Source organism: Oncorhynchus mykiss, chromosome 13, assembly GCF_057628025.1.
Source record: "Oncorhynchus mykiss isolate SJ-2025 chromosome 13, ASM5762802v1, whole genome shotgun sequence".
Classification (NCBI taxonomy): Eukaryota; Metazoa; Chordata; class Actinopteri; order Salmoniformes; family Salmonidae; genus Oncorhynchus; species Oncorhynchus mykiss.
The window spans coordinates 28029899-28090846 of record NC_143034.1 but is presented as its reverse complement, the minus strand read 5'-3'; the positions used below and the strand labels follow the sequence as shown (position 1 = coordinate 28090846).

The 60948-nt window shown below is 43.7% G+C and overlaps 5 protein-coding genes and 1 pseudogene across 8 annotated transcripts in view; 4 read left to right on the top strand and 2 right to left on the bottom strand.

Annotated features, from left to right (window-relative positions):
- Positions 1-1860: 1860 nt before the first annotated feature.
- Positions 1861-3578, bottom strand: LOC118938224 (uncharacterized). The gene is made up of 3 exons (XM_090195916.1): positions 2598-3578; positions 2396-2507; positions 1861-2132 (listed from the first exon to the last, which is right to left on the bottom strand). Exons 1-3 carry the CDS (start codon positions 3576-3578, stop codon positions 1963-1965), a joined length of 1263 nt encoding a protein of 420 aa, XP_090052042.1. The 3' UTR covers positions 1861-1962.
- Positions 3579-9777: 6199 nt separating this feature from the next.
- LOC118938230 (ATP-dependent RNA helicase DDX39A-like) lies at positions 9778-18311 on the top strand (annotated as a pseudogene). The gene is made up of 8 exons (XR_016485783.1): positions 9778-9855; positions 11414-11621; positions 12466-12593; positions 13022-13295; positions 13611-13732; positions 15118-15240; positions 15415-15524; positions 17925-18311. The product of XR_016485783.1 is annotated as an ATP-dependent RNA helicase DDX39A-like (transcript).
- A 3664-nt stretch (positions 18312-21975) lies between these two features.
- LOC149978807 (uncharacterized) lies at positions 21976-24299 on the bottom strand. Its single transcript, XM_090195914.1, has 3 exons — positions 22689-24299; positions 22496-22598; positions 21976-22232 (listed from the first exon to the last, which is right to left on the bottom strand). Exons 1-3 carry the CDS (start codon positions 23541-23543, stop codon positions 22063-22065), a joined length of 1128 nt encoding a protein of 375 aa, XP_090052040.1. The 5' UTR covers positions 23544-24299; the 3' UTR covers positions 21976-22062.
- Positions 24300-27097: 2798 nt separating this feature from the next.
- Positions 27098-33755, top strand: LOC110485839 (ATP-dependent RNA helicase DDX39A). 2 transcript variants are annotated; one of them, XM_021557032.3, is made up of 9 exons: positions 27098-27132; positions 28212-28420; positions 29243-29370; positions 29804-30080; positions 30398-30516; positions 31383-31514; positions 31830-31939; positions 32742-33034; positions 33474-33755. In XM_021557032.3, exons 2-9 carry the CDS (start codon positions 28213-28215, stop codon positions 33488-33490), a joined length of 1284 nt encoding a protein of 427 aa, XP_021412707.2. In that variant the 5' UTR covers positions 27098-27132; position 28212; the 3' UTR covers positions 33491-33755. The 2 variants fall into 2 exon arrangements, with proteins under 2 accessions (XP_021412707.2, XP_036796403.2); XM_036940508.2 differs by having other exon boundaries at positions 27098-27397.
- A 5644-nt stretch (positions 33756-39399) lies between these two features.
- On the top strand, positions 39400-45545 carry LOC110485837 (CCN family member 1). Its single transcript, XM_021557030.3, has 5 exons — positions 39400-39794; positions 40836-41049; positions 42004-42375; positions 42655-42833; positions 43810-45545. Exons 1-5 carry the CDS (start codon positions 39744-39746, stop codon positions 44113-44115), a joined length of 1122 nt encoding a protein of 373 aa, XP_021412705.2. The 5' UTR covers positions 39400-39743; the 3' UTR covers positions 44116-45545.
- Positions 45546-46584: 1039 nt separating this feature from the next.
- Positions 46585-60948, top strand: part of LOC110485835 (rab11 family-interacting protein 4A) — an 85692-nt gene continuing 71328 nt past the window's right edge. Inside the window, exons 1-3 of one of the 2 annotated variants that reach the window (XM_021557028.3) lie at positions 46585-47095; positions 50866-50953; positions 53338-53423. In XM_021557028.3, coding sequence (XP_021412703.2) covers positions 46886-47095; positions 50866-50953; positions 53338-53423 — 384 coding nt within the window. In that variant the 5' untranslated portion in view covers positions 46585-46885. The remainder of the gene's footprint in view (positions 47096-50865; positions 50954-53337; positions 53424-60948) is intronic. The other variant, XM_021557026.3, reaches the window with a different exon arrangement.

The window sequence follows — 60948 nt, the reverse complement described above, 5'->3', positions numbered from 1 at the left end:
GTTAAGGTCAGGGCTCTGTGCAGGCCAGTCAAGTTCTTCCACACCAACCTCGGCAAACCATTTCTGTTTGGAACTCCCTTTGTGCACGGAGGCTTTGTCATGCTAAAACGGGAAAGGGCATCGTATAGAATATCATTGTATGCTGTAGCGTTAAGGTTTCCCTTCACTGGAACTAAAGGGCCTATCCCGAACCATGAAAAACAGCCCCAGGCAATTCGTTATTCCTCCTTCAAACATTAGTTGGCACTATGCATTGTGGCAGGTAGTGTACTCCTGGCATCCGCCAAACCCAGATTTGTCGGTTGGACTGCCAGCTGGTGAAGCGTGATTCATCACTCCAGAGAATGCGTTTCCACTGCTCCAGAGTCCAATGGCGGCAAGCTTTACGCCACTCCACCATGCGCAATGCCAAGCATTGGCTGATCTTAGGCTTGTGTGCGGCTGCTCAGCCATGGAAACCCCTTTCATGAAGCTCCCGACAGACAGTTATTATGCTGAAGTTGCTTCCAGAGGCAGTTGGGAACTCTGTAGTGAGTGTTGCAACTGAGGACAGATTATTTTTTACTAGCTACGTGCTTCAACACTCGGCGGTCCCGTTCTTTGAGCTTGTGTGGCCTACCACTTCACGGCTGAGCCGTTGTTGCTCCTAGACATTTCCAATTCACAATAACAGCACTTACATTTAACCGGGGCAGCTCTAGCAGGGCAGATATTTGACAAACTGACTTGTTGGAAAGGTGGCATCCTATGATGATGCCACGTTGAATGTCACTGAGCTCATCAGTAAAGGCCATTCTACTGCCAATGTTTGTCTACAGAGATTGCATGACTGTGTGCTCAATTTTTATACATCTGTCAGCAAAGGATGTTGCTGAACTGTCCGAATCCACTAATTTGAAGTGGTGTCCACATACTTTTGTATATACAGTGTGGCAAAAAAAGTATTTAGTCAGCCACCAATTGTGCAAGTTCTCCCACTTAAAAAGATGAGAGAGGCCTGTAATTTCCATCATAGGTACACTTCAACTATGACAGACAAAATGAGGAAAAAAATCCAGAAAATCACATTGTAGGATTTTTAATGAATTTATTTGCAAATGATGGTGGAAAATAAGTATTTGGTCAATAACAAAAGTTTATCTCAATACTTTGTTATATACCGCCGAGTAACCTCTGATGAAGATTATAACAGAACATGGCCAAGATGTTCACATGTTCATAAATGACCAGCATGGTCAAATAATAGGTCTGGGACAGGTAGCACGTCCGGTGAACAGGTCAGGATTCCATAGCCGCAGGCAGAACAGTTGAAACTGGAGCAGTAGCACGGCCAGGTGGACTGGGGACAGCAAGGAGTGATCATGCCAGGTAGTCCTGAGGCATGGTCCTAGGGCTCAGGTCCTCCGAGAGAGAGAAAGAGAGAATTAGAGAGAGCATACTTAAATTCACACAGGACACCGGATAAGACAGGTGAAGTACTTCAGATATAACAAACTGACCCTAGCCCGCCGACACATAAACTACTGCAGCATAAATACTGGAGGCTGCGACAGGAGGGGTCAGGAGACACTGTGGCCCCATCCGATGATACTCCCGGACAGGGCCAAACAGGAAGGATATAACCCCACCCACTTTGCCCTCAAAAACAATATATAAAATGAGGGAATTATTCAAATGTAACTCTTTTTATGTCAATTGCAATTAGGTTAGGGCATTATTATAGCCTATACTGGCTATAATGACTGGCACAGTGAACATACTCATAACAATGATACTGTAGTAGACAGCAAATTGACCTTAAGAATCTATAGCATGCAGGTGGGTCTTTAAAAAAAAAACTCAAGAAGAAGAAGATCAAAATAGATGCAAGTTGTGTTTATTGAATTAAATGTGGTGTAATAAAATGAGTTGTGAGTAGGGGGGGTTGTCTCCCTCCCTCTTCTGTTGGCTTCGAGAGTTTATTTAGAAAGTGGGTTGGGGGAGGTGGCAGCAGGGTTTTCCCAAACTCGTCTTCTGCACAGTTACTTTTTGCAGTTTTTTTTTGCAGGGGAAGCAAAATAGTTTTGCCAGGGCGGCTGTGATCCGCGGGAGGAGAGCCTGTTTTTTCTTAAGCTCATCTTCAGCCACAGTACCTGAACAGGTGACAGAGAACAAGGCATGAAATCAGGGTTGTGTTCATTAGGGTACACAGTAGCAAAATATTTTTAAACGGAAACAAAAACAAGCATTTGTTATTGGCAAGTTCAAGAAAGTTCCTCCCTGTTTTAGTCCGCTGTCTTCCATTTAGTGGCTAATGAATAAGACCCTGATAACTTCATCATAGTCTCCCGTCCTTACATTACAATAGTGTGCTGAAGACAGATGCACATGCTGACTGACAGAAATGAGGACTTACTATCATTGCCAAGAGGAGACACCTTGTTCTTCTTCTGGTTCTTGTTATTGCCTCGCTTCTTCTTTCCTGACTTCCTCACTTCTTTCTTCATAGCCTCTTCCTTCTCTTTCTTCTTAGTAGAGAGAGAAACAGACATGAGTCGATGCCTCACAATCAAACAGCCCAAATAACTAAACGATCTACTGGTTCTTGGCCGTCTCACCTGTGTGGAGATGATGTCCTCGAGGTCTGTGGAGAGGGCGCTGCTGATGGGCTTGGTGCTTTCAGAAAGGTAGCTAATTACCTGGGACTTCTCAGAGATGGCTGAGCTTACACTGGTCTTTTCCAAACCAGTGCTGTCATCAGCCATCTCCTCTAGGTCCTCTTCTAGAGTTTCCCTCCAAGCCAGGAGCTCCTCGGTGAGGGTGACGTCACTCCTTGAGGAGGTTGAGGAGTGTGACCTCCCACTACCACGGCTCCTCCTGGCTCCAAAATGGCCGTCGGAACTCCAGTCCTCGGAATAGTCATCTATGACTTGTGTGATGATGTCCGCCATGTACCTGATGGCTCCCTCGCTACCAGAGCGTGCGGCACGAAGTTGAGCCCGGTTGGAGTCCGAAAGCAGGGACAATCTTTTAGCCGCAGTCTTCACAATGGCCTTCACCGCATCCTCCCCACTGAATTGGATGCTCTCCTCCAGGCCAAAGACGACAGAGATGTCAGCATACTTCAGGGCATGCTGGACCTCCACAAAGAGATCCTTCATCAGCCTGAAGGGGTCATTGGCCCTCCTTGTCTGGGGGGACTCTGAGGCCTCCAGTCGGCACATGATGCCGTGGAGAATAAACTTCAGAGTCTGGGGGCTCATGACGGTGGCCCAGGGAGTGCTGCGAAGGAGGATGTGCTCCTTGCCTGGTAGTAGGGAGGGAATCTTCTCCAGGGGGTCCTGCCTCTTCTTGGTGGGCATCAGGGAGCTGTCACTCATCTCAGAGACCTCAGCGCACCCCACCTCTTCTTCCAGGGTCTGGGAAGGAGCTGCCCGTGCTGCATGGGTGGTCGTCACAGAGTCGTCCTTCATGGAGGTGCTGGGGACTACCTCTTCTTCATCCAGGCAGGGTCTGGGCAGAAAACCGTCCAGAGTCTGGGCAGGAGCTGCCCATGCTGCCTGGGTTGAGGTGGAGGGTTTAGGGTATGAGACAGTCATGACACTTACAACCACCTCCTCTTCGTCCTTGGGTGAAGAGGAACACGGAGAGCCAGGGAACCTTTCCCTGGCACCGGAATCCAATCCTAAGAAAACACAATCATATTCTGAACTGGTTCAAAGCCACATCCATGTATAACACTATGCAGTATCTAGTACATTTACTATAATGGTAATACACTGGTTATTACACAAGTTATTACATGGTTATTACTGGTGATATGAGCAAAACAGGTTATAAGTGTACCTTTCTGGATGATGAGCCTAGCCTTGTAATCGTCGTTGCAGGTACTGTTCAGGATGTCTCCCACCCTGGTGGTCAGGACCTGGCAGACGGCCCCTAGTCAAATCAAAATGTATTTAATACAGGGGTGTCAAACTCATTCCATGGAGGGCTAAGTGTCTGCGGGTTTTAGTTTTTTCCTTTCAATTAAGACCTAGACAACCAGGTTAGAGGAGTTTCTTACTAATTAGTGACCTTAATTCATCAATCAAGGGTGGAGTGAAACCCTGCAGAAACCTGGCCTTCTATAGAATGAGTTTGACATTTGATTTAAAGTAATTCTTCACACAACCTGTCTCCAAACACTGTATAGAAAAAAAGAGGAGAGAGAAAATGAAAATACCATTACTGGCAATAAGAGAAAAGAAAGAAGGGGAATGTGCGGGTGAAAAAGACGTTAAAAACAACATAATAACTAACCTAGTGCCTCCTTGTTGTCATCGGAGAGGGAGCTGGAGGACTGGAGGGTCAGGAAGCTACCCCTCTCTAACAGAGCGGCCCACCTCCCACTGGACTCTGCCCCCTCCTTCTCTCCAAGGTCAAGTGACCAGGTGGAGTCGCTGTCCCACAACTCGTTCTCGCTGGATGTGGGGGTCTCCCCCCAGCCGTCCCTATACATCCAGTTGAAGTTGTCATTCCACATAATGTCTCTACCCGGTGGGGTGGTCGGCAGGCCCAAGAAGTTCTCCAGCAGATTCTTAATGGCCCGTTGGATGAACATGTACAGCACGTCTGTGAAAAATTCATCGGAGAGCCTACGGTTGGCAGCCAGGTCTTTCAGGATGGGCTCGGACCTGCTCTGGCAGGCCATTGGCCTCCTTCCCATACCGGTGTCCAGAAGCATCTGATACACCTTGCAGATGAGCTCCTTCCCAAAGTAGTGAACCTTCCCCCTGAAGATCCTGTTGACCAGCTTCCATGAGGACAGGATCTGCCCTAGGGGCTCCACTGGTGGTGTTAACTTAATGTCCGTGATGTCATTCAGTGAAACATCATCCTCACTGCTGAACTCCTGGTGGAGTTCCCGGTCAGTGTCGGAGTGCGTCTGATGAAAAATAACATCAAAGATGTTACTGGCTGTGACTCCTGCCTCTCTGTGGCCGGTGGTGGGAGCGGTGGTCTGCCTACTTCTTCTGCCGCCATGCCCAGACCGGGGAATGCTGGGAGTGCTGGCAGTCTGGGTCGTGTCTATCTCCCCAGCAGGGCTGCTGGTCTCCCCAACTTCCCCTGGCCTCTCCCCAAGCAGGGCAAGGGCAGGGAGGGACCCCTCGCTAAGGACTTTATGGACGTCGCTTTCCTTGGGCTTCCTCACTGACCCCAGTTCTCCCAAATCTGGCATATTGGACTTGCTCGATCCCTGTGATAACCCAGGGCATCTCCCATTCCGGCTGCTGTTGCCTCTTCCAGACCTCATATGGTGGATCCGTCTGGCGGCCTCCTGGGCACTCTCACAGGCGTCCCTGAACAACTCTGAGAAGATGCTGGAGAGCCTCTCTTCGGTCAGACTGATGTCTGGATGGGTGTTCTCCAAGTCATCCTCAACAGAAAAGAAGAGGTCCTCCTGGGCCCTTTTCAAGATGTTACTCACAGACAGATCTGCTACGCCCTGAAGCTCCTTGTCGGTCTCAGAAGGGGGAGTGGGCGGCTGCCCACCCAGGAGCCTTCCCTTCGGCTCAGAACTCCGCTGGTGGAACTCCCTGGAGATGATCTGGAGCTCACCTGACCCCCAGCGGGACGAGTTTGACGACTCTGGACTGGATGTCCTGATCAGAACCATCACTGGGAGGAACACCTCATTGGAGACACACACCACCCACTCGATGATCTCGTCCAGGTCACCTATTGTCACGTTCTTAGAAAGAGAAACAGAAAACAACAAAATGACAGCTAGTAGTTTTTATGTTAAAATATATTTTTTTCACATGATCACTCCACCTTTGAAAGCAGAAGAAATGAGGGACTTACTATTTGTTTGAGGAAGTTCCTGATAAGCTTTCTCTTACTGGAAAACAAACAAACAAACACCAGGAATCATTGGCAACTTAAACTAGTGCTTACATAGATAATATTTTTTCTGCACATAATGAGGTTCACAGCAGGACTCACGGGTGAGACTTCAGGAAGTTTGTTAGAGAGAACACCTCAGGTCCTATTGGACGGGAGGCATCATCGCTCTTAGCCTCGGATGTGACATCACTCTTTGGGGTCAGGAGGTCATCAACAGATGAAGAGGAGATAATTATCTCCCCATCAGGTGTCAAGGGACATAGGGGTTCTGAAACAGAAGACAGTCAGAATTACCACCGAACAAGCTAGTAACCATGGAAACGGTTCTATTGAAGTTGTATAATCAGGAATAAACACTGTGTCACCAACACCCACCTGTTGTATCCATTTTAGTAACTTTAGTGCCCTTCTTGATAGCTGGCAGGACACCTACAGAAAGAGGATCGTAGACATTAGTGGATCCTTCCACCATATATCGTTTTAGAATTCTATCAATAAATCCAGGTATTTTGGAAGTGGAGATGAATACTCACTGTAACTGGTTGTTTGAGTTAGAAGAGATTGAGGCAGTGCCAACATACCAACTACTTGGCGACTTAGTTTTTTCACCCCATACTTAGCCTCCCTAGACCTTCTAGCCTTGATAACCTCTGTGGCCTTCTTTTCTGACTTTGATATATTTGCCTCTCGGCTGGGCCTGGGGCCTCGCGGGGGCTTCGGCACAAGGTTCTGAGACGAATAACAGTGGGGAAATCATATCACCATAGAAACCACATTTTTCACCATAGGCATAATGGTACTGAGTGACATGTCACATAAGGGTTAACCTTAGAATTAGAATCAGAATTCAAATCTGAATTCCAATAGTATTAGTTCTAACTAGTAGGTGGTCCATGTGTCTTAATGGCGTTATTATCGCGTTGTAAACTGGTTTTCAACCCGTCGTATTGCTAGATTGCATCCAACTGGCCTCCGTTACAACCAGACGTTTTGCAACAGAACTAAAAGCTGTTTCTTACCTTTCGAGGGCTATCCTGGAGGCAGTCTACCAGGGCTTGCAGGCTTAGTCCATCATGGCCAGCGGAATGGACATCTGTCTGGTGCACTTGCTCTCTAGCACTAGCTTGGAGGGTCCCAGCCTGGGGTATAGGAACATAAGGAAATACATAGAACTTAAGCCCTCCATTATTATACCCACTTTTCCAACTATAAACCATAACTTTAGAATAACAATCAGAATTCAAATCTGAATTCCAAAACTATTAGTTCTAACTAAACTCAGCAAAAACAGAAACGTCCCTTTTTCAGGACCATGTATTTTTAAGATAATTCGTAAAAATCCAAATATCAGATCTTCATTGTGAAGGGTTTTAACACTGTTTCCCAAGCTTGTTCAATGAACCATAAACAATTTATGATCATGCACCTGTGGAACGGTCGTTAAGACACTAACAGCTTACAGACGGTAGGAACCGTCTTAATGGCTTTATTATTGCGTTGTAAACTGGTTTTCAACACGTCATATTACTAGATTGCAACCAACTGGTCTCTGTTACAACCAGACGTTTTGCAACAGAACTATAAGACGTTTTCTTACCTTTAGGGGGCTGTCAATGGGGCAGTCTACCAGGGCTGGCAGCCTTAGTCCATCATGGTCAGTGATGTCTGTCTGGAGGACCTGCTCTCCAGCACTAGCTTGGAGGGTCCCAGCCTGGGGTATATGAACATAAGGAAATACATTTAACCTTAGCCCTCAATTAATTATGCCCACTTTTCCAACTATAAATCATATCAATCTGTTTTTACAGATATAGGTTATACTACCAAGAAGATAGCCTCATTACATATCAAGAGGGATAGCCCCAGAATGAACAAAAAATGTTTTATCACTTATGAGACTTACTTTTAGAATAATTTTTCTCAACGGTTTATGATTTCTATCCATTGTGCTTTCAGGCACCCTTCAGATTGGACCTGACATTTTTTTAAATAAACAAATACACTTTAAAATACATTTCAAACATTTTTTTTACAACATCTTGGCCAGTTATGCTGTACTCACACAGAATGTCTTCTTTGTCCACTCAAAGTGATTTATTTGAACATGAGGATGACTGTCCTTTGCAAAGCATCAACTCAACTGAGGCAAAAGTAGCGCACTGAACATTTTCTGGAGTTCGTTTACGTCATAGGCTTCTATATTCCATCGTACATTATGACGTCAACTACAAAAGCACAGAGCGACCACTCGCGGAAATTAATGCATTGTTTCTGATCACATACGATATCTGAAAAATGTTTACAATGGAACCCAATTAATTTAGGTTCCGTGAGGTTTTATCGTATTATATGGATAAATGATGCCCTCTGTTGGCCATAACTGATATATTATAGTCAAATAAATCAAATCATTGATGGGTTTGGTGAGGGAAGACAGATGTAGTAAGCTGATATGATCAGGGCATGCACACATATTGCCCATGAATGAATAAATGTTTTAAGCCAAATGTATATTTGTCCAAGACAGTCATTGTTACGCTTTTGCCCAAATTGCCCAATATAGCTTCAAGTCACACATCAATCATAATTTATACAAACTGGTTGAATGCAGGAGGTTGGTTTGTAAATGTTGTAAATAAATATGTATATAGTATGCATATGTAACAGTTGTTAAAGTACTATGTGAATTTCACCAGGTTCATATTTTAATATGTCGTGTTGATTTGTTATTATGCATGCCTGCATCCTGGCTGAAGTGGATGGAGTGTGTTCTCACGTCTTGCCCTGCGTGCTCAAATCGTTTTGATGCACTGAGAGAGGTTGTCACGCTTTTTATGTCTTCAGAAAAGTTTGATTATTTTCAGTACAAAGTCATACACACAGTGTTTTGTTCATGAATAATGATGTGTATTTAGAGGTTACTCATAAGTGAATGGTATTGTTAAGATGCACTTGTAATTGTACTTTTTAGGATGATATCAACATTCTGAATTCAACATGTGGTTAATAGCTGGCTAAGGTATTAGCAGGCTATTTATTGTATGTGTGAACGATGGCTAGCTCCTCGAATGATCCCAGTCCCTCCTATTGTGCATCTGCTGTAGAAAGAGGCTACGATTCGCAGAACATATGTGCTCTACAAATGTTTTATTTCCTTTTGGATGCAGGTATGTGGTTTTATCTTTGTAAAATATGTTATGTATAATAAGGAGAGACTATTAATTTTTGTATTCGAAAATCATTTTGATGCACTGAGAGAGAAAGAGGCGACGATTCTCAGAACATATGTGCTCTACAAATGTTTTATTTCCTTTTGGATGCAGAGAGTGAGTTCTGCTTGATTAAAAATACCTGATCTCCAAAGTCCACGTCTATAGTCTCAATCAACCACACACAACGCAGAGTTAGTTACAGCGGTGCAGTATAGCACCGGTTACACATATTCTTATTATTGTTTCATTCACTTATCTTTTTGACCTGCACTGTTGGAGTTCAGATCTTAAGAATTTCACTGTACCCTACAATTACTACTGAATAAAGCTACCAGTGTTGTCAAACAAGAAATGATGCCTACAATTTAGTTTATGGCAGCTGGCGAAATCCCGCCTTCTTCGTTGGCATTAAATTAGACGGTTCGTTTTCAGGCCGGTTTGGTGAGATTGCCTTTAAAATGGACCAATAGTGGCCACGAATACACGTGCTTCTAGACTGCCCCTGTGATACTCGAAGCCGATTTTAATTGCATAAAACAATTTCAGTATTGAGTAATTTTCAATATCTACATCAATTGTAAATAAGAAACATATTTTTCTTTCCATAATGCTCACAAATAGTAGCCATGTTCGAGTATATTTTTGTTAAAATCTTTGCGAAAACCTTGTGCAATCTGGCTAGCTAACTAACACATTTAGCATTGCGTCAAGCTAACGCTAGTACTAGCACGGTCATGTCAGTTAGCAGTTAACTTCTGCTAGCAGTGTGTCGCAGGTTGGTTCCGAGAATTACATTTTAGGTCAAGTTAGGACCTAGAAATGTCTTGCTCGTTATTCATTTGAGCCAACGTTATTTCTGAATATTCACCTTGCATTTGGAACCTATTTCCCTTTATAGCACTTTGCTGTCACAAAGTTTGAATGAGGAGGCGGCTGCCATTGTTTGTGCGGAGAGTGAGGCATGATTCCTTGTTCAACTTGATTGAATCGGGCAACTGGCTAACTACTGTAAACTGAGTTGTGTGGGATTCTGTGTTTCACATTATAGCCATTACCATATGATTAATTATTATCTGATGTTGGTTGTGTGAGGTATCTGCATTTGTGCACTGGAGCATCCATTATGAGATTAAACAACTGCTTGCTACTTGCCTGTTTGTGTGTGTGACAAGAACTGAATAACATGGTGTGACTTGCATGTTGCAAAACTGTAGATAACAGCCCAGCAGATGCTTTGTCCTTGTGTTTGTATGTAACAATATTGAGCACATGGTGTGACTTGCTGTATCTTACAAAGTTGTGGTTAAGCAGGCATAGGGAGGCGTGGTCATCACGAGGTTTAACTGAGATGGAAAAATACTGAACAACACAATAGCAGGAACTGAGCAACTGTTATAACTAGGCTGCGATACCAGAACAGTAAGAATCTATAAATCGACAGAGGGAGGACTCCAAGAAGCGCCAAGAGGCGGGGACCCGCCTGAGCGTCTGCGATAGGCTGAGCAAGTTTAAACCACGCCCAGCCTCTACTGTGATAGGCCAACAGGCTGGTTGGAACTATGTCCATCACAGTATAAGAACAACTGTTTACGTACATCCTTTCAGTTCTCTGTTCTGCCCTGCGTGGTATTACAGCGAGCCCGTATATACGAAAGTTGCATTTGCCATTTATTACTTATAAATAAAAAATACATAGTATACAATCGGTGATTCATTGTTATATTTATCCTGATACCAGATTCGAATTTACGCAACTCTAACAGTTGCAGGGTGGTCGCTGGTCCAATCCTTGTTTTTAGCTAGGTAAATTGTAATGATTATGTGCCAAATGTATTCGCTTCCCATTTTGCGTACTGTCCAGCTTTAGCGGTGTGCGTGCGGCCTGCTACTATCATTATTAGCAGCTAGTTAATGCTATGTAGAAATAAACATTAGACGAGTGTTTCCCAAACTCGGTCCTAAGAACATCAGGGGGTGTACGTTTTGGTTTGTGCTGTAGCACCACACAGCTGAATATGCATCAAGCTTTGACTGAGTCAGCTGTGTAATGTTGTGGGGGAAATGTGCACCCCTTGGAGTTCCAAGGACCGAATATGGAAAACCCTGTGCTAGACGGTGATGTTTCACAAGGATTCCATTCAGAAAGTGAAATTACAAGAATTGGAATCCTCATGTAATATAACTAAGGTCAGATGGTGAGGAATTGTACATAGATTATTGAATTGCCATTTCAATTAACCTTCTGAATTTACTGTATTGTTGATGCAGCGCCCACCCCCAAACTAGTCTCCAGTTTTTCCTAGCTTCAACTAACGCAAGTACCCCTTCTCTAGAATGGCAGAGAACGACGTTGACAACGAGCTGTTGGACTATGAAGAGGATGAGGAGCCTCAGGTTGCCCCGGAGACCGTCACACCTGCGGGCAAGGAGGAGGTAAAGGGCTCTTAGTCTCCACCCACAGCTCTGGCTTCTGAGACTTCCTGCTCAAACCAGAGCTGCTCCGCGCCATTGTCGACTGTGGCTTTGAACATCCCTCTGAAGGTGAGCCTCACATGCACTTCCCACCTTCAACCAAGGACTGTTTTTGACTTTGTCCATTCTGTGTGTGTCAAATGGCACCCTATTCCTGACATAGTGCACTACTATTGAGCTGGGCCCATAGGGCTTTATTCAAAACTAGCGCTGTGTGTGACTGGGCCCTGGTCGAAAGTAATCCACAATATATAGTGTGTCATTTGGGACTATGAGTTATACATGTATGCCCCTTCAAGCATCACATCATACTTAAACTGGTCATCTCTGTATACCTGTCGCAAGACCCACTGGTTGATGCTTATTTATAAAACCCTCTTAGGCCTCACTCCCCCTCCCCTATCTGAGATAACTACTGCAGCCCTCATACTCCACATACAACACCTGTTCTGCCAGTCACATTCTGTTAAAGGTCCCCAAAGAGCACGCATCCCTGGGTCGCTCATCTCTTCAGTTATCTGCCCTAGTGACTGGAATGAGCTGCAACAAACACCCAAACTGTACAGTTTTATCTCAATCTCTTCATTCAAAGACTCAATCATGGACACTTACAAAGCCGCCACAACTGTCAGTGTGATGTGTTGTCTACCTTCTTGCCCTTTGTGCTGTTGTCTGTGCCCAATGTTTGTACAATGTTTTGTGCTGCTACCATGCTGTGTTGTCATGTGTTGATGCCTTGCTATGTTGTCTTAGGTCTCTCTTTATGTAGTGATGTGTGTTTTGTCCTATATATATATTTTGTTAATGTTAAATCCCAGGCCCCAATCCCCGCAGGAGGCCTCTTGGTAGGCCGTCATTGTAAATAAGAATTTGTTCTTAACTAACTTCCCCTAGTTACGTTTCTGTCTTTCAGTCCAACATGAGTGCATCCCACAGGCCATCCTGGGCATGGACATCCTGTACCAGGCCAAGTCTGGTATGGGCAAGACGGCTGTGTTTGTACTGGCCACCCTGCAGCAGATTGAGCCTGTGTACGGGCAGGTGAGTGGTTGAATAATGAAATGAATCTCTACATTGTGGAAGCAGCAACTGAATTGCTGTTACATCCTCCCTCCTTTACTAAAAATAGCTTTCGATTGAGAATCCATTGAGTGCTTTGTAGTTTAGGAATAGGCTTAATGTGTATCTGGGGATACTTGCATAAGAAAGTGTCTAATCGCCAACTTTATTTAACCTTTATTTGGACTAGGCAAGTCAGTTAAGAATAAATTCTTATTTACAATGACGGCCTACCCCGGCCAAACCCTAATGACGCTGGGCCAATTGCAGTCTGAATTTGTTCTCCTTTTAATCTCACTGTTTACACTGCTGTTCTATCCTATTGGATAATCTTGTGTGCTTTTTGTTTCTCTGCTGTCCAGAGAGTTCTGTATTAAACATCCTCCCCTACCTCTCTCTCTGTCTACCAGGTGTCTGTGCTGGTGATGTGCCACACACGAGAGCTGGCCTTCCAGATCAGCAAAGAGTATGAGTGCTTCTCCAAGTACATGCCTACCGTCAAGGCAGCCGTGTTCTTCGGGGGCCTGTCCATCAAGAAGGACGAGGATGCGCTGACGAAGAACTGCCCCCACTTTGTATTGGTAACGCCCGGCCGCATCCTGGCCCTCATCCGCAACAAGACCCTCAACCTGAAGAACGTGAAGCACTTTGTCCTGGACGAGTGTGACAAGATGCAAATTCAGACCACAGTAGGACAGGGGGGCTGATGCCAGATGTGAGTGACGGGAGCAAGGAGTAAGTTGAAACGTCACAGAGGAACGGTCAATTGAAAACATGTTCCAATGTACCTACTAGCATACCACTTAGAATGCACTTCTAATACACGGTCCTACTAAGTAGTAGTGGATCTTGGAACAGAATGGGATAGATGGTGTGACTTAAGTAAGGATTTAGCCAAAACGTAGGGAAGTATTTACATTTTATGTAGTCGTCGGATTTCAGGCTGAGTGGGTTGACTTTTTTTGTGACGGCCATATTCTTTTCCTATCGTCTCTCCTTCAGACATGAGGCGTGATGTTTAGGACATCTTCAGGCTCGCACCCCACGAGAAGCAGTGCATGATGTTCAGCGCCACCCTAAGCAAAGAGATCCGTCCTGTCTGCCGCAAGTTCATGCAGGATGTACGTTGAAGGGGTTCTCATAACCCGTGGTTATGTACATGTTCTGAAACTTAAAGTTGCAGTTTTACACACACACACACACACACACAGATGAACCCATCTCCCTAAATTGCACCTTGAAGAGGCAATCGGCAGTATAAACATTAATTAATCATCTTCCTCGCCCCTGTTTTGGAGGGATAGGTCTGGAGAAATTTAACCACTCTGAAATTCGTAGAGCTATATGCAAGGATTAACCGTCAATGATATCAGAATTATCATTTTGGCCATGTTTTGAGACTATATAGTTTATTTTTGCATTTACTTTGTTTACAAGCATTGGAATGAAACAAGCTTGTATTTTGGGTTCTGATGGGGTACGAAAGTTGAACTAAGCTCATGGGCATTTGTTATTCTTTTAATTTTAAATGTCTAAAAATGGATGTAGAAACTGCAGATTGACCCCTTTTAAAAAAAAAACATTTTAAGGGATTTTGGATATGGCTTAATTTTCATGTAGGGCCTCCCGGGTGGCGCAGTGGTTAAGGGCGCTGTACTGCAGCGCCAGCTGTGCCACCAGAGACTCTGGGTTCTCGCCCATGCTCTGTCGCAACCGGCCGCGACCGGGAGGTCCGTGGGGCGACGCACAATTGACCCAGCTTCGTCCGGGTTAGGGAGGGCTTGGCCGGTAGGGATATCCTTGCCTCATCGCGCACCAGCGACTCCTGTGGCGGGCCGTGCGCAGTGCACGCTAACCAAGGTTGGCAGGTGCACGGTTTTTCTTCTGACACATTGGCTTCCGGGTTGGATGCGCGCTGTGTTAAGAAGCAGTGCGGCTTGGTTGGGTTGTGTATCGGAGAACGCGTGACTTTCAACCTTCGTCTCTCCTGAGCCCGTACGGGAGTTGTAGCGATGAGACAAGATAGTAGCTACTAAAACAATTGGATACCAAATTGGGGAGAAAAAGGGGTAAAAATATTTACTAAAATAAAAAAAATATGAATGTAAAAAGTTCCAGTCTAGCCCCTCTAAGCTTTGCCTGTTCGTAACTGTCTGTCTCACAAGTGGCCAGAGTTGACCCTCTCTTAACCTGGGTCTGGGGATCTGGACATTTTCGGGAGGAACAGTCCTGGCATTAAAGCTATAAAATGAAAAATAAAGTTCCATCCAGCTCTAGTACTAGTAATTGATGTTCACAATCACATTTGTAGTTCTTCATTCACCAACACAGAATGTGGTTTACTCCTGTTTTTCACTTAATGTGGCTAGGTTTATAAAACTGCCCTAAAGAGTGACACTTTCCCCATGTTCTATTCATTAGGGCACACTAGCAAAATGTTTAGCACTGGAAGTCCTGGTAGTCCCTCTCTGTGTTCTGTTTGGTGCTTAATGAATATCTCCTGTAGGCCATGGAGGTGTTTGTGGACGATGAGACCAAGCTGACGCTGCACGGCCTGTAGCAGTACTACCGCAAGCTGAAGGATAGCGAGAAGAACCGCAAGCTCTTCGACCTGCTCGAGTTCAACTAAGTCTATGCACCAACAAAGTTTCTGCCTGTGAGTTTTATGCCCTGTGTTTTTCGTCTTCAGAGTGTACATTTATTTGACCAGGGTAAAGCCAGGGTGCCATATCAGATGCAGCATGGGTTTTGTGCCCCATGTTTGTCTTCGGGGTCTCACTGCCATTTTCTCTCCTGTCTGAAGGTGGTGATCTTTGTGAAGTCTGTGCAGCGCTGTGTGGCTCTGTCTCAGCTGCTGGTGGAGCAGAACTTCCCTGCAATCGCCATCCACAGGGGCATGGCCCAGGAGGAGAGGTGGGTTCTGATGGAGAGGAAAAAATCACTGGCTAAACCCTACAGTCTATGCACTTGTTAAAATCTGAGCAGTTTTGATTGGTATAAGCAATATTAGGATATTGCTTACACTTCAAGTCATCTCAGATATTAATAAGTACATAGGGTTTAGGGGTAGATTTGGGATTGGGTCTTGGCTTTCATTGGGAATTTCTGATTTGGACAAAAGCATGTCCTCGACTTTTCCGTCCTCTTATCCGTAAACCGATAAGTGGTTGAGGAGTGTCAATTCGTTAGTAGGCAAACGGTGTCCTCGCCTCCTGCTGAAGAAGCATACAGTGCCTTGCGAAAGTATTCGGCCCCCTTGAACTTTGCGACCTTTTGCCACATTTCAGGCTTCAAACATAAAGATATAAAACTGTATTTTTTTGTGAAGAATCAACAACAAGTGGGACACAATCATGAAGTGGAACGACATTTATTGGATATTTCAAACTTTTTTAACAAATCAAAAACTGAAAAATTGGGCGTGCAAAATTATTCAGCCCCCTTAAGTTAATACTTTGTAGCGCCACCTTTTGCTGCGATTACAGCTGTAAGTCGCTTGGGGTATGTCTCTATCAGTTTTGCACATCGAGAGACTGAATTTTTTTCCCATTCCTCCTTGCAAAACAGCTCGAGCTCAGTGAGGTTGGATGGAGAGCATTTGTGAACAGCAGTTTTCAGTTCTTTCCACAGATTCTCGATTGGATTCAGGTCTGGACTTTGACTTGGCCATTCTAACACCTGGATATGTTTATTTTTGAACCATTCCATTGTAGATTTTGCTTTATGTTTTGGATCATTGTCTTGTTGGAAGACAAATCTCCGTCCCAGTCTCAGGTCTTTTGCAGACTCCATCAGGTTTTCTTCCAGAATGGTCCTGTATTTGGCTCCATCCATCTTCCCATCAATTTTAACCATCTTCCCTGTCCCTGCTGAAGAAAAGCAGGCCCAAACCATGATGCTGCCACCACCATGTTTGACAGTGGGGATGGTGTGTTCAGCTGTGTTGCTTTTACGCCAAACATAACGTTTTGCATTGTTGCCAAAAAGTTACATTTTGGTTTCATCTGACCAGAGCACCTTCTTCCACATGTTTGGTGTGTCTCCCAGGTGGCCTTTGGCAAACTTTAAACTACACTTTTTATGGATATCTTTAAGAAATGGCTTTCTTCTTGCCACTCTTCCATAAAGACCAGATTTGTGCAATATACGACTGATTGTTGTCCTATGGACAGAGTCTCCCACCTCAGCTGTAGATCTCTGCAGTTCATCCAGAGTGATCATGGGCCTCTTGGCTGCATCTCTGATCAGTCTTCTCCTTGTATGAGCTGAAAGTTTAGAGGGACGGCCAGGTCTTGGTAGATTTGCAGTGGTCTGATACTCCTTCCATTTCAATATTATCGCTTGCACAGTGCTCCTTGGGATGTTTAAAGCTTGGGAAATCTTTTTGTATCCAAATCCGGCTTTAAACTTCTTCACAACAGTATCTCGGACCTGCCTGGTGTGTTCCTTGTTCTTCATGATGCTCTCTGCGCTTTTAACGGACCTCTGAGACTATCACAGTGCAGGTGCATTTATACGGAGACTTGATTACACACAGGTGGATTGTATTTATAATCATTAGTCATTTAGGTCAACATTGGATCATTCAGAGATCCTCACTGAACTTCTGGAGAGAGTTTGCTGCACTGAAAGTAAAGGGGCTGAATAATTTTGCACGCCCAATGTTTCAGTTTTTGATTTGTTAAAAAAGTTTGAAATATCCAATAAATGTCGTTCCACTTCATGATTGTGTCCCACTTGTTGTTGATTCTTCACAAAAAAATACAGTTTTATATCTTTATGTTTGAAGCCTGAAATGTGGCAAAAGGTCGCAAAGTTCAAGGGGGCCGAATAGCTTCGCAAGGCACTGTAAGTGTCCTTTGCTGAAGTTGAGATCTACCCCTCCCCTTTCAATCAGCTGTTTATTCTGAGAAGCATGCACATATTTAAAACGATAAGTAGCATATCGTTTTTATCCATACAATGTCTAGCTAAATGTCTTTTACTACTTTACACATTTTAATTTGGGATTCCACCCCTGTAAATGTCATTTGCATTATGTGTGAATGGAGTCTAATTTCATACAAGCACATTTCCTCCTCTCCTCAGTTACTGTTGACTTTTTTTCAAATCAAATTGAGAATCTCATTTACTTGCACATTTTCTATAATAGTCATGTAGAAGAAGCTGTTATCCAAAGGGACTTAACAAGAACTTTCTCTCAGACAACATGTTTGTGGGTCACAGTTTCAGTGTACCCACAGGAGTGAAGCAGGATGTATAATGCCTGTTCTACTTATTCTAAATCTATGGGTGCCCCCCTTCCTCCCCCAGGCTTTCCCGGTACCAGCAGTTCAAGGACTTCCAAAGGCGGATCCTGGTGGCCACCAACCTGTTTGGCCGAGGGATGGACATTGAGCGCATCAACATCGTCTTCAACTACGACATGCCGAGGACTCCGACACCTACCTGCACAGAGTGGCCCGTGCAGGCAGGTTCGGGACAAAATTAATTATTTCGGTCCATGGCCCTGTACAGCAGATGTTATCTAGAATAGAGATTAATCTCTTTGTTGGTGAGCTTGAATGAAGAACAGACACATTTGGGCTAATTAGCTAATATCATGTCATCCGGTAAAGCTCTTTCAGACTACCCAAGTTCCCTAAACGCAACCACATTTAGAAGAAGAATAGCTTCCTGAATTCCTAGTGTAGCAATAAGTGCCCTCCTGATAATCACGTTTCCATGAATACCAAGGGGAACAAGGCTTTAAAATATACACTTCCACCATCCTCCCTCCAAAGGAATTGCAAAGCAATGCGATGTGACTAATAATTTATTCTGCAATGGTAGTGAGTGTATTGTTGGAGGGGGGCTAGGCCGATCTGACCCTGATCAGGTCTGTGATTAAATAAGATACAGATTAAAAGGATCACCAGCACTGCTGCGTTAACCTCAAATGGATTACAAACAGATTTAACACTGTACACCAACATAACCCCGGATGCCCTTGCATTTGCCTAGGCATTAACAGAAAATACACACATAAACGATACACGGTATGTCCATGGGATTAGTTTAAGCCTCACTTTCCCAAAGTAGATGAACCAACCAGATCCCCTTTTCTGGAGCACTGATCGAAACTGATCTGGGACCAGTATAGTTAGTGTGGCGTCAAAAAGAAACCATCTGACTTATTACTATTACACCTGTGCCACTTTGGTACAATAGCCTCAGTACATTGTGTCACCAGTTGATTGTGTGTTCATTCATCTCTATATTAACACCATATGAAACCTCCCTCTGGGGTTACAGAACAGGTCTGGATAGTTTGCTACACACACTGGAATGGGCCAATAGAGAGGTGACGTTAATTATACTCCCAGAGAGAGTGAACTGAGGTGAATCATTCCTGTACATTACCAGAAAACAAGTGCAACCAAGACAACCGCTCTGGTGAAATGGTTTCCCGGGCTTGTTTATCATAATAAAGGGCAAGGCCCTGTTCACCTGACTAGGTGGAGAAATAGATGGGGGGGCGTGGTATTGGGCGTGGCCAACAGCGCCTTCTCCGACCAACATTTTTAGAGGCCCTCCCATGGCAGCAGAAACAAAATGTTGCTGTTTTAAAACAATTTTGTCTGCTATTTGCAATTCTAGACATTTTGCCATGGCTTGTGTTGTGTTCTTATGCTACACTTCATGACCAAAAGCTTGTCAAACATCTCATTACAAATTATGGGCATTATTATAGAGTTGGTCCCCCCTTTGGTGCTATAACAGCCTCCACTCTTCTGGGAAGGCTTTCCACTAGATGTTGGAACATTGCTGCGGGGATTTTCTACTTGCTTCCATTCAGCCACAAAAGCATTAGTGAAGTCGGGCAATGATGCTGGGCGATTAAGCCTGGCTCGCAGTCGGTGTTCCAATTAATTCCAAAGCTGATCGATGGGGTTAAGGTCAGGGCTCTGTGCAGGCCAGTCAAGTTCTTCCACACCAACCTCGGCAAACAATTTCTGTTTGGAACTCCCTTTGTGCACGGAGGCATTGTCATGCTAAAACAGGAAAGGGCATCGTATAGAATGTCTTTGTATGCTGTAGCGTTAAGGTTACCCTTCACTGGAACAAAAGGGCCTATCCCGAACCATGAAAAACAGCCCCAGGCAATTCGTTATTCCTCCTCCCAGCATTAGTTGGCACTATGCATTGTGGCAGGTAGCGTACTCCTGGCATCCGCCAAACCCAGATTTGTCCATCGGACTGCCAGCTGGTGAAGCGTGATTCATCACTCCAGAGAATGCGTTTCCACAGAGTCCAATGGCGGCAAGCTTTACGCCACTCCAGCCAATGCTTGGCATTGTGCATGGTGATCCTAGGCTTGTGTGCGGCTGCTCGGCCATGGAAACCCCTTTCATGAAGCTCACGACAAACAATTATTATGCTGACGTTGCTTCCAGCGGTAGTGAGTGTTGCAACTGAGGACAGATTATTTTTTACTCGCTGCAACACTCGGCGGTCCCGTTCTGTGAGCTTGTGTGGCCTACCACTTCACGGCTGAGCCGTTGTTGCTCCTAGACGTTTCCAATTCACAATAACAGCACTTACAGTTGACCGGGGCAGCTCTAGCAGGGCAGATATTTGACAAACTGACTTGTTGGAAAGGTGGCATCCTATGATGATGCCACGTTGAAAGTCACTGAGCTCTTCAGTAAAGGCCATTCTACTGCCAATGTTGGTCTACAGAGATTGCATGACTGTGTGCTCAATTTTTATACATCTGTCAGAAAAGTATGTTGCTGAACTGTCCGAATCCACTATTTTGAAGTGGTGTCCACATACTTTTGTATATATAGTGTATCTGAGTGACTCAAACATTATAACAAAATCAATTGGGGGCCCCATGCCAAAACATTTGGGGAATTTTAGGGGAAACATTGCAATGTTGTTTTTGTAATATTATCACCCCTCTAGTATGTGATGTCTCTGAAACAATACAGTTATACTGATCTGTAGCATCCTGTATCTGGGCAAATAATGGTTTTCTTTGTGAGTAACTTTAACTAGTTCCCATTCCATTTCCGCTTTATTCCGTGCTGTAATGTAAAGTGCTTCCAAAATAATATGAACAACAGACTAGAAGGGAGCTTGTAGTAGCTGCAGTAGGGCAGGATACTGGAGTTTTAGACTTGATATGTCAGGTCATGGAGTTGCTCCCAGTAGCTCAGCGTCTTCAGGATAATGGAGTGGAACCTTTAGCACAGGGCAGGCCTCTGCTGATCGCTACAACCAACCTACCACAGTGAGAGAGTCGGTGTGACGAACAGATAGACAGAACCTCCGAGATGCACAGACAGACAGACAGGCAGACAGACACAGACATGAGGACACATTTATGATATCCCTCCCTCCTACTACGGTCCTTATTGTGGCATTCAGCAGTTTTGTACGGCTGAAGCACGCCACAGCCAAGCCGGTGTAAAACAGACTTAATCTGACAACATCACAAAGGCATATTAGTTTACCATTCATTCACAGTTCACCTTAGCATGGATTGCCATACTTTGGAGGTCAGGATTCCATAGCCGCAGACAGAACAGTTGAAACTGGAGCAGCAGCACGGTCAGGTGGACTGGGAACAGCAAGGAGTGATCATGCCAGGTAGTCCTGAGGCATGGTCCTAGGGCTCAGGTCCTCCGAGGAAGAGAAAGACAGAGAGAATTAGAGGGAGCATACTTAAATTCACACAGGACACCGGATAAGACAGGAGAAGTACTCCAGATATAACAAACTGACCCTAGCCCCCCGACACATAAACTACTGCAGCATAAATACTGGAGGCTGAGACAGGAGTGGTCAGGAGACACTGTGGCCCCATCCAATGATACCCCCGGACAGGGCCAAACAGGAAGGATATAACCCCACCCACTTTGCCAAAGCCCCCACACCACTAGAGGGATATCTTCAACCACCAACTTACCATCCTGAGACAAGGCCGAGTATAGCCCACAAAGATCTCCGCCACGGCACAACCCAAGGGGGGGCGCCAACCCAGACAGGAAGATCACATCAGTGACTCAACCCACTCAAGTGACGCACCCCTCCTAGGGACGGCACTCTATAGTGCTTTAGAGATTTATTCCCTCTAGAAAAAATATAAAATGAGGGAATTATTATTCAAATGTAACTCTTATTATGTCAATTGCAATTAGGTTAGGGCATTATTATAGCCTATACTGGCTATAATGACTGGCACAGTGAACATACTCGTAACAATGATACTGTAGTAGACAGTAGACAGCAAGTTGACCTTAAGAATCTATAGCATGCAGGTGGGTCTGTAAAATGTTTTTTAAAAAATTTAAAAAACTCAAGAAGAAGATCAAAATAGCTGCAAGTTGTGTTTATTGAATAAAATGAGTTGTGAGTAGGGGGGGTTGTCTCCCTCCCTCTTCTGTTGGCTTTGAGAGTTTATTTAGAAAGTGGGTTGGGGGAGGTGGCAGCAGGGTTTTCCCAAACTCGTCTTCTGCACAGTTAATTTTTGCATTTTTTTTTTGCAGGGGAAGCAAAATAGTTTTGCCAGGGCGGCTGTGATCCGCGGGAGGAGAGCCTGTTTTTTCTTATGCTCATCTTCAGCCACAGTACCTGAACAGGTGACAGAGAACAAGGCATGAAATCAGGGTTGTGTTCATTAGGGTACACAGTAGCAAAATATTTTTAAACGGAAACAAAAACAAGCATTTGTTATTGGCAAGTTCAAGAAAGTTCCTCCCTGTTTTAGTCCGCTGTCTTCCATTTAGTGGCTAATGAATAAGACTCTGATAACTTCATCATAGTCTCCCGTCCTTACATTACAATAGTGTGCTGAAGACAGATGCACATGTTGACTGACAGAAATGAGGACTTACTATCATTGCCAAGAGGAGACACCTTGTTCTTCTTCTGGTTCTTGTTATTTCCTCGCTTCTTCTTTCCTGACTTCCTCACTTCTTTCTTCATAGCCTCTTTCTTCTTAGTAGAGGGAGAAACAGACATGAGTCGATGCCTCACAATCAAACAGCCCAAATAACTAAACGATCTACTGGTTCTTGGCCGTCTCACCTTTTTGGAGGTGATGTCCTCGAGGTCTGTGGAGAGGGCGCTGCTGATGGGCTTGGTGCTTTCAGAAAGGTAGCTAATTACCTGGGACTTTTCAGAGATGGCTGAGCTTACACTGGTCTTTTCCAAACCAGTGCTGTCATCAGCCATCTCCTCTAGGTCCTCTTCTAGGGTTTCCCTCCAAGCCAGGAGCTCCTCGGTGAGGGTGACGTCACTCCTTGAGGAGGTTGAGGAGTGTGACCTCCCACTACCACGGCTCCTCCTGGCTCCAAAATGGCCGTCGGAACTCCAGTCCTCGGAATAGTCATCTATGACTTGTGTGATGGTGTCCGCCATGCACCTGATGGCTCCCTCGCTACCAGAGCGTGCGGCACGCAGTTGAGCCCGGTTGGAGTCCGAACGCAGGGACAATCTTTTAGCCGCAGTCTTCACGATGGCCTTCACCGCATCCTCCCCACTGAATTGGATGCTCTCCTCCAGGCCAAAGACGACAGAGATGTCAGCATACTTCAGGGCATGCTGGACCTCCACAAAGAGATCCTTCATCAGCCTGAAGGGTTCATTGGCCCTCCTTGTCTGGGGGGACTCTGAGGCCTCCAGTCGGCACATGATGCCATGGAGAATAAACTTCAGAGTCTGGGGGCTCATGACGGTGGCCCAGGGAGTGCTGCAAAGGAAGATGTGCTCCTTGCCTGGTAGGAGGGAGGGAATCTTCTCCAGGGGGTCCTGCCTGTTCTTGGTGGGCATCAGGGAGCTGTCACTGATCTCGGAGACCTCAGCCCCCCCCACCTCTTCTTCCAGGGTCTGGGAAGGAGCTGCCCGTGCTGCATGGGTGGTCGTCACAGAGTCGTCCTTCATGGAGGTGCTGGGGACTACCTCTTCTTCATCCAGGCGGGGTCTGGGCAGAAAACCGTCCAGAGTCTGGGCAGGAGCTGCCCATGCTGCCTGGGTTGAGGTGGAGGGTTTAGGGTATGAGACAGTTGTGCCGCTTACAACCACCTCCTCTTCGTCCTTGGGTGAAGAGGAACACGGAGAGCCAGGGAACCTTTCCCTGGCACCGGAATCCAATCCTAAGAAAACACACTCATATTCTGAACTGGTTCAAAGCCACATCCATGTATAACACTATGCAGTATCTAGTACATTTACTATAATGGTAATACACTGGTTATTACACAAGTTATTACATGGTTATTACTGGTGATATGAGCAAAACAGGTTATAAGTGTACCTTTCTGGATGATGAGCCTAGCCTTGTAATCGTCGTTGCAGGTACTGTTCAGGATGTCTCCCACCCTGGTGGTCAGGACCTGGCAGACGGCCCCTAATCAAATCAAAATGTATTTAATACAGGGGTGTCAAACTCATTCCATGGAGGGCTAAGTGTCTGCGGGTTTTAGTTTTTTCCTTTCAATTAAGACCTAGACAACCAGGTTAGAGGAGTTTCTTACTAATTAGTGACCTTAATTCATCAATCAAGGGTGGAGTGATACCCTGCAGAAACCCGGCCTTCTATAGAATGAGTTTGACATTTGATTTAAAGTAATTCTTCACACATAACATGTCTCCTAACACTGTATAGAAAAATAAGAAAGAAAAAGGAGAGAAAATGAAAGTACCATTACTGACAATAAGAGAAAAGAAAGAAGGGGAATGTGCGGGTGCAAAAGACGGTAAAAACAACATAATAACTAACCTAGAGCCTCCTTGTTGTCATCGGAGAGGGAGGGGGAGCTGGAGGACTGGAGGGTAACTTTAGTGCCCTTCTTGATAGCTGGCAGGACACCTACAGAAAGAGGATCGTAGACATTAGTGGATCCTTCCACCATATATCGTTTTAGAATTCTATCAATAAATCCAGGTACTTTGGAAGTGGAGATGAATACTCACGGTAACTGATTGTTTGAGTTAGAGTTTGAGGCAGTGCCAACATACCAACTACTTGGCGGCTTAATTTTTTCACCCCTGACTTAGCCTCCCTAGACCTTCTAGCCTTGATAACCTCTGTGGCCTTCTTTTCTGCCTTTGCTATATTTGCCTCTCGGCTGGGCCTGGGGCCTTGCGGGGGCTTCGGCACAAGGTTCTGAGACAAATAACAACAGTGGGGAAATCATATCACCATAGAAACCACATTTTTCACCATAGGCATGATGGTACTGAGTGACATGTCACATAAGGGTTAACCTTAGAATTAGAATCAGAATTAAAATCTGAATTGCAATACTATTAGTTCTAACTAGTAGGTGGTCCATGTGTCTTAATGGCGTTATTATCGCGTTGTAAACTGGTTTTCAACCCTTCGTATTACTAGATTGCAACCAACTGGCCTCCGTGACAACCAGACGTTTTGCAACAGAACTAAAAATATGTTTCTTACCTTTCGAGGGCTATCCTGGAGGTAGTCTACCAGGGCTGGCAGGCTTAGTCCATCATGGCCAGCGGAATGGACATCTGTCTGGAGCACTTGCTCTCCAGCACTAGCTTGGAGGTTCCCAGCCTGGTGTATAGGAACATAAGGAAATACATATAACTTAAGCCCTCCATTATTATGCCCACTTTTCCAACTATAAACCATAACCTTAGAATTACAATCAGAATTCAAATCTGAATTCCAAAACTATTAGTTCTAACTAAACTCAGCAAAAAAAGAAACGTCCTCTCATTGTCAACTGCGTTTATTTTCAGAAAACTTAACATGGTTATGGGAAACAGTGTTAAAACCCTTCACAATGAAGATCTGTGAAGATATTTGGATTTTTACGAATTATCATTAAAATACATGGTCCTGAAAAAGGGACGTTTCTTTTTTTGCTGAGTTTAGTAGGTGGTCCATGTGTCTTAATGGCTTTATTATCACGTTGTAAACTGGTTTTCAACACGTCATATTACTAGATTGCAACCAACTGGTCTCCGTTACAACCAGACGTTTTGCAACAGAACTATAAGACGTTTTCTTACCTTTAGGGGGCTGTCAATGGGGCAGTCTACCAGGGCTGGCAGCCTTAGTCCATCATGGTCAGTGATGTCTGTCTGGAGGACCTGCTCTCCAGCACTAGCTTGGAGGGTCCCAGCCTGGGGTATATGAACATAAGGAAATACATTTTACCTTAGCCCTCAATTAATTATGCCCACTTTTCCAACTATAAATCATATCAATCTGTTTTTTACAGCATATAGGTTATACTACCAAGAAGATAGCCTCATTACATATCAAGAGGGATAGCCCCAGAATGAACAAACATTTTTTCATCACTTATGAGTCTTACTTTTAGAAGAATGTTTCTCAACGGTTTATGATTTCTATCCATTGTGCTTTCAGGCACCCTTCAGATTGGACCTGACTTTTTTTAAAATAAACAAATACATTTTAAAATACATTTCAAACATTTTTTTACAACATCTTGGCCAGTTATGCTGTACTCACACAGAATGTCGTCTTTGTCCACTCAAAGTGATTTATTTGAACATGAGGATGACTGTCCTTTGCAAAGCATCAACTCAACTGAGGCAAAAGCAGCGCACTGAACATTTTCTTGAGTTCGTTTACGTCATAGGCTTCTATATTCCATCGTACATTATGACGTCAACTACAAAAGCACAGAGCGACCACTCCGGGAAATTAATGCATTGTTTCTGATCACATACGATATCTGAAAAATGTTTACAATGTAACCCAATTAATTTAGGTTCAGTGAGGTTTTATCGTATTATATGGATAAATGATGCCCTCTGTTGGCCATAACTGATATATTATAGTCAAATAAATCAAATCATTGATGGGTTTGGTGAGGGAAGACAGATGTAGTAAGCTGAAATGATCAGGGCATGCACACATATTGCCCATGAATGAATAAATGTTTTAAGCCAAATGTATATTTGTCCAAGACAGTCATTGTTACGCCTTTGCTCAAATTGCCCAATATAGCTTCATGTCACACATCTATCATATTTATACAAAATGGATGAATGCATTCTGTTGGTTTGTAAATGTTGTAAATAAATATGTATATAGTATGCATATTATTATTATTGTTTCATTCATTTATCTTTTTGACCTGCACTGTTGGAATTCAGATCTTAAGAATTTCACTGTACCCTACAATTACATCTGCGAACGACTTATAAACTAATCTAATCGACTGAAATGTTTACATTATTGCTGAATAAGGCTATCGCAGTGTACTTTCTTCATAACAGTGTTGTCAAACAAGAAATGATGCCAACAATTTAGTTTAGGGCAGCTGGCAAAATCCCGCCTTCTTCGTTGGCATTTTCAAGATCGGCATTAAAATAGACCAATCGTGGTTCGCTTTCAAGCCGGTTTGGTGAGATTGCCTTTAAAATTAACCAATAGTGGCCACGAATACATGCGTACAGTGCTTCTAGACTGCCCCTGTGAACCTAGCTAGCAGTGATACTCGAAGCCGATTTGAATTAACACCGAAAAGTAAGTGCTATTTTAATTGCATAAAAAAATGTACTGTATTGAGTGATTTTCAATATCTTAATGAATTGTAAATAAGAAACATATTTTTCTTTCCATAATGCTCATAAATAGCAGCCATGTTCGAGTATATTTTTGTTAAAATCTTTGCGAAAACCTTGTGCAATCTGGCTAGCTAACTAACACATTTAGCATTGCGTCAAGCTAACGCTAGTACTAGCACGGTCATGTCAGTTACCAGTTAACTTCTGCTAGCAGTGTGTCGCAGGTTGGTTCCGAGAATTACATTTTAGGTCAAGTTAGGCCCTAGAAATGTCTTGCCCGTTATTAATTTGAGCCAACGTTATTTCTGAATATTCACCTTGCATTTGGAACCTATTTCCCTTTATAGCACTTTGCTGTCACAAAGTTTGAATGAGGAGGCGGCTGCCATTGTTTGTGCGGAGAGTGAGGCATGATTCCTTGTTCAACTTGATTGAATCGGGCAACTGGCTAACTACTGTAAACTGAGTTGCAGGGTGGTCGCTGGTCCGATCCTTGTTTCTAGCTAGGTAAATTGTAATGATTATGTGCCAAATGCATTCGCTTCCCATTTAGCGTACTGTCCAGCTTTGGCGGTGTGCGTGCGGCCTGCTACTAGCATTATTAGCAGCTAGCTAATGCTATGTAGGAATACACGTTAGACGAGTGTTTCCCAAACTCGGTCCTAAGGACATCAGGGGGTGTACGTTTTGGTTTTTGCCGTAACACTACACAGCTGATTCAAATAAGCATCAAGTTTTGATTGAGTCAGCTGTGTAATGTTGGGTGGAAACGTGCACCCCTTGGAGTCCCAAGGACCGAATATGGAAAACCCTGTGCATGACGGTGATGTTTCACTAGGATTCAATTCAGAAAGTGAAATTACAAGAATTGGATTCCTCATGTAATATAACTAAGGTTAGATGGTGAGGATTTGTACATAGATTATTGAATTGGCATTTCAATTAACCTTCTGAATTTACAGTATTGTTGATACAGCTCCCCCCCAACTAGTCTACAGTCTTTCCTAGCTTCAACTAACGCAAGTACCCCTTCTCTAGAATGGCAGAGAACGATGTTGACAACGAGCTGTTGGACTATGAAGAGGATGAGGAGCCTCAGATTGCCCCGGAGACCGCCACACCTGCGGGCAAGAAGGAGGTAAAGGGCTCTTACGTCTCCATCCACAGCTCCGGCTTCCGAGACTTCCTGCTCAAACCAGAGCTGCTCCGCGCCATTGTCGACTGTGGCTTTGAACATCCCTCTGAAGGTGAGCCTCACAGGCACTTCCCACTTTCAACCAAGGACTGTTTTTGACTTTGTCCATTCTGTGTGTGTCAAATGTCACCCTATTCCTGACATTGTGTACTACTATTGAGCTGGGCCCATAGGGCTTTATTCAAAACTAGCGCTGTGTGTGACTGGGCCCTGGTGGAAGGTAATCCACTAAATATATATAGTGTGTCATTTGGGACTATGAGTTATACATGTATGCCCCTTCAAGCATCACATCATACTTAAACTGGTCATCTCTGTATACCTGTCGCAAGACCCACTGGTTGATGCTTATTTTTAAAACCCTCTTAGGCCTCACTCCCCCCTCCCCTATCTGAGATATATACTGCAGCCCTCATACTCCACATTCAACACCTGTTCTGCTAGTCACATTCTGTTAAAGGTCCCCAAAGCGCACCTATCCCTGGGTCGCTCCTCTCTTCAGTTTTCTGCCCCTAGTGATTTACAGTTTTATCTCAATCTCTTCATTCAAAGACTCAATCATGGACACTCTTACAAAGCAGCCACAACTGTCAGTGTGATGTGTTGTCTACCTTCTTGCCCTTTGTGCTGTTGTCTGTGCCCAATGTTTGTACAATGTTTTGTGCTGCTACCATGCTGTGTTGTCATGTGTTGATGCCTTGCTATGTTGTCTTAGGTCTCTCTTTATGTAGTGATGTGTGTTTTGTCCTATATATATATTTTGTTAATGTTAAATCCCAGGCCCCAATCCCTGCAGGAGGCCTCTTGGTAGGCCGTCATTGTAAATAAGAATTTGTTCTTAACTAACTTCCCTAGTTACGTTTCTGTCTTTCAGTCCAACATGAGTGCATCCCACAGGCCATCCTGGGCATGGACATCCTGTGCCAGGCCAAGTCTGGTATGGGCAAGACGGCTGTGTTTGTACTGGCCACCCTGCAGCAGATTGAGCCTGTGGACGGGCAGGTGAGTGGTTGAATAATGAAATGAATCTCTACATTGTGGAAGCAGCAACTGAATTGCTGTTACATTGAAGCCTAGGCCTCCTGTACTAAAAATAGCTTTCCATGGAGAATCCATTGAGTGCTTTGTAGTTTAGGAATAGGCTTAATGTGTATCTGGGGATACTTGCATAAGAGTGTCTACTCGCCAACTTTATTTAACCTTTATTTGGACTAGGCAAGTCAGTTAAGAATAAATTATTATTTACAATGAAGGTCTACCCCGGCCAAACCCTGATGACGCTGGGCCAATTGCAGTCTGAATTTGTTCTCCTTTAAATCTCACTGTTTACACTGCTGTTCTATCCTATTGGATAATCTTGTGTGCTTTTTGTTTCTCTGCTGTCCAGAGAGTTCTGTATTAAACATCCTCCCCTACCTCTCTCTCTGTCTACCAGGTGTCTGTGCTGGTGATGTGCCACACACGAGAGCTGGCCTTCCAAATCAGCAAAGAGTATGAGCGCTTCTCCAAGTACATGCCTACCGTCAAGGCAGCCGTGTTCTTCGGGGGCCTGTCCATCAAGAAGGACGAGGACGCACTGAAGAAGAACTGCCCCCACATTGTGGTGGGAACGCCCGGCCGCATCCTGGCCCTCATCCGCAACAAGACCCTCAACCTGAAGAACGTGAAGCACTTTGTCCTGGACGAGTGTGACAAGATGCTGGAGCAGCTGGGTGAGTTGGACAGGGGGGCTGATGCCAGATGTGAGTGACGGGAGCAAGGAGTAAGTTGAAACGTCACAGAGGAACGGTCAATTGAAAACGTGTTCCAATGTACCTACTAGCATACCACTTAGAATGCACTTCTAATACACTGTCCTACTAAGTAGTAGTGGATCTTGGAACAGAATGTGATAGATGGTGTGACTTAAGTAAGGATTTAGCCAAAACGTAGGAAAGTATTTACATTTTAAGTAGTCCTCGGATTTCAGGCTGAGTGGGTTGACTTTTTCTGTGACGGCCATATTCTTTTCCTATCGTCTCTCCCTCAGACATGAGGCGTGATGTTCAGGACATCTTCAGGCTCACACCCCACGAGAAGCAGTGCATGATGTTCAGCGCCACCCTAAGCAAAGAGATCCGTCCTGTCTGCCGCAAGTTCATGCAGGATGTACGTTGAAGGGGTTCTCATAACCCGTGGTTATGTACATGTTCTGAAACTTAAAGTTGCAGTTTTACACACACACACGCACAGAGATTAACACATCTCCCTAAATTGCACTTTGAAGAGGCAATCGGCAGTATAAACATTAATGAAGCATCTTCCTCGCTCCTGTTTTGGAGGGATAGGTCTGGAGAAATTTAACCACTCTGAAATTCGTAGAGCTATATGCAAGGACTGACCGTCAATGATATCAGAATTATCATTTTGACCATGTTTTGAGACTATATAGTTTATTTTTGCGTTTACTTTGTTTACAAGCATTGGAATGAAACAAGCTTGTATTTTGGGTTCTGATGGGGTACGGAAGTTGAACTAAGCTCATGGGCATTTGTTATTCTTTTAATTTTAAATGTTTAAAAATGGATGTAGAAACTGCAGATTGCCCCTTTTTTGGATATGGCTTAAGATTCATGTAAAAAGTTCCAGTCTAGCCCCTCTAAGCTTTGCCTGCTCGTGACTGTCTGTCTCACAAGTGGCCAGAGTTGACCCTCTCTTAACCTGGATCTGGGGCTCTGGACATTTTCGGGAGGAACAGTCCTGGCATTAAAGCAATCATGAAAAATAAAGTTCCATCCAGCTCTAGTACTAGTAATTGATGTTCACAATCACATTTGTAGTTCTTCATTCACCAACACAGAATGTGGTTTACTCCTGTTTTTCACTTAATGTGGCTAGGTTTATAAAACTGCCCTAAAGAGTGACACTTTCCCCATGTTCTATTCATTAGGGCACACTAGCAAAATGTTTAGCACTGGAAGTCCTGGTAGTCCCTCTCTGTGTTCTGTTTGGTGCTTAATGAATATCTCCTGTAGCCCATGGAGGTGTTTGTGGACGATGAGACCAAGCTGACGCTGCACGGCCTGCAGCAGTACTACTGCAAGCTGAAGGATAGCGAGAAGAACCGCAAGCTCTTCGACCTGCTCGACGTGCTCGAGTTCAACCAGGTACGGACAGAGGTCTTTTCAGAGAATTGAATGCTAAAACGTAATTTATTTTAGTTTTAATCTGAGGGAGTTGACTGTATTTTGTCCATGGATTTGAAAGTCACGTTTTTAAATACAATTTTACTCATTCAAGTGAACTAAGTCTATGCACTGACAAAGTTTCTGCCTGTGAGTTTTATGCCCTGTGTTTTTTGTCTTCAGAGTGTACATTTATTTGACCAGGGTAAAGCCAGGGTGCCATATCAGATGCAGCATGGGTTTTGTGCCCCATGTTTGTCTTCGGTGTCTCACTGCCATTTTCTCCCCTGTCTGAAGGTGGTGATCTTTGTGAAGTCTGTGCAGCGCTGTGTGGCTCTGTCTCAGCTGCTGGTGGAGCAGAACTTCCCTGCAATCGCCATCCACAGGGGCATGGCCCAGGAGGAGAGGTGGGTTCTGATGGAGAGGAAAAAATCACTGGCTAAACCCTACAGTCTATGCACTTGTTAAAATCTGAGCAGTTTTGATTGGTATAAGCAATATTAGGATATTGCTTACACTTCAAGTCATCTCAGATATTAATAAGTGCGTAGGGTTTAGGGGTAGATTTGGGATTGGGTCTTGGCTTTCATTGGGAATTTCTGATTTGGACCAAATGTCCTCGACTTTTCCGTCCTCTTATCCGTAAACCGATAAGTGGTTGAGGAGTGTCAATTCGTTAGTAGGCAAACGGTGTCCTCGCCTCCTGCTGAGGAAGCATAAGTGTCCTTTGCTGAAGTTGAGATCTACCCCTCCCCTTTCAATCAGCTGTTTACTCTGAGAAACATGGACATATTTAAAATGATAAGTAGCATATTGTTTTTATCCATACAATGTCTAGCTAAATGTCTTTTACTACTTTACACATTTTAATTTGGGATTCCACCCCTGTAAATGTCATTTGCATTATGTGTGAATGGAGTCTAATTTCATACAAGCACATTTCCTCCTCTCCTCAGTTACTGTTGACTTTTTTTCAAAAGGAGGAGAGGAATGAGGAGTTGCACAATCAAATTGAGAATCTCATTTACTTGCACATTTTCTATAATAGTCATGTAGAAGAAGCTGTTATCCAAAGGGACTTAACAAGAACTTTCTCTCAGACAACATGTTTGTGGGTCACAGTTTCAGTGTACCCACAGGAGTGAAGCAGGATGTATAATGCCTGTTCTACTTATTCTAAATCTATGGGTGCCCCCCTTCCTCCCCCAGGCTTTCCCGATACCAGCAGTTCAAGGACTTCCAAAGGCGGATCCTGGTGGCCACCAACCTGTTTGGTCGAGGGATGGACATTGAGCGCGTCAACATCGTCTTCAACTACGACATGCCCGAGGATTCTGACACCTACCTGCACAGAGTGGCCCGTGCAGGCAGGTTCGGGACGAAAGGTCTGGCCGTGACCTTTGTGTCTGATGAGACTGACGCCAAGACCCTGAACGATGTGCAGGACCGCTTCGAGGTCAACGTGGCAGAGCTCCCAGAAGAGATTGACATCTCCACCTACAGTAAGCTATATCCAACTAGTCTAGCACTCATTTGGATTTCATGTGCTACTGCTGTGCTTTTTCATGGTTTATGTCTTAAATGTCTCCCTATGTAGGGCACTACTTTTGATCAGAGCCACATAGGCTCTGGTTAGAAGTAGTGCACTATATAGAGAATAGGATGCCATTTCAGACACAACCATGTTTTCACTTATTTATTATTTGGGGTTTTGTAATATCCTTCATTATGCCAGTGCTGCTTGCAATTGTTCCTTCAAAGGAATTGTTGATGAGCCACTTTAGAGCATTTGTTTATTACCTAGTCATTCCAAGTATGTGGTCTGTATAGCTATCTTATTCTGAAGGTATCTATTTTTTTGTACCCAGCATCTGCCAGTCATTTTATGTGGGTACACTGCTTGATGCTATAAACTAAACTCTCCCTCTTTTCTTGTTTCAGTTGAACAGTCCAGATGAAAATCGCTCCCTGACCAGTGAAGACGATGTGTCCGTGCCCCTCTGTCCTGGTCTTTTTTTGGAGAGGGATAATAAAATAATCCTTTTTTATTTCTATTTTAAATGCCTCTCCTTGAATTCCCAGTTCATTAAGCATCACTTTTTATTTGATTTTTATCCTATACTCCCGAGGCTGCAGTTTTAATGTTATTTTCCCTGTTAATGGTGGTTGTTTCTATTTTTGCTTAATGAAATGATTGATATTAAAATGTTTTATACAATGTTATGTCACTGTATGTTTTCTTTTTCTTTCTAATAGGGTTGAAAAATTCTGGCAATTTTCTGAAATCCCTGTTGGATGATTCTCTGCTTATTCCCTCCCTGGGACTGTTTGGAAAGTTACCAGAATTTTCTAACAATACCTACTAATTCGAGAAGTTGGCTTTTCACATTGCAGTATATCATTGAACATGAAAGATCAATGTTGAATTGAAATGAGTCAGAAGACAGACCAACATTAACACTATAATATATAATTCAATTTTTCCTGTCACAAGTAGGGGGCACTATGATCATGTATTTAAAACACTTTTTATATATATATTTTTTTTTAACAAAAATATAAATTAAACAGGTAAAGTGTTCATGAGCTGAAACAAAAGATCCATACGTACCCAACGCTTCTCATTTTGTGCACAAATTTGTTTACATCTGTTACTGAGCATTTCTCTTTGCCAAGATAATCCATCTACCTGACAGGTGTGGCATATCAAGAAGCTGATTAAACAAAACAGCATTATCATTACACATGTCCACCTTGTGCTGGGGGACAAAAGGTGTGCAGTTTTCACAACACAATGCCACAGATGTTTCAAATTTTTAGGGAGTGTGCAATTGGCATGCTGATTGCAGGAATATCCACCAGAGCTGTTGCCAGATAATTTACCATAAGCCACCGATGTCGTTTTAGATAATGAATTTTGCAGTAGGTCCAACAGGCTTCACAACATCGGATCACGGGACGACCAGGACATCCACATCCGGCTTCTTCACCTGCAGGATTGTCTGAGACCATCCACCCGGACAGCTGATGAAACTGGGTTTGCACAACTGAAGAATTTCTGTAAAAACTAAACTCTCAGGGAAGCTTGTCTTGATCTGACTACAGTTTGGCTTCTTAACTGAGAAAATGTTCAGACATGTCACCCGTTGAGCATGTTTGGGATGCTCTGGATCGACGTGTACAACAGACCGTTCCAGTTCCTACCAATATACAGCAACTTTACACAGCCATTAAGAAGTAGGACAAGATTCCACAATCAACAACAGCCTGATCAGCTCTATGCGAAGGAGATGTGTTGCACCACATGAGGCAAATGTTGGTCACATCAGATACTGACTGGTTTTCTGATCCACGCCATTACCTTCTTTTTACGTTATCTGTGACCAGCAGACGCATATCTGTATTCCCAGTCATGTGAAATCCATAGATTAGGGCCTAATGAATTTATTTCAATTGACTGATCCCCTTTTATGAACTGTAACTCAGTAAAATCTTTGAAATTGTTGCACGTTGGATTTATATTTTTGGTCAGTGTATAATAACTAGGAGGAACTCCAAATTCCTCTCTTTTCTCCTCTTTCTCTGCCCCTTCTCTTCCTTCTGCCCCTTCTCTTCACATTCATACAAACTTTAATTTTCTGTTTCAGAATACGACTACTAAATTTTCTCTCCTTAGTCTACCTATTTCAGACTTATTTAGATGATTAGTGGAATTAAGTTATGTAACATATATTTAGCCCTCTACATTTAAATCTTAATATCTAAATGTTAAAATATATGCTGGGTACGGCCAGGCCAAGTTGCCTATAGATGCTGATCTTGGGTCAGTTTTGCACTTTCCCCGTAATGGTTAAGGTTAGGATTTGGGGAGTTGAAGCTGATTCTAGGTCTGTACCTAGGGGACACTTCACCCCAGAGTTTGTTTTTGTGTGAAATACTGTACCTTACGCCATGCTGTCAGTAGCACCACATATAGGGGTGGAGCAGGATATGTGGAGTATGCTACCTCCTCCCCTTGAAAAAACAAACTCAGTTACCACAGAACACCTGTCCTCCCTTTCTCCTCTTCTCCCCCTCTATCCCTGTACTCCTCCTTTCTCTCCATTTCTTCTCCCTCTCAGGCAAGTCTTCTCCCACAGTCTTCTTCTCAGCCCAGTTCTTTGTCCATCGCTTCCTTTGGTCTCCTTGTTCTCCCCATTCTGCTCTCAGCCACTCACTCATTCTCTCCTGCACTGTCTTATCTGTATCCAGTTCCATGCTTTGTGTTCACCCTGTGTAACTGGCCTTAGAAACACAATATCAGCTGTTTCTTTCTTCCGTTGTGTCATAAGCACACTCTATTCCCTACACAGTGGACTACTTTTGACCAAAGCCCATAGAGCTCTGGTCAAAACTACTGCACTACATAGGGAATAGGGAGCCATTTTGGATGCAACCATAGTATGGTGCTCCTCAATCTCTAATGTACTGTCTATCTGTATTGTGTTCAACCTGTGTGACTAGCCTTAGAAACACAATATCAGCTATTTCTCTCTTCCGTTGTGTCATTAGATCCATCCCAAATGGGGATACATAGGGCATAGGGTGCCATTGGGGCAGCCATAGTATTGTGCTCCGGTGGTCTATTTATCATAGGGCTTCTGACAGTCACCTCAACAATTGTCAGACCAGGAATAACCTCCAACTTGACTTGTTCTCAAATGGGCTGGTGCCTTAGTCTTTGAAAAAGCATGTTTAAAAAAAAAAAAAAAACATGTCCCAGTCTGTCTCGTACAGCTCAGTGATGTGGCGAAAACCTGTGGTCATTGGTTAAATAGGTCTCTCAAATCCTGTACCCCTGGATTAAAATAGATGGGCCATGACTTCCGTCTCCAATGGTCACATCATTACCACTGGTGACAGACAGATCGTCTACATCCCAAATGGTATACTATTCCCTTTACTGTGTAATACTTTTTATCTGGGCCTACAGGGCTCTGATCAAAAGTAGTGCACTATATAGGGAATAGCGTTCCATTTGGGATGCAGGGAGCTTCTACGCCCTACAGCAGTGTTTCCCAAATGGTGTGTCAGGACTAGCTGGTAAGTTGTGGCTAGTCCCTTCCGGATCGCTGATAATGCAATCAATCATATTCAAACACCAGCAGTTGTCACAAAGTGCCTTACAGATACCCAGCCTAAAACCCCAAAGAGCAAAAGCACAGTGGCTAGGAAAACTCCCTAGAAGGAAGGAACTTAGGAAGAAAACTCTACAGGAACCAGGTTCATTCAAAAGGCTTTCGGTGGATCACAACTCAAATCAGGAACCACTGCCCCTCAAAGAGTAAAAATGAAACACCTGCCAGTTCAAAGAGGCCCTTCTATTTACATATGAGCTCTGTGGACTACAACGCTCTATTGAGTAGTAACTGTTGCAAAACTGCTTTGCAATCAATAGCAATGCTGCTATAGGCAGTGTATAGGAGACCAATATGACTGCTAACCGTTCAAATTGTTCTCACCTGCACATTCTCCCTATCATATTTCATACATTCTTTCATCAAATAAGGGTTGTGTGTTTGAGGTGTGTCAGGAATGGAAAGAGCACACGGGAGGAGCTAACCACAAAGAAAGAGAACTTGATGGGAGAAATGGGAATGTAGTATTGAGTGGGAGTCTGGGAGAAGACGCACAATGGGCTCAAATGGGCTTTTAGTAATAAACAGGGCTAACCATTAACTTTACAATACACACCAACGTCTATCCTCATGGCTGTGTCAGCACAGACCACCCCAATTCAAGACTGAAAGCTAGGCAGACATGGGGGTCGTTTTAAACAATCACGACCCAGACAGTACCCGTTCTTTCGTGGACGTAGACACTTCATAGGAATTAAAGAAACACATCTGTGCAGTCCATAAAATGAACAAGGTTTTATTAAGCCACAAGTAGGCAGACAAGGTCTCACTTCCCTGAAATTGTATAATACCTATACTATTAATATAGCTGTAATGTTTTGCATTTCACCATGACCTCTTAAATTTGTTGGTACTGTTACACTAGTATCAGTTTTGAGAATGACACAAATATTCATTTCCACAAAGTTTGCTGCTTCATTGTCTTTAGATATTTTTGTCAGATGTTACCATGGAATACTGAAGTATAATTACAAGCATTTCATAAGTGCCAAAGGCTTTTATTGACAATTACATGAAGTTGATGCAAAGAGTCAATATTTGCAGTGTTGACCCTTCTTTTTCAAGACCTCTGCAATCTGCCCTGGCATGCTGTCAATTAACTTCTGGGCCACATCCTGACTGATGGCAGTCCATTCTTGCCTAATCAATGCTTGGAGTTTGTCAGAATTTGTGGGGTTTTGTTTGTCCACCCGCCTCTTGAGGATTGACCACAAGTTCTCAATGGGATTAAGGTCTGGGGAGTTTCCTGGCCATGGACCAAAAATATCGATGTTTTGTTCCCCGAGCCACATAGTTATCACGTTTGCCTTATGGCAAGGTGCTCCATCATACTGGAAAAGGCATTGTTCGTCACCAAACTGTTCCTGGATGGTTGGGAGAAGTTGTTCTCGGAGGATGTGTTGGTACCATTCTTTATTCATGGCTGTGTTCTTAGGCAAAATTGTGAGTGAGCCCACTCATTTGGCTGAGAAGCAACCCCACACATGAATGGTCTCAGGATGCTTTACTGTTGGCATGACACGGGACTGATGGTAGCGCTCACCTTGTCTTCTCCGGACAAGCTTTTTTCCGGATGCCCCAAACAATCGGAAAGGGGATTCATCAGAGAAAATGATCCTCAGCAGTCCAATCCCTGGACCTTTTGCAGAATATCAGTCTGTCCCTGATGTTTTTCCTGGAGAGAAGTGGCTTCTTTGCTGCCCTTCTTGACACCAGTCCATCCTCCAAAAGTCTTCGCCTCACTGTGCGTGCAGATGCACTCACATCTGCCTGCTTCCATTCCTGAGCAAGCTCTGTACTGGTGGTGCCCCGATCCCGCAGCTGAATCAACTTTAGGAGACGGTCCTAGTGCTTGCTGGACTTTCTTGGGCGCCCTGAAGCCTTCTTCACAACAATTGAACCGCTCTCCTTGAAGTTCTTGATGATCCGATAAATGGTTGATTTAAGTGCAATCTTACTGGCAGCAATATCCTTGCATGTGAATCCCTTTTTGTGCAAAGCAATGATGACGGCACGTGTTTCCTTGCAGGTAACCATGATTGACAGAGGAAGAACAATGATTCTAAGCACCCCTCTCCTTTTGAAGCTTCCAGTCTGTTATTTGAACTCAACCAGTATGACAGAGTGATCTCCAGCCTTGTCCTCGTCAACACTCACACCTGTGTTAATGAGAGAATCACTGACATGATGTCAGCTGGTCCTTTTGTGGTAGGGCTGAGATGCAGTGGAAATGTTTTTGGGGGATTCAGTTCATTTGCATGGAGGGACTTTGAGGGACTTTGCAATTAATTGCAATTCATCTGATTACTCTTCATAACATTCTGGAGTATATGGAAATTATACATACATGCTGACATGCTGAGGCAGCAGACTTTGGGAAAATTAATATTTGTGTCATTCTCAAAACTTTTGGCCACGACTGTAAGTATTATTGTACTGTACTGGGAGTGTCTGCAGTGCTCACCAGCAATCCGGGTGTATTTATCTTGGTGTTAGCAGAGCGGTGGCTACAAAGGTGGAATGTCAGTAAAACTAAATGTGACTTAAAAGCACCGGTTACATTTTCGTCCAGCCAATAAAATAAACACGGACAACCTCTACGGATTTTTATGAATGACGGTATTCATCCCCAAGCACGCCCCCTAATTAATTTGTAGCCCTCTCCTTAACTCCACCCATTTGGAATGTCTGGCCCGCTGCCCGAATGATAATTGGCTGGACATAATGGCGACGCATGGGCAGAGTTTCTGCGGAGCTCACGAGTTGGTATAAAGTAGATCAGGATACTCTCTCTGTTGAATTGTTTTTTTTTTTTTTTAGAGTGCTGTGACGATCTCGAGGAAGGGATAAAAAGAACTGTTCTCTACACTTCAACTACTTCTATTCATCTAACGCAACTGTGCGATTGTAGTCTATTCTTGAAAGAGGTTTTAAAAGTTCAGAACTCTCTTAAAGCGAACTAATAACAAGATCAGAGCTTGTTTTGTTTGTTTGTTGACAACTGTCTAACGTTTCATTGGAATTTTCAATAATTATGGCAAAACGTATCATCTTTGTTTTCTTGACAATGGCAGTCACCAGTCGGGTAAGTTGTATCACCTTGGCAGCTGTCAAATTGGTATGATTTCGATCATGTGCAAATCATGCAACAAAATAGCAACGGATGAGTGGAGCACTTAGGCTGTTTGCAATGACCAGTTGGAGGTGGTTTGACTGTCATACACAAGTAATTGTATTTTAGAGAGACAAGTGAAAACTTTGTCTACCGTTTTTTTTCTGTTGCCTGAAGATATATATTTTCAAACTGCTGTAGCCTACAGGCTATTTTGTAACACTTTTACAAGACAGTCCTACTGTGTAACTGCTCGTGTAATTACAGTGTAACAGTTTTGTAATTACTCATTGTTACAATTAGTTACAATGTACTGGTCAGTAGTAATCCTTACCCCTAACCCAGTGTACTAATGAGTAATTACAATACTTGTTACACTGTGATTACAGGAATAATCACAGTTATAAGTGCACTGTAATGTAAAATGTAACCGACTGATTTTGTAGCCTACCAGTTCTACCTTGAATTGTTTCTTTTTTATATATAGGCATGTTTGTGCTTGTCAAATAACTTTGACTCACTGTCTGAGGGTGGGACTTTTTACATACTGTAGATTTTTTTCTAGAAGAAGTTGGCAATGAAGAGTGATGTACTGTGACTCGAATCATGAGTTGGCAGGGGATTGGGTACAACACTTAAACAGCTGCCTAGACAAACAAAACATCCACAAGGGTGAAAGGGTAGAAATAATATGAGCAAATTAAATTGGTACTTCACATTGAAGTTAAAGTATATAAATTCACTGTAAACAGTGTTCAAAACCACTCCAAATGGGACACAATAATCATGTTAAAAAATCAGTTGACATCTCACAATGAACAAAAAATGATCGAAATAGACTCCTAGAGCATCTTTATCACTAGTAGTGTTTTACCCATGAAGGCAGACCACAGCAAGAAATTACATTACAAAAATGATCTCTTTGCTTTCCTATGCTTCTCTCTGTTTATGCCTATGAACCTAAACCTCTCCTCTACCCCCCACCCCCCCTCCTCTCTCCTCCCCCTCCTCCAGGTGGGTGCCAGCTGCCCGGCGGTGTGTGAGTGTCCAGCCATGCCCCTCTCGTGCCCCCCCGGGGTGAGTGCGGTGGCCGACGGCTGCGGGTGCTGCAAGGTGTGTGCCTCCCAGCTGAACCAGGACTGCAGCCCCACGATGCCCTGCGACCACCACAAGGGACTGGAGTGCAACTACGGCAATGACGTGACCCTGGCCCAGGGCATCTGCAGGGGTAAGGTTGTGATAGGGGGAGGAAGTGGGGGCGTTTGAAAGTGTGTATTGTAGAAGTGTTAGGATTCAAAGTGTGTAATGTAGGTTGTAGGTGTTCAGTGTTGGAACTATGGTGAGGTATAAATGGTGTATGCGTATATCTTGTCAAGTGTGATGTGTAGTAGTTAGTTGATGCTGAGTTTTTATGTGATAGCATCTTAGGGTGCATGTATGAGAAATATTACCATAGGACTAAACCATGTGTTGAACGTCACCACAGCCCCGGACTTAACACGTTGTATCCCAGTGGGATACACAGACCAAAATGGAACTAGTTCTATCTACATCAAACCAAGATTCCAATCCTTCATAGACTAAGAATGGAGGCTCCGCCTTGTCCGTGATATGGAGACAGAGACTCTTCTGGATTCTTACTCACAAGACTTCCTTTCTCTGACCCTCTGACCTCCCTCTAGATCTGAATGTTCTCTCTGGGTTACAGTCTGTGTGCCATGTCAGTGTCGGTTATTGCCCCTCTCGTGCCTCCCCGGGGTGAGTGCGGTGGCCGACGGATGGTTGTTAAGGGGAGGATTGCGTAAAGGGGGTTTCAGCTAGTGTAACCGGAGTATATGGCAGATTCCTCCCGGTCATACCTGGGATTGTCAGTGGAGGTTCTTGTACTTTGACTTTAAAACACATCCTCATATTTAGACTCTCCAGAGACATGGAAGCAGGGTTCCCAAAATACCCCCTCGTTACATGATAGCACATTGCATACTGTAGATTGTAAACATATATGTGTATACTGTATGTATGTGTATATTTATGTTACTACCTCAAAGTGGTCTTAGTATCCATCTAAATTGCCCCTAAAGGAATTATGACGTTGAATTGAGTTGTACTGAACTGTACCTAACTGTACTGTACTGTGCTGAGCTGAATTCAATGCATTCTCCTCATTTCCCTCTCTTAACAGCGAGAAAGGAGGGTCGTACGTGTGAGTACAACGGGAGGATCTACCAGAACGGTGAGAATTTCCGTGCCGGCTGTAAACACCAGTGTACCTGCATCGACGGCGTCGTAGGCTGTTCCCTGCTCTGTGCCAACCGTCTGCCCCCCGCCACCCCCTCCTGCCCCTACCCCCGGCTGGTCAGGGTGCCAGGGCAGTGCTGCTTCACCGTGGACTGCCACAAGGGTACCTGGCGCCTTCCCCCCACCAAGCAACATCGCCAACCAACACAACCCAAACCTCAGCCAGACCAGTACCAGCCGGATAACACACTGGGCAATGAGCTGGTGGAGAGAGGAAAGGGCTGGGAGAATGAACAAGGCTACAAGCACCTGCCTGGTGAGGAACTGTTGCACTATTGACATTGACCAAATGCATTGTTATTGATCATGATAGATACTTGGCTGTAGCTTATCATGTACACTGAGCGATTATCGCTAGCACTATTAGCATTTTTGGTATAGTAGTTGATGACTATTGGTCGATAGTTACTCATGTTTGTCTGTACATCAGCCAGTCCTATATCCTGATTTCTTCCCTCTGTAGTATATTCTCCCTATAACCCCCTTCCTTCCTCCCCTTTGTCTCCCGCGCTCCTCTTCCTCCCACCCTTCCCAGTATGGAAGCATTCGTTGGAGAAGTGTGTTGTCCAGACAACGGACTGGTCCCAGTGCTCACGAAGCTGTGGGATGGGAGTGTCCTCACGCATCACCAATGACAACGCCCAGTGTAAGCTGGATAGAGAGACGCGCCTCTGCACCATCCGGCCCTGCGGTGACGTAGCCATCCCGCCCAAGGTAAATTCTATATTTAGACAACGCAATAGGAAACTGTGTGTGTGTCTCTACCCATCAGTATGAGCACAAGCATGCAGTACAAGAGAAGAGAGTGTGACTGCACATATCTTCATCATCATCATCATCATCATCATCATCATCCCAGGCAATACAAATATCTCCCTTATCATCTACTGATCTGGTATCACTTTGATAACAAACCCACAACCCCCTAGACTGTTTCCTCTGCGGAGCACGTCCCGGTGGGAATAGACTAGCGTTGATTTACTCACACTGGAGGTGGTGCCCTTTTAAATATAGTCCCCTCCACCCCACCCACGGCATTCCTGCCAAGCAACTGTCCATAGCTAGGCGCCTGGGCCCTGTGCACTCAGCCAGGGAGATGGTGTGTCTATATTAATCCTCTGTTTCTCTGGCTCAGTGCTTACGTCCCAAATGCCACCCTATTCCCTATTTAGTGCACTACTTTTGACCAGGGACGATAGGGCTCTGGACAGTGCCCATAAGGCTCTGGTCAAAAGTAGTGTACTATGTAGGGAACCGGGTACAATTTGGGACGAACGACTGTGGGCTGGGAGATTATAGCTGATTTATCACAGACTAATAAGGTCTCTGTCTGTCTGAGTGCAAGATTAATGCGTTTCAGTGAGTTTGATTTAAAACGTTGTTTTGTCACTGTGTGTGTTCAGTTAATTTCATAACTTTACCATAATTGAATTAACTTTTTGTTTTGTTTTCAGTACTGACACTTTGTTAGTGATAAGTGATAAATTCATGATGATTTGGTTGCATAGGCCTTCCGGACATTTATTCAAAGATATTTTAAAGATGTCTGCAAAAGTTTGTCATTTTATTGAAACAATACAGGTGCCCCGACAGTACAGCATGAAACTTTTACTTTCCTCTGCTCTCTCTGATTATCTCCCTCTTTCTCTCCCCTCCTCTCATCCCCCTCCTCCTTCTCTTCCCTTTACAGAAGGGCAAGAAGTGCTCCCCGACTCCAAAAGCCCCAGAACCCATGCGTCTGTCGTATGGCGAGTGTCAGAGTGTCCGCCTCTACCGGCCCAATTACTGCGGCGCTTGTACGGATGGCCGCTGCTGCTCGCCGCGTCGTACGCGCACCGTTCCTGTGACTTTTGTGTGCCCGGATGGCGAGCGTTTCCAGAGAGACGCCATGTTCATCCAGTCGTGCAAGTGTAGCAAGGAATGCGGCCATCTCAACGAAGTGGCCTTGCCACCACAGCACTGGATGTATGGAGACACACATAAGTTCATTGACTAGCTTGATCGTGTTGGAACAGAATCCTCAAACTTGACTGAGAACATTGACAAGGGAAGGGTGACATTTTTAAAATAAATACCATGGGCCTTGAGGGTGTTTTTCTCTGCAGGCCTCAAATAACAGAACTGAGCTTCACAATGGGCTCTCAGTGAAAACCTGGCACTATAATAGCAAACCCCCAAATAGTAAAGTACTTACTGTATGTTTGACTGGAGTGGTTTTGATTGACAGGTCATCCATCCACTCCTGAATGTTCCTCAGACATGGGTCTGAACTGAGGCCTACAGTCCCACCTGCCATTTTTGTTTAGTTACGGTATGACATAATGAACAGGACCCAGCCACCAGTTGCTAAGGCCTCCACAGCAGCGACAGAGAGAAACAGACGACAACACAGCATTGTGTTGTAGAATAGAAACACATGAACTTGAAGGAACTGTACAGGGTTATTTGCTGTATGAAGTGATATGATGCTTTGCCCACACTAACCAGGGTCATATTCACTAGGCACCAAATGGAAGAAAGAAGTCTGACACAGGGAGGGACAAGCTGAAGTTGTTCAATAAGATATATACTTGTTTTGGTTATCCATTGCAAAACATTTTGCTAGGGTGTGCAGTCTACAACCCAGCTCTATGAGGGCTGGAGTGATACCGAGGCATCCCACAATGCACTGAGAACCGTGACTTTAGAAGATAAGTGACATCAAGCCTGGATGGGCTGAAACGTCTTGACGAAGAGACTGATAAAATGGAGCATTTAGCTCAATGCAGGGTACTCGCGATATTAACATTATTTATTCGTATTCTTATCCAAAGAACTTGACACTAACTCTCCGCAATAGAGAGTGACGTTCAGTTTAGTTGGGATGATGAGCCATCTAAAAACAGAGGTTTATGTGAGAGGTGGTAATGAAAGAAATGTGTGTCTCAAATGGCACACTATTCCCTATAGAGTGCACAAAGTAGTTCTCTATGCAAGGAATGGTAATGATAGATAGCCTGTCTCCACTGACTGCAGTACTAAAAGGAGCACTGTCTGTAAATGAGACGTGTTCAGAAATGACTGGACCAATACCAATTCACTTCAAATGACCTCTAATCTCTTACCATATTCAGTTACGTTTTATTAGCATGAACGACAAAGCCACTGTTGCTAAAGCGAAGTGAGATAATGTAATCAACAACAGTAAAAAAAAAATGAATACATAATAATGATAATAATAATAGAGAATAATCGATAATGAATAACATTGGCGAATAATCTTCAATATTATGTACGTTTGGGATTCATTCATGTATTGTATGCTGTTCGTGAAATCCAAAAAAAACTATTGCTTATACATCTTTAATGATGATTCGTTACTCCAAAACTGTAATATGAAATGTTTTACTATAAAACTGTAAAATACAGTACAATGTCTACTTCAAATGTGTGTTTGTCATAACTGAGAATATGTAGCCAAGCTATTAATGGCACTAGGGATTGTTGTTGTTGACATGATACAAAGCTGACCTGCCTGCTATAGAGTTTCAGTTACTTGTGATGTTTTATTTTAACTTGGCTTGTATCGTTTCAAATTCTTTCATTTGGCAGTCATTTTATTAGCCCCTAGCAAGAGGTTGATAAACTTAAAGGGATAGTTCACAAAACACACCAACTTGGCTGCTTACATTTTTGGGAATGTGTTAAAGGGATAGTTCACCCAAATTACAAAATTACATACTGGTTTCCTTACCCTGTTAGCAATCTATGGGCAAGGTAAGACAGTGCTTTGTTTCCACTATTGGCACAAATCCAATACAAGTCAATGGTACCGATATAAGCATTTTTCACGCTTCATGTCCAGATCATCTATAATAACTTCCCTGACCTACACAATCAATTTGAGATACTTTAGGGTGATTTGGTCAGTAAGCACAAAAACATGCTAATATCAGTACCTTTGTGCCACACATGCAAAAAAAATAGGATTTGGAGACAGTGACTAGGTAAACAAAAACCAAGCATGGATTGCTGTCATACCTTGTCCGTAGACTTGTTTTTGTTTTTTTGTAATTTGGGTGAGCTATCACTAACAGCGGACTAATGAACAAAATACTAAACTATTCCTTTAAGTCTATACCTTTAAGGCTGAGGCAGGGTGAAAAGGATGCTAAAAAGCCACTCTGTTATTTTTTTGTCACTGAACAGGAACTCCAGTATTGATGCCATCAACACAAACAGACAGGGATGGATGCTGGGGGATGCACGGACTCGACCAGTCAGTATGGGGCAGAATGTATGGAGAGACCCATTGGGGACCATAGACATTGAGGTTTAGGTGGTTTAGACCTATTATTAAATGTATTGAATAGCATCTGCTTTATAGTGTACTGTACACAGAGATATCACAGGTCAACACTGACATTCTCACAGAATCAAATGCAGACATTTACAATACTTTGCCCTCTGGTGGTGATTTTTCATCAGTGCCCGGTTTATCAAAAATGATCTGTCTGGATTTCGTATATAGGGATGGGATTAAACGCATGGAAATATAATGACTAGGACGGGTGTCCTCATTCAAGTCAGTGATTCTACCGTTCTATTCATTATATGTTTATCCATTTAATCCTGGCTGCTGTTTATAGGTTTTTCCCGCTTGTGTATCTATGTCAACCTCTTCCAACTCGCAGCATCCAGTGGTCCTCGCGCTCTACTGATCGTGTGAAGTCACGCACGCACTGCTCTCGAGCGCGCTCAGCGCAGCGGCGGTTCCCGCCTCGGGGATGGCGCCCTCTGCTTTGGTGTTCAAGTCGGGTTTTCAACCTCAGGACAACAAACCTCGGATGGAAAGTGTACTTCCCGACCCGGAGCAGCTATTGCTGTTCCTCAGAAAACTCAAAGAGGTGTTCGACGTGTGCGACGAGGATTCGGGTGGTTTCATTCGCGTGGAGCATTTCGTAGACCTCGGTTCACAGTTCGGCCAAGGAGACGAGGTAATTAATATACGTTCCAAGCAAGCATCACCTGGTGTTTCATGGAGTACGCCACAGTAGGGTTTGTTTATACGTTTTGAAGGCTTTGTTTCTATGCTTCTTGTTGTGTTTTGTGTCGTGTAAACTATGTTATTACACATGCATAGACATTTACTTACAAATTCATTTTTGTTTGGCTATCATAAAGTGGAACAGGCTCTTGCTAAATCATTTTGGTAGATATGTGCTTTATTTTATCGTTCTTACAGCGTTGACTGCAATTAAACTTAGTTCAATGTGTACCAAAAGCTGAACAAAGTGTCTTACACCTGTAAAGGTATATTTACTTGGATGCTCTAAAAAACAAGATAGACGTGAGATTGTATTTTCAAGTAACGTTAGAACTAGTTTTCAGTGTGGCTGTGGAGGAGAGTTCAGTAACACTTTCCAGTGAGATAATCGGATTCAGCCTTTCACTCTCATTCCGTGTATTCTGGCTCTAATTTTGGCCCAAAAAGTGAAACTAATTTTCGTCAAAATGTGTTATTTTGTGGTAGAGAAATTAGGTCAACTACTGAGAGAGAGAGACTGGAAAATAGGCTAATTGTGTTCGTCTGACAGTATTAATGAACTATAGCCAATAGCTCTCAATTGCATCAGCCTTTTGATATTTAATATAATGTGTCAGTCTCAACACAGTAATTAACATAGACAGACAGGTTTGTTTTAGTAAAGGAGTTTTCGCTGTAATAAATTAGGCCTTAACACAAGCCTTCTGCCATTTGTTGTGGCATGGCTGTGCTCTGCTGAACTTGGTTGAGGGATTGTGTGAGCAGACCTGCCTGTGTAGATTCAGAAACAGATATATATAGCCTAGAATAGAATCAGCGCAAAGCACACAAGAGACGTTATCTTATCCTAACCCCTCCCTGACCTGCTCTGTCTGAATAATAATTGTGTGCAATGAATTGGCACTCTCAGTATGTGAACAATTAACCATTTTAATTGGTGCTCTGTATCTTTGTAAATATAATTAGGTTGGTAATAGACCACTTTGCCTGTCTCCACACAGGCTTTTTCCAGTAAGAATGAGTCATAGGCTGTGTCCGAAATGACACCCTATTCCCTATATAGTGCACTACTTTTGACCAGAGCCCTATGGGTCCATAGTATGCATACACAGGCAGATCTGCATAGCTCTACAGGAGTCCACTGTCCTGCAGTGTGTCCTACTGTTCTGAGTGTGAGTTGGGGATGGATGCACTCGACTTCCCACAGGTTGATAAGCATAAACTGACCTCTGACCAGTTTTAACGGGACAACCCATATACTCCCGATGTTGATGTTTTAACTGTTGTTGATAATAAACAATGATACTGAAGTAAGGCCCATCCAAAAATAGGTTGTTGTTCATCTGAACATAAGTCCCTTGTGTTCCACTGTATGTCACAGGGCAGGAACATTAGTGTTGATTGGCTCCCCCGTGTTCTGTTGCTTATCACTTCTCTGGAACATTAGCTCTGATTGGTTCCTTTGGGATGCTTTGCATGGACTGTGGGCACATGGATTGAATCAAATCAAATCAAATTTTATTTGTCACATGCGCCAAATACAACAGGTGTAGTAGACATTACCGTGAAATACTTACTTACAAGCCCTTAACAGTTTAAGAAATAGTTAAGAAAATATTTACTAAATAAAATAAAGTAAAAATAAAAAGTAACAGTAGAATTACATAACAATAACGAGGCTATATACAGGGGGTCCAGTACTGAGTAAATGTGCAGGGGTAAAGGTTAGTCGAGGTAATTTGTACATGTAGGTACTGGTAAAGTGACTATGCAAAAGATGATAAACAGCGAGTAGTAGCAGTGTAAAAACAAAGTCTGGGTGTCCATTTGATTAATTGTTCAGCAGTCTTATGGCTTGGGGGAGCCTTTTGGACCTAGATTTGGTGCTCCGGTACCGCTTGATGATGTGGATAGGGGTTAAAAAGGGGTGAAATTAATAGTAGGTAGTGTGGGTGTTCAACCATGCATGTAGCATCAACACTCCCCTCAGCAGAGGTAGTGAATAGGTTAATATGGACCCTGAATTCTAATGTTTGAACTACCTTAGTTCGAAATTAAATGAGCATTTGAGAAAGAGGCAGCTCGATGAAGCTAAATCTTTTCATCTTAACAATTTCCTCAAAGCTTCCCTCAATAGTTTTATTAGACCACATATGGGCCACTATATTATTTGACACTGATGGTCATCTATGAACGTTTGAAACATCTTGAAGAACAATTTGGCCTTAATGGCCATGTACTCTTATAATCTCCATCCGGCACAGCCAGAAGAGGACTGGCCACCCCTCAGAGCCTGGTTCCTCTCTAGGTTTCTTCCTAGGTTCCTGCCTTTCTAGGGAGTTTTTCCTAGCCACTGTGCTTCTACATCTGCATTGCTTGATGTTTGGGGTTTTTGGCTGGGTTTCTGTATAAACACTGTGACAACTGCTGATGTAAAAAAGGCTTTATGAATACATTTGATTTGAGTTACGCACACAGAACATGATGCAGATGAGATTAAACCTGTCTGGACCTCTCAGTGTCCCACTGGCCACACATAGCCTCAACATCATCCTTTCACTGCTCCCATATTCTGACCTATCCTGTCCACTCCCTCTATCCACACACTCACAGTCACACTGACCCCCTCTTCCTCCTAATCCAGCAGAACTGAGTTTAATCTACTAAAAACTCAGACTCACTGGTCCAAATTATCCAACGCAATGACCTTAATTTCACCCAGTATTTTCCTGTTGACCCAGTTGCCGTGCCGACAGTAACTAGGGTGTTGGAGCCGTGACCGTCCAGTGTGTGTTTTGACTGACAGCTGGCTTACACGGTGAGGGATGGTGATGCACAGCTGTATAGAAGAGGTTGGACAGATGGGAGAGAGGACCCATTGTATGTGTGTGGTCTGTCGAAGAACTGTCTTCCACCACATTCTCAGACACACTCACACAAATGTATGAACACACACACACACACACACACACACACACACACACACACACACACACACACACACACAATCTCTCTGGTATTCACACGGTCATTCTCGGTCACTAGCAGGTCTCTATCTCCAGCATTTACAATTTCATGACACTGTTGTACCAGCCCCAGTCTAAAAGTAGGAGTTGAAAGAGCTGCAGGCAGCATCTAAAGTGCATTAAATGCATAATTCAGGAGCACAGTACAGTACCTCTGTGTATCTGCCCCAGCCCACATGAAAGATGTGGATGTGGGTTGATGGTGGGAGCGACATCTATTGGTTGGTTGCAGCGGTGTTGTACAACATGCATATGCCTGTGTGTGTATATATATATATATATATATATATATATATATATATATATACACACAGTCTTATGCATTCTATAATGAGTGAGATCCTCTATGTCTAAAGAGCCATACTTTTGCTCTAGGTCATAACAACATGAGGTGTGTTGTAGTGACTCAGTAGTGATTCAGAGAGGGACTGTTAGAACAGGTGGTGGTGGGAGGCTCACAGCTACAGGTCACACACACACACACACACACACACACACACACACACACACACACACACACACACAGACAGATAGAGCTGTCAGCAACTTAACATGGAGAATCTGAGTCAGACATTAAAAGATTGTTGACAATTTCATCTGTAGGTTTGCATAGATTCTCTTTGTATTGTATGAAGCCGAACCCATGACTCATTATTTTGTTCAACCCTTTTGTTGCCTGTTCCATGGTCTCCAGGTGAAGAAGTTGGCCAAATGCTTGGACCCCAATGCTCAGGGCAGGATCAACTTCAAGGAATTCTGCCATGGAGTGCTGGCTATCAAAGGTAGGACTGAGAGGCATGCACAGGAAGCCAACCATCGGCAACTGCATAATTCAGTTTTACTGGTGTGTGTGTGTGCGTGTGTCTGCTTGCGTGTGTGTCGTGCCTACATGCATGTGGTGTCTTCCCACTGAGGCAGAAGAGCATCATTCAGCAACACTATTCTGCCGTTACCCTCCTACTCAGGTTATAGATGCTGGGACTGAAGAGGCTGGGTAACTCCTACTGCCTAGTTACCATATAGTTACCATGGAGGAGAGTCGAGTCACATGTTCATACATACGCAGCCTACCTACAAAATGGTCAAACAATATTGTACTCTTTTTCATAAGAAAGTAGTCTAGCTCAACCCACCAGAATATTTTTTTTTCTGAGAGCGCCAATCAAAGCTCGGCTTGAATATTGCATTTACAACAGCCTCCTGTCCAGACAGTGTGTCAGCTCTCCCTCACTGACTATGTGAGTATCGTCAGCCAGGCTAAAGAAAGAGTGCATCAGCATCAGAAAGTGAAGGTGGAGAGACATAAAGGATGCTGGAGAGTTAGTGTCAATCAAAAGTGAAGCCCTAAAATTTAGAGAATAAAAAGTCTGCTTTGGGTTATGTGAGTCATTCATTGACATTATGATAATCCTGCCCATGATTGAATCTTAACATCTCCACCATGGTCAGTTTGTTTTTCCCTGCTACACACTCAAGGCTGGTTTCTGCCAACTCATCATAACTGCTCTAACTGACCGGCCGGCCTCCTCTTTGTTCTGTCTAGAGAGAGAGAGTCCCTGTAAACCAGGTCAGTTTGTTTTTCCCTGCTACACACTCAAGACTTGTTTCTGCCAACCAGTACACATGAGTGGACACCAGCCAACCAGTACGTACACATGAGTGGGCACCAGCCAACCAGGGCACATGAGTGGACACCAACCAACCAGTACACATGAGTGGGCACCAGCCAACCAGGACACATGAGTGGACACCAACCAACCAGAACACATGAGTGGACACCAGCCAACCTGGACACATGAGTGGACAAACCAACCAGGACACATGAGTGGACACCAGCCAACCAGGAGACATGAGTGGGGAACTAGCCAACCAGGACACACGAGTGGACACCTTCAACCAGGACACATGAGTGGGGCACCAGCCAACCAGGACACACGAGTGGACACCAGCCAACCAGGAGACATGAGTGGGGAACTAGCCAACCAGGACACACGAGTGGACACCAGCCAACCAGAACACATGAGTGGACACCAGCCAAACAGGACACATGAGTGGACACCAGCCAACCAGGACACATGAGTGGGGAACTAGCCAACCAGGACACATGAGTGGGGAACTAGCCAACCAGGACATACGAGTGGACACCAGCCAACCAGGACACATGAGTGGGGAACCAACCAACCAGGACACATGAGTGGGGCACTAGCCAACCAGGACACATGAGTGGGGAACCAACCAACCAGGACACATGAGTGGGGCACCAGCCAACCAGGATACATGAGTGGGGAACCAGCCAACCAGGACACATGAGTGGGGAACCAGCCCCGGCAGGACACATGAGTGGGGAACCAGCCAACCAGGACACATGAGTGGGGAACCAGCCCCGCCAGGACATTGTTGTGTATTGCTGGGGCCAGACACATTAACGGCTAACATCTAACGCTCATAGAGCTCCATTGTAATTAATTGACATCAGGTGTGCATGCTTAGCAGTGTCCTGCCTCTACTCTGGTCCCAGCCCAGCCACTGCAGCCAGGGGCTAAATCCACAACCTACAGATGGTGCAGTGACGCTAAGGCAGGGTATGGGCACAGGGAGTTTGCCTTGTTAATACGGTGCATGCGTGGTGTCATGTCAGGTGCAGATTAACCACAGATGATGGACTGAAGGCTCTGTTTTAGTCAGATTAAGCTGCTACTAGTCTACTCCCACTCTAAGTTAAAGCTGAGCCCTCATGTCTCACTCTTACAAAGCCGAAGACTGCGTTTCTAACCTACTCCCAACCAATTATTAATTCATACCAACGCACTCCTTCATCCCCCCGTGTCACTATTGGCTCGCTGTCTGTGTGAATATGTGTGTGTTTAATTATAGATAGGAGAAAAGTAAATACACGTGCAGAAGTTCACGTTTCCTAAATACTTACAGGGAATGGATTGTGAGCTCAACTAGTCTACTTCATGTAACTGTGGCAGTTGTTTTCTGTCTTGATGTCTCATTACTTTATGCTAATATAATGGCTAACAAGAACAACAAGGTCTCACATCAAGGATTTCATTTGATGGAAAGAAAAGCTACCCAGGAATGGAGAGACAGTGGGAGTTAAAGAATGCCATGTTATTCTATACAGTATGTATAGAACACCTTCTCCCCGTCTCTCTTTCAGGCTGTGAGGGGATCCTGAAGACCACACTGGGAGCTCGCAGTATCACACGGCGTCCCTATGAGACCGACAACGGTTACTACTACCAGGTATATAATGCGTGTGTGCCCTTCGCCAGGCCAGCCTCTATAGTTGTACACCCCTCTTTTCAGTCTAAAGTTACGTGAAACCCTCAAACTATGTTGTTTTCTTGTAACATGGGAGCTTTGACTTTCTAAGCCCTTCATCCCAAATCAAACCCATAATGTGGTTACATTTTTACACAGTCTTTTCTCTCTCTGCGCGGTGGATCAACCTAGATTAATGTCAGCACGTGAATCCGGACATAAACTCTAGCCAGAGTCAAGGCAAACTCTCACACAATGGATTAACAGGGGATGTCTGTTTCACAAATGCCATCCTATTCCTTAGTGCAGTACTTTTGAGCAGAGCTCTATGGGCCTTGGTCAAAAGTAGTGCTCTATAAAGGGAGTAGGGTATCATTTGGGACGCTGTCAAGGTTTATACACTGAGTATACCAAACAATCCAGGTGAAAGCTCTGATCCCTTATTGATGCCACTTGTTAAATCCCCTTCAATCAGTGTAGATGGATTTTTAAGCCTTGAGACATTTGAGATGTGGATTGTGTATGTGTGCCATTCAGAGGGCAAGACAAAAAATGTAAGTGCCTTTGAATTGGGTATGGTAGTAGGTGCCAGGCGCACTGGTTTAAGTGTGTCAAGAACTGCAACGCTGCTGGGTTTTTCACACTCAACAGTTTCCCCTGTGTATCAAGAATGGATCCACCACCCAAAGGACATCCAACCAACTTGAGTGTCAGCTTGAGTGTCTTCTCTTTTTCATCCACAAGGAGGCAGTGTTCAACAGCAAAAGCTAATACAAAAGAACTGGAATTTTCACACAGTGAAAATACAGTCAGTGCTTCTTAGGCATCACATCAAATATAGTGAGTTGCACCATACCTTTACAAATGTATGTCTTTGCCAACATTACTTATTTAGATTTTATTGTAGGCCTAGTAGTTTACTTCAAAGTTACATTTCATAACATTTTTGTGTGATTACAGAGTACAGTTTTTCAGCGTAAGTACCTCATGTGACCAGAGGGTGGTGTACTTTATCCATTCCAATGCCAAAGAGTAGTCACAGTAGCTGGCCCAGATTCTCCCCAGCCCAGCCCCATTCTGTAGACATGGCCTTTGTTTCACAGCTTCTCTCTCGTTTAAGGTCAGTAAACTAAGATAATTGGCTTATTATGTCATGAGTGGTGTACAGTCTATAACATTGTTTCCAAGAGATGCCCCCAAAGGTTTCACCACACTGGAGCAGACCTGGGTTCAAATATGATTTAAAATAATTTCCATCTGGCACTCTAGGCAGGCTAGAGCAAATGCTCAATGTATTTGAACCCAGGTCTGCACTGGAGAGGAGGATCCCCATATTAGGTGTTACATTATGTGTCATTGTAATGTCCCACTCGCCGGGTCATCTCTGGGGAAACAAGATATAGTGTGGTAACGCTTTCTACCACAACACTAGGCCAGGGGTCTCTCTTTTTATGTAAGCAATGTTAATGCATTGGTTTAATGTCAGTAGGTATTAACTAATGAATGTTTTGCTGTTCTGTTTTCTCACATCTTGATATGGCATCAGTGTTACACAGTTACAGAGTAGTACTTTCACTCCATTTCGGAGAGTTACAGGATAAAGGATAGGATAAAGACATACATCTTTTGTATTTTATTATGTCTGTGTATCCTTTTATGTAAGCCCTCTCTGTGAGTACCCAGATTGAGAGCGTTTTTCTTCCAAGGCTTCCTCTGCAAATGCCATGTCATTATCCACATGGAGAAATATACAGTATATATACAGTGCCTTGCGAAAGTATTCGGCCCCCTTGAACTTTGCGACCTTTTGCCACATTTCAGGCTTCAAACATAAAGATATAAAACTGTATTTTTTTGTGAAGAATCAACAACAAGTGGGACACAATCATGAAGTGGAACGACATTTATTGGATATTTCAAACTTTTTTAACAAATCAAAAACTGAAAAATTGGGCGTGCAAAATTATTGGGGTTGTTATCCTCTGGACTAAAGAGGTTTGCGGAGGGATAACTTGGTTGCCATTGTGAGGAGACAGAATCCCAGAATCCTTGTGCTCCAGTGCAGCCTCTGGAGAGAAACTAAGAGAGAGAGAGAGATAGGAGGAGGAGAAGTGTGTCATCCACCTCATTAGTGTAAGAGGAGGTACACAGGATTTATTAGCCTGTTCACTCAAATGGATACTGTGCTGAGCGAGTGCGCACACACACACACACACACACACACACACACACACACACACACACACACACACACACACACACACACACACACACACACACACACAGAGAGGGGGAAGGCTGGGGGAATTTGTTTTGGCAGGTAACAGAGAGACAGATGAAGCTGGTGCGCTGAGCATTGCAGGGGAGGAGAGAGTGATAAAGACTGTGTGTGTGTGTGTGTGTGTGTGTGTGTGTGTGTGTGTGTGTGTGTGTGTGTGTGTGTGTGTGTGTGTGTGATGAGAGCTTGGTCTAGATGTGCAGCAGGGAGGTAGGGGTAGAGAGATAGCAGATCAGGGGAAAGCAGGCTCCTGTAATTGACAAGCCTGGTTTACACAATCAGGTCAGAGCAAAAAGAGTGGGACCTCCTCCCTACACAGTGGCACTAGCAGGGTAACAACAATAGAGTCATATCTACCACCACTCCTGTTGAAGTTTAAAACTGCCACTGGTATATAGGAGCTAGTACAATGTTGCGTATGTAACGGATGTGAAACGGCTAGCTTAGTTAGCGTGGGCGCTAAATAGCGTTTCAATCAGTGACGTCACTTGCCTTGACGTCACGACCTTGAAGTAGTAGTTCCCCTTGCTCTGCAAGGGCCGCGGCTTTTGTGGAGCGATGGGTAACGATGCTTCGAGGGTGACTGTTGATGTGTGCAGAAGGTCCCTAGTTCGCGCCCGGTTATGGGCGAGGGACGGTCTAAAGTTATACTGTTACATTGGTGCCGTGACCCGGATTACTGGTTGCTGCGGAAAAAGGAGGAAGGTCAAAAGGGGGGTGAGTGTAACGGATGTGAAACGGCTAGCTTAGTTAGCGTGGGCGCTAAATAGCGTTTCAATCAGTGACGTCACTTGCTCTGAGACCTTGAAGTAGTAGTTCCCCTTGCTCTGCAAGGGCCGCGGCTTTTGTGGAGCGATGGGTAACGATGCTTCGAGGGTGACTGTTGATGTGTGCAGAAGGTCCCTAGTTCGCGCCCGGGTATGGGCGAGGGACGGTCTAAAGTTATACTGTTACACGTATCGTACCCACATAGCATCGCATATCAGACATTTCTACACTATTAGACGTCAGAGTTTATGATGTAGCTCTATGTGTCTGGTCATTCCGGGTAATCCGTGTCAGTATGGATTGCACATGTCATTGTCTCTTTGCAATAGCTCAAAATAAGCCAATCGAATTGCCGAAAATGGCTAATAAAGTGAACAGAGTTCAAGGAACAGTAAACTTTACTGACGCATAGGGAGTAGGGACTGAGTTTGTTGGTGTTTTAAAGAGTCAACTGTGTTCTGAGGGCATGATTGGTTCTTAAAACATGGACAAACTGGAAACTTAGACCCCCCAGAGACCCACTTCAGCCCCCCAAAAGAATCCCCTCCACACCCCTCTTACTGGTACTGATTCTGAGCCACACTGAGCTGAGATATCCCTCTCTGCCTTAAGACGCTTGTCCTCATTAGGACTGCATGGATTACACTGACATTCCACCAGTGCAATTAGCATACCAAAAGATTAGCAATGAATTCCACTTTGGAATGATCATGCTAGCAGATTAGCATGCAGCTCAATGGATTGAGTATTTTTACTTGAATAGGTATGCAAGGATATGTGGTGGTTGCAGGGATGGGTAGACTACTTTCTAAATGTAATCCTTTACAGTTGCTAGTTACTTGTCCAACATTATAATCAGTAATGTAACTTTTGGATTACCCTAACTCAGTAATGTAATCTGATTATTTTCGGTTACTTTTAGATTACTTTCAAATTATAGTTTTCAATTGCTAAAACACAATTTCTGAAACCTTGCTCCATTTCCTGAAAACATTAAACACAAAACCTCATCTCTTCAAGCACTATTTACATAACCTCTGACTCCTCTCGCAAAATGAAACATTCGCCTCAAAATAGTTTTACCTGTGTTCAAAATCAAACACTGCTCTCAAATCATAAACAAAGTGATCAAAATGATATACACTCTCAAGCAGTCAGTAAACAATCCCCCGAAAAATAGATAACACATTGTTCAAAACATACAATTCTCAGGAAGAAGTACATTTTTAATCTAAAAAAATATTCATATTTTTCCAGCATTGTCTTTTGATGAACGAAAACATGTTCTATCATAGTAGCTCAAAATTGATCAGAAATTACTACTCTGCTTTGCTTTTTGCAATTTTGTTTTTTGTTCTTCCTCCTCCTTGTACCCCTATTTTTACAGTACTGTACCCTACATCTCACAAACTTGTCCTTTGTCTCTGTGATACTGTAATTCTTGTTCTTTGTTGATATGAACCTACAACCAGTCAAAATCTATTGAGCAGTCAGTACTGTTAATAAATGGAAAGCACAATGTTCAGGGCCATACAATTTGTCCATTGTACAGTATACAGCCTACAATGCACTGTACTACAGTATACAATACTAAAAGGGACAAAAATCAAAGGAGTAAACGTGATCAATGTGCTTCTTCTTGTCTTTGGGCTGGGTCAGACCAGAGCACTTCATTGACATCACAAGCACTATTGTCCCTCCTGAGGCAACGGGGGAAGAAGCCTCTTGTGTGCCGTATCCAGCCCTGACATGATTCCTCACCTATATCACCACAGGCTAAATCCATGGCTTGCAGCAGGTTTACTCTGGCGTAGGGTTGTCTATCATACACTTTCCATCTCCAAGAGGAGAAAAACTCCTCAATTGGATTCAGGAAAGGCGAGTATGGAGAGAGGTACAAGTTCATAAACTGCCCATTGATGTTAAACCATTCCCTTACCTGAGCAGCTCGGTGGAAACTGACATTGTTCCACACTATCACATAGGTGGGAATGGGATTCTCATTTGGCTCTTGACCCTGCTGCTCTTGAAGCTGCTGCTCAAATAAAATATCTCTTAGATTGGCAATAAATCTTAGAAGGTGCTGGGTGTTATATGGCCCGAGTGTAACATGGTGATGTAGAACACCATGGTTGCTGATAGCAGCACAGATTGTGACATTGCCACCTCGTTGACCAGGGACTTCAACAATGGCCCGCCGTCCAATCATGTTTCGGCCTCTCCTTCTCATCTTTGTTAGATTGAAGCCTGCTTCATCGACAAAGATGAACTCATGGGGTCTGTCCAAGGATTCCAAGTCAAATATTGTCTGTGTAGAAATACAATATACTTACTGTATGTAGGATTTTGTAAGACGTACAGAGACAGTGCTATACTGTAGAGTACAATTAGGCTTCTGATTCACATACATTGTATGTACTGAAGAGTAATGTCATTCACATAGTATGTGTTAGTACTGTAGACAATCTGGATTACAGTAAATGTTTCTGAATGTACACTTACTTGCACATACTGAGCTCGCAGTTCTTTCACCCATGGTGAGTTGCGCTCAAAAGGTACTCTGTACACTTGTTTCATTCGCATCCTGTTACGATGGAGGACACGGTCAATTGTGGAAATGCTCACACTGTCGATTCCCTGGAAGTGTGTGTTGTCTTGTATCACTCGTTCCTGGATTTCTCTGAGTCGTATTGCATTATCTTGAAGGACCATGCCAACTATAACGGCCTCTTGCTCCCGAGTGAATATAGCTGTCCTTCCACCTGCATGTGGCAGCCTTGCAATTCTACAAAAAGTAGTTGTGCAGTTACAAAACATATTCATGCAGTACAATATATACAGTGATTAACTTTACAAATGTTTATTGAAACAGCTGCATATAGTGTAGTACAGTAAATTTGCAATTACAAAAATACAGTAGTATACTGTACCTGTTCTCTTCTCTGAATGTCCTTACTATGGTGGACACAGAAAAGTCCTGCTTCCCTCATTGTCAGTCTATGGACAAGAACATGGTCTTTAACTGTTGCTCGAATTTCATCAGATATTTCCACTCTTTGTCTTCCTCTTCATCCTCCTCTTTCTTGCCCTCCTCCTCCTCTTCCGCCTCGTCGCCCAGCTCGCATACGCACTCGTCCTCGTCCTCTCACATTGTTTCTTCTATCCATTCTCAGACTTTCTCCTTCCCACCTTCAACAACCTGTTTGCTCTCTGAACTGGCTTATATTGGTTGTGTCACATCATTTGAAACAGGTTAAATCAATTTCGAGTGGTTGTGTTCAATCAATGACATGTCTTCTCTATTTGTATTTGATTGTTGCCACTTGTGTTTACCAGTATGGATGACATGTGCATTAGAGTGCAGAATGTGTTTTGAGAATGAGAATGTGTTTAGAGTTTTGCTGAAAAGTCTTAAGTGAGATCTGCAAATTGTGTTTTACCATGTGAAATGGTTTAAGGTATTGACAACAGACTGCATAATTAGCTAAATGAGTCCAGGCAACTGAGAACTTTGTTCAGCCAATGGGTTTTAGTGTTTTAGCAATTGAGAAAAACTGTAAGAGGCAAAGGTTAGTACCTGGCACAGCCACAAAGTAATACAACCCTAACCTTAAACACACTGCTAACCCTAATGCCAAGCTCATTTATGTTTTCATACATTTTTATCATATAGACAATTTTGACTTTGTATCTGGCCCATCTAGCAGAAATCGCACAGTTCTGCCTCAAGGACAAAACTAATCCCAATAAATGTCTACCTGCTTAAGAGGCATTAGAACAATGTATATTACCATTTGAAAGACATATATTGCAGGATAAATCTGTTAGAGTTGACATACTTTTATATATATAGTGTATGTGGACACCCCTTAAAATTAGTGGATTTGGCAATTTCAACCACACTCGTTGCTGACAAGTGTATAAAATTGAGCACACAGCCATGTAATCTCCATAGACAAACATTGGCAGTTGTATGGCCTTACTGAAGAGCTCAGTGACTTTCAATGTTTGTCGGGAGCTTCATAAAATGGGTTTCCATGGCCGAGCAGCTGCACACAAGCCTACAATCACCTTCCGCAATGCCAAGCATCGGCTGGAGTGGTGTAAAGCTCGCTGCCATTGGACTCTGAAGCAATGGAAACGCATTCTTTGGAGTATTGAATCACGCCTCACCATCTGGCAGTCCGATGGACAAATCTGGGTTTGGTGGATGCCCAGAACATTTTGGTGGAGGAGGAATAATGGTCGGGGGCTGTTTTCATGGTTCGGGCTAGAACCCTTAGTTCCAGACAATAGCCCCTTGCACTAAACAAGGTCCATATAGACATGGTTAGTTGAGATCAGTGTGGAAGAACAATAATCTATCTTTTCAATTAAAACAACAATGGAGCCTGTCAGATTTCCAGTCATTCCAATTAATGTAATACCCCTTGATCTTCAGGAATAGGGCTTGGAAATAGT

Bases quoted from the DNA above. Each gene is read 5' to 3' on its own strand.
- LOC118938224 (XM_090195916.1), bottom strand. From the start codon at position 3,578: ATGACTGTCTCATACCCTAAACCCTCCACCTCAACCCAGGCAGCATGG. The intron at 2,508-2,597 runs GTGAGACGGCCA...CTCTCTACTAAG, and splicing joins AGGACATCATCTCCACACAG to AAGAAAGAGAAGGAAGAGGC. The intron at 2,133-2,395 runs GTAAGTCCTCAT...TCACCTGTTCAG, and splicing joins GTCTCCTCTTGGCAATGATA to GTACTGTGGCTGAAGATGAG.
- LOC110485837 (XM_021557030.3), top strand. From the start codon at position 39,744: ATGGCAAAACGTATCATCTTTGTTTTCTTGACAATGGCAGTCACCAGT. The intron at 41,050-42,003 runs GTAAGGTTGTGA...CTCTCTTAACAG, and splicing joins GGCCCAGGGCATCTGCAGGG to CGAGAAAGGAGGGTCGTACG. The intron at 42,834-43,809 runs GTAAATTCTATA...TTCCCTTTACAG, and splicing joins ACGTAGCCATCCCGCCCAAG to AAGGGCAAGAAGTGCTCCCC.
- LOC110485839 (XM_021557032.3), top strand. From the start codon at position 28,213: ATGGCAGAGAACGATGTTGACAACGAGCTGTTGGACTATGAAGAGGAT. The intron at 30,517-31,382 runs GTACGTTGAAGG...TATCTCCTGTAG, and splicing joins GCCGCAAGTTCATGCAGGAT to CCCATGGAGGTGTTTGTGGA. The intron at 31,940-32,741 runs GTGGGTTCTGAT...TTCCTCCCCCAG, and splicing joins GGCATGGCCCAGGAGGAGAG to GCTTTCCCGATACCAGCAGT.
- LOC149978807 (XM_090195914.1), bottom strand. From the start codon at position 23,543: ATGAAGGACGACTCTGTGACGACCACCCATGCAGCACGGGCAGCTCCT. The intron at 22,599-22,688 runs GTGAGACGGCCA...CCCTCTACTAAG, and splicing joins AGGACATCACCTCCAAAAAG to AAGAAAGAGGCTATGAAGAA. The intron at 22,233-22,495 runs GTAAGTCCTCAT...TCACCTGTTCAG, and splicing joins GTCTCCTCTTGGCAATGATA to GTACTGTGGCTGAAGATGAG.